Source organism: Triticum aestivum, chromosome 7D (genome assembly GCF_018294505.1).
Source record: "Triticum aestivum cultivar Chinese Spring chromosome 7D, IWGSC CS RefSeq v2.1, whole genome shotgun sequence".
Lineage (NCBI taxonomy): Eukaryota > Viridiplantae > Streptophyta > Magnoliopsida > Poales > Poaceae > Triticum > Triticum aestivum.
The window spans coordinates 9,603,399-9,675,210 of record NC_057814.1 but is presented as its reverse complement, the minus strand read 5'-3'; the positions used below and the strand labels follow the sequence as shown (position 1 = coordinate 9,675,210).

General features: G+C 45.5%; 3 protein-coding genes and 1 long non-coding RNA gene across 6 annotated transcripts; 2 read left to right on the top strand and 2 right to left on the bottom strand.

Moving 5' to 3' along the window:
• Positions 1 to 26,609: 26,609 nt before the first annotated feature.
• Positions 26,610 to 32,124, top strand: LOC123167218 (uncharacterized). The gene is made up of 5 exons (XR_006483862.1): positions 26,610 to 27,185; positions 27,284 to 27,416; positions 27,554 to 27,766; positions 31,211 to 31,765; positions 31,839 to 32,124. It is a non-coding gene; the product is annotated as an uncharacterized lncRNA (long non-coding RNA).
• LOC123167217 (disease resistance protein RGA4) lies at positions 27,906 to 32,648 on the bottom strand. Of its 2 annotated transcripts, none has more exons than XM_044585047.1 (4): positions 31,825 to 32,648; positions 29,467 to 31,586; positions 29,024 to 29,353; positions 27,906 to 28,548 (listed from the first exon to the last, which is right to left on the bottom strand). In XM_044585047.1, the coding sequence occupies exons 1-4, from the start codon at positions 32,646 to 32,648 to the stop codon at positions 28,469 to 28,471; spliced, it is 3,354 nt and encodes a 1,117-aa protein (XP_044440982.1). In that variant the 3' UTR covers positions 27,906 to 28,468. The 2 variants fall into 2 exon arrangements, with proteins under 2 accessions (XP_044440982.1, XP_044440983.1); XM_044585048.1 differs by having other exon boundaries at positions 27,906 to 28,530.
• LOC123167216 (disease resistance protein RGA5) lies at positions 32,509 to 38,397 on the top strand. 2 transcript variants are annotated; one of them, XM_044585045.1, is made up of 7 exons: positions 32,509 to 32,779; positions 32,954 to 33,661; positions 33,754 to 33,870; positions 34,036 to 34,957; positions 35,061 to 37,178; positions 37,300 to 37,343; positions 37,438 to 38,397. In XM_044585045.1, exons 2-7 carry the CDS (start codon positions 33,493 to 33,495, stop codon positions 37,860 to 37,862), a joined length of 3,795 nt encoding a protein of 1,264 aa, XP_044440980.1. In that variant the 5' UTR covers positions 32,509 to 32,779; positions 32,954 to 33,492; the 3' UTR covers positions 37,863 to 38,397. The 2 variants fall into 2 exon arrangements, 1 of the variants encoding a protein (XP_044440980.1); XR_006483861.1 differs by lacking the exon at positions 32,509 to 32,779 and having other exon boundaries at positions 32,818 to 33,661; positions 37,438 to 37,999; positions 38,140 to 38,397.
• A 24,980-nt stretch (positions 38,398 to 63,377) lies between these two features.
• Positions 63,378 to 67,688, bottom strand: LOC123170600 (protein FAR1-RELATED SEQUENCE 11-like). The gene is made up of 7 exons (XM_044588444.1): positions 67,567 to 67,688; positions 67,218 to 67,290; positions 66,996 to 67,118; positions 66,854 to 66,916; positions 66,680 to 66,772; positions 65,852 to 66,600; positions 63,378 to 63,489 (listed from the first exon to the last, which is right to left on the bottom strand). Exons 1-7 carry the CDS (start codon positions 67,686 to 67,688, stop codon positions 63,378 to 63,380), a joined length of 1,335 nt encoding a protein of 444 aa, XP_044444379.1.
• Between the last annotated feature and the right edge of the window lie 4,124 nt (positions 67,689 to 71,812).

Below are 71,812 nucleotides of genomic sequence, written 5' to 3'. Positions count from 1 at the left end.
GTGATTGGAGGTGGTGGAAAAAATCACCTTTGTTCAAAAAATGGCTTAAGTTAGACCAAATGGTCCCTCCGGAATGCGGTGATTTTTTCGACCACCTCCAAATCACCTCAATTTTGGCACACATGATCTCTTCCACAAACAAAGCTAGGTTTCCAAGGTTTTATATTTTTTTGAATTTTTTTGAATTTATACTGCCCTCTAGACTGACTGATCAAAACATCGGTCTATACCTCAAGGGGGCATTGCAAAATATATTTTTTCCAAATTTTCTTTCATGGACATGTTTGGCACATGTGGGTCACCGTGTCATAGAGAAATTGGGTGATTGGAGGTGGTGGAAAAAATCACCGTTGTTCAAAAAATGGCTTAAGTTTAGACCAAATGGTCCCTCTGGAATGCGGTGATTTTTTCGACCACCGCCAAATCGCCTCAATTTTGGCACACATGATCTCTTGCACAAACAAAGCTAGGTTTCCAAGGTTTTATATTTTTTGAATTTTTATAATTTATACCGCCCTCTAGACTGATTGATCAAAACATCGGTCTATACCTCAAGAGGGCATTGTAAAATATATTTTTCCGAATTTTCTTTCATGGACATGTTTGGCACATGTGGGTCACCATGTCATAGAGAAATTGGGTGATTGGAGGTGGTGGAAAAAATCACCTTTGTTCAAAAAATGGCTTAAGATAGACCAAATTGTCCCTCCGGAATGCGGTGATTTTTTCGACCACCTCCAAATCACCTCAATTTTGGCACACATGATCTCTTGCACAAACAAAGCTAGGTTTCCAAGGTTTTATATTTTTTGATTTTTTTTGAATTTATACTGCCCTCTAGACTGACTGATCAAAACATCGGTCTATACCTCAAGGGGGCATTGTAAAATATTTTTTTTTCAAATTTTCTTTCATGGACATGTTTGGCACCTGTGGGTCACCATGTAAAAGAAAAATTTGGGTGATTTGGAGGTGGTGGAAAAAATCACCTTTGTTCAAAGAATGGTTTAAGTTACTCCGGAATGCGGTGATTTTTTCGACCACCTCCAAATCACCTCAATTTTGGCACACATGATCTCTTGCACAAACAAAGCTAGGTTTTCCAGGTTTTATATTTTTTTGAATTTATACTGCCCTCTAGACTGACTGATCAAAACATCGGTCTATACCTCAAGGGGGCATTGTAAAATATTTTTTCCAAATTTTCTTTCATGGACATGTTTGGCACATGTGGGTCACCGTGTCATAGAGAAATTGGGTGATTTGGAGGTGGTGGAAAAAATCACCTTTGTTCAAAAAATGGCTTAAGTTAGACCAAATGGTCCCTCCGGAATGCGGTGATTTTTTCGACCACCTACAAATCACCTCAATTTTGGCACACATGATCTCTTGCACAAACCAAGCTAGGTTTCCAAGGTTTTATATTTTTTGAATATTTTTGAATTTATACTGCCTTCTAGACTGACTGATCAAAACATCGGTCTATACCTCAAGGGGGCATTGTAAAATATATATTTTTTCCAAATTTTCTTTCATGGACATGTTTGGCACATGTGGGTCACCGTGTCATAGAGAAATTGGGTGATTTGGAGGTGGTGGAAAAAACCACCTTTGTTCAAAAAATGGCTTAAGTTAGACCAAATGGTCCCTCCGGAATGCGGTGATTTTTTCGACCACCTCCAAATCACCCAAATTTTGGCACACATGATCTCTTGCACAAACAAAGCTAGGTTTCCAAGGTTTTATATTTTTTGAATTTTTTTAATTTATACTGCCCTGTAGACTGACTGATCATAACATCGGTCTATACCTCAAGGGGGCATTATAAAATATATTTTTCCAAATTTTCTTTCATAGACATGTTTGGCACATGTGGTTCACCGTGTCATACAAAATTTGGGTGATTTCGAGGTGGTGGAAAAAAATCACCTTTGTTCAAAAAATGGCTTAAGTTAGACCAAATGGTCCCTCCGGAATGCGGTGATTTTTTCGACCACCTCCAAATCACCCAAATTTTGGCACACATGATCTTTTGCACAAACAAAGCTAGGTAAGTCAGTGAGCATGTGTTAAATTTTGTTGACTAATTTCAATATGAATGCAAAAAAATGCACACCTACCATACCAGAGGCAGGAGTTTTCATACACCACGACCTGTATACGACTAGGAACCCAACAGTTTATGGGCCAGGATACAGGCCCGGGGTGCAGATTACTCTTCTGCTGGTGGGGCCAACTGGTCAAAGAGCATGAAACATTAGGCAAAATACTGCCTGCATATGAGAGGAGCTTGAGTGGGGAGGCACTGCCGGGTATATAAGCTGGTGCGTCTCCCTCTCGCTCGGCGAGGTGGGACTAAACTCCCACCACCGTCTGCTTTTCCCTGGTGCGCCCACGCGATGGGCCAGATTAGATGGGCTTTCACAGGCCAGCATATCCCGCATGCTGGACCACGCGTGGGTCTAGATGTCTAGGCTGGCCCATGCTTTTCCTTTTGTTTATTTTTTTCCTTTTCCTTTTGTTTACATAAAAATTACCTGACCACTCAAAAAATAACATGTTACATCTTATTTCAAATTCTCTTTTTTGCGATATTTGGTTTGCATTTTCTATAAATCCTAAAAAATACATCAGTCATCCTTGCTCTCCAATTGAAGAATATATAGGATGAATACAAATGATTAATCATACTCATCCTACATATCCTCCACGTAGAGTCCAAGGAAGACCAACGCTTGTGATAATCAAATAGCTGAAGGTATTTAAGCCGGTGCAGCACTTGCTCGGGGGGCGAGGTGGGACTAAAAATATTAAGACGTGATCCTGGCTCGAGATCGGCGCGACGTGGGCCGGCCCGCCCTAAATTGCTTGAATGGGTCGGGCTTTGGGGGAGGAGGCGTGGCGGACGTGGGAAACCTGTTGGAAATATGCCCTAGAGGCAATAATAAATGGTTATTATTATATTTCTTTGTTCATGATAATTGTCTATTATTCATGCTATAATTGTGTTATCCGGAAATCATAATACATGTGTGAATACATAGACCACAAGGTGTCCCTAGTAAGCCTCTAGTTGACTAGCTCGTTGATCAACAGATAGTCATGGTTTCCTGACTATGTACATTGGATGTCATTGACAACGGGATCACATCATTAGGAGAATGATGTGATGGACAAGACCCAAACCTAAGCATAGCATAAAAGATCGTGTAGTTTCGTTTGCTAGAGCTTTTCCAATGTCAAGTATCTTTTCCTTAGACCATGAGATCGTGCAACTCCCGGATACCGTAGGAGTGCTTTGGGTGCACCAAACATCACAACGTAACTGGGTGACTATAAAGGTACACTACGGGTATCTCTGAAAGTGTCTGTCGGGTTCGCACGGATCGAGACTGGGATTTGTCACTCCGTGTGACGGAGAGGTATCTCTGGGCCCACTCGGTAATGCATCATCATAATGAGCTCAATGTGACTAAGGCGTTAGTCACGGGATCATGCATTGCGGTACGAGTAAAGAGACTTGCCGGTAACGAGATTGAACAAGGTATTGGGATACCGACGATCGAATCTCGGGCAAGTAAAATACCGATTGACAAAGGGAATTGTATACGGGATTGATTGAATCCTCGACATCGTGGTTCATCCGATGAGATCATCATGGAACATGTGGGAGCCAACATGGGTAACCAGATCCCGCTGTTGGTTATTGACCGGAGAGGCGTCTCGGTCATGTCTGCATGTCTCCCGAACCCGTAGGGTCTACACACTTAAGGTTCGGTGACGCTAGGGTTATAGAGATATGAGTATGCGGAAACCCGAAAGTTGTTCGGAGTCCCGGATGAGATCCCGGACGTCAAGAGGAGTTCCAGAATGGTCCGGAGGTGAAGAATTATATATAGGAAGTCCAGTTTCGGCCACCGGGAAAGTTTCGGGGGTTATCGGTATTGTACCGGGACCACCGGAAGGGTCCCGGGGGTCCACCGGGTGGGGCCACCTGTCCCGGAGGGCCCCATGGGCTGAAGTGGGAAGGGAAACAGCCCATAGTGGGCTGGGGCGCCCCCCATGGGCCTCCCCCCTGCGCCTAGGGTTGGAAACCATAGGGTGGGTGGGCGCCCCACTTGACTTGGGGGGTAAGTTACCCCCCTGGCCGCCGCCCCCCCCCCATCCAGATGGGTTCTGGCCGGCGCCCGCCCCCCCCCCTCCCAGGGTGCCTATATAAAGGGGGGGAGGGAGGGCAGCAAAATGACAGCCTTGGGCGCCTCCCTCCTCCCCTGCTACACCTCTCTCTCTCGCAGAAGGTCGGCGAAGCCCTGCCGACATCCCGCTACATCCACCACCACGCCGTCGTGCTGCTGGATCTCCATCAACCTCTCCTTCCCCCTTGGTGGATCAAGAAGGAGGAGACGTCGCTGCACTGTACGTGTGTTGAACGCGGAGGTGCCGTCCGTTCGGCACTCGGTCATCGGTGATTTGAATCACGGCGAGTACGACTCCGTCAACAACGTTCATTGGAACGCTTCCTCTCGCGATCTACAAGGGTATGTAGATGCACTCCTTTCCCCTCGTTGCTAGTATACTCCATAGATGGATCCTGGTGAGCGTAGGAAAATTTTAATATTATGCTACGATTCCCAACAGTGGCATCATGAGCCAGGCCTATGCGTAGTTACTATGCACGAGTAGAACACAAAGTAGTTGTGGGCGTTGATGTTGCCAATTCTTCTTGCCGCTACTAGTCTTATCTTGTTTCGGCGGTATTGTGGGATGAAGCGGCCCGGACCGACCTTACACGTACGCTTATGTGAGACAGGTTCCACCGACTGACATGCACTAGTTGCATAAGGTGGCTAGCGGGTGTCTGTCTCTCCTTCTTTAGTCGGAACGGATTCGATGAAAAGGGTCATTATGAAGGGTAAATAGAAATTGGCAAATCACGTTGTGGTCATACGTAGGTAAGAAACGTTCTTGCTAGAAACCTACAAACCACGTAAAAACTTGCAACAACAATTAGAGGACGTCTAACTTGTTTTTGCAGCAAGTGCTATGTGATGTGATATGGCCAGAAGATGTGATGAATGATATATGTGATGTATGAGATTGATCATATTCTTGTAATAGGAATCACGACTTGCATGTCGATGAGTATGACAACCGGCAGGAGCCATAGGAGTTGTCTTTATTATTTTGTATGACCTGCGTGTCATTGAATAACGCCATATAAATTACTTTACTTTGTTGCTAAACACGTTAGCCATAGAAGTAGAAGTAATCGTTGGCGTGACGACTTCATGAAGACACAATGATGGAGATCATGATGATGGAGATCATGGTGTCATGCCGATGACGAAGATGATCATGGTGCCCCGAAGATGGAGATCAAAGGAGCATAATGATATTGGCCATATCATGTCACTATTTGATTGCATGTGATGTTTATCATGTTTTTGCATCTTATTTGCTTAGAACGACGGTAGTAAGTAAGATGATCCCTTATGATAATTTCAAGAAAGTGTTCCCCCTAACTGTGCACCGTTGCGAAGGTTCGTTGTTTTGAAGCACCACGTGATGATCGGGTGTGATAGATTCTAACGTTCGCATACAACGGGTGTTGACGAGCCTAGCATGTACAGACATGGCCTCGGAACACACGCAATACACTTAGGTTGACTTGACGAGCCTAGCATGTACAGACATGGCCTCGGAACACGGAGGACCGAAAGGTCGAGCATGAGTCGTATAGAAGATACGATCAACATGGAGATGTTCACCGATCTTGACTAGTCCGTCTCACGTGATGATCGGACACGGCCTAGTTAACTCGGATCATGTTTCACTTAGATGACTAGAGGGATGTCTATCTGAGTGGGAGTTCATTGAATAATTTGATTAGATGAACTTAATTATCATGAACTTAGTCTAAAATCTTTACAATATGTCTTGTAGATCAAATGGCCCACGTTGTCCTCAATTTCAACGCGTTCCTAGAGAAAACCAAGCTGAAAGATGATGGCAGCAACTATACGGACTGGGTCCGGAACCTGAGGATCATCCTCATAGCAGCCAAGAAAGATTATGTCTTAGAAGCACCGCTAGGTGAAGCACCAATCCCAGAGAACCAAGACGTTATGAACGCTTGGCAGCAGCGTGCTGATGATTACTCCCTCGTTCAGTGCGGCATGCTTTACAGCTTAGAACCGGGTCTCCAAAAGCGTTTTGAGAAACATGGAGCATATGAGATGTTCGAGGAGCTGAAAATGGTTTTCCAAGCTCATGCCCGGGTCGAGAGATATGAAGTCTTCGACAAGTTCTTCAGCTGTAAAATGGAGGAGAATAGTTCTGTTAGTGAGCACATACTCAGAATGTCTGGGTTGCACAACCGCTTGTCTCAGCTAGGAGTTAATCTCCCGGATGACGCGGTCATTGACAGAATCCTTCAGTCGCTTCCAACAAGCTACAAGAGCTTTGTGATGAACTTCAATATGCAAGGGAGGGAAAAGACCATTCCCGAGGTATATTCAATGCTGAAATCAGCGGAGGTGGAGATCAGAAAAGAACATCAAGTGTTGATGGTGAATAAAACCACTAAGTTCAAGAAGGGCAAGGGTAAGAAGAACTTCAAGAAGGACGGCAAGGGAGTTGCCGCGCCCGGTAAGCCAGTTGCCGAGAAGAAGTCAAAGAATGGACCCAAGCCTGAAACTGAGTGCTTTCATTGCAAGGGAAGTGGTCACTGGAAGCGGAACTGCCCCAAATACTTAGCGGACAAGAAGGCCGGCAACACCAAAGGTATATGTGATATACATGTAATTGATGTGTACCTTACCAGTACTCGTAGTAGCTCCTGGGTATTTGATACCGGTGCAGTTGCTCACATTTGTAACTCAAAACAGGAACTGCGGAATAAACGGAGACTGGCAAAGCACGAGGTGACGATGCGCGTCGGGAATGGTTCCAAGGTCGATGTGATCGCCGTCGGCATGCTACCTCTGCATCTACCTACGGGATTAGTTTTAAACCTCAATAATTGTTATTTAGTGCCAGCTTTGAGCATGAACATTGTATCTGGATCTCGTTTAATTCGAGATGGCTACTCATTTAAATCAGAGAATAATGGTTGTTCTATTTATTTGAGAGATATGTTTTATGGTCATGCCCCGCTGGTCAATGGTTTATTCTTGATGAATCTCGAACGTGATGTTACACATATTCATAGTGTGAATACCAAAAGATGTAAAGTTGATAACGATAGTCCCACATACTTGTGGCACTGCCGCCTTGGTCACATTGGTGTCAAGCGCATGAAGAAGCTCCATGCATATGGACTTTTGGAGTCTCTTGATTACGAATCATTTGACACGTGAGAACCATGCCTCATGGGTAAGATGACCAAGACTCCGTTCTCCGGAACAATGGAGCGAGCAACCAACTTATTGGAAATCATACATACCGATGTGTGCAGTTCAATGAGTGTTGAGGCTCGCGGAGGATATCGTTATGTTCTCACTCTCACTGATGACTTAAGTAGATATGGGTATGTCTACCTATGAAACACAAGTCTGAAACCTTTGAAAAGTTCAAGGAATTTCAGAGTGAGGTTGAGAATCAACGTGACAGAAAAATAAAATTCTTACGATCAGATCGTGGTGGAGAATATTTAAGTCACGAATTTGGTGCGCACTTAAGGAAATGTGGAATCGTTTCACAACTCACGCCGCCTGGAACACCTCAGCGAAACGGTGTGTCCGAACGTCGTAATCGCACTCTATTGGATATGGTGCAATCTATGATGTCTCTTACCGATTTACCGCTCTCATTTTGGGGCTATGCTTTAGAGACTGCCGCATTCACTTTAAATAGGGCTCCGTCGAAATCCGTAGAGACGACACCGTATGAATTATGGTTTGGGAAGAAACCTAAGCTGTCGTTTCTAAAAGTTTGGGGATGCGATGCTTATGTCAAGAAACTTCAACCTGAAAAGCTCGAACCCAAGTCGGAAAAATGCGTCTTCATAGGATACCCTAAGGAAACTATTGGGTATACCTTCTACCTCAGATCCGAAGGCAAGATCTTCGTTGCCAAGAACGGGTCCTTTCTGGAGAAGGAGTTTCTCTCGAAAGAATTGAGTGGGAGGAAAGTGGAACATGATGAGGTGATAGTCACCCCTTCCGAACCGGAAAGTAGCACAGCGCGGGAAGATGTTCCTGTGGTGCCTACACCGACTGGGGAGGAAGTTAATAATGATGATCATCAAGCTTCGGATCAAGTTGCTACTGAACTTCGTAGGTCCACAAGGACATGTTCCGCACCAGAGTGGTACGGCAACCCTGTCCTGGAAATCATGTTGTTAGATAACGGTGAACCTTCGAACTATGAAGAAGCGATGGCGGGCCCGGATTCCGACAAATGGCTAGAAGCCATGAAATCCGAGATAGGATCCATGTATGAAAACGAAGTATGGACTTTGACTGACTTGCCCGATGATCGGCGAGCCATAGAAAACAAATGGATCTTTAAGAAGAAGACGGACGCGGATGGTAATGTGACCATCTACAAAGCTCGACTTGTCGCTAAGGGTTATCGACAAGTTCAAGGGGTTGACTATGATGAGACTTTCTCACCCGTAGCGAAGCTGAAGTCCGTCCGAATCATGTTAGCAATTGCCGCATACTATGATTATGAGATATGGCAGATGGATGTCAAAACGGCATTCCCTAACGGCTTCCTTAAGGAAGAGTTGTATATGATGCAGCCGGAAGGTTTTGTCGATCCTAAGAATGCTAACAAAGTATGCAAGCTCCAGCGCTCAATCTATGGGCTGGTGCAAGCATCTCGGAGTTGGAACATTCGCTTTGATGAGATGATCAAAGCGTTTGGGTTTACACAGACTTATGAAGAAGCCTGTGTTTACAAGAAAGTGAGTGGGACCTCTGTAGCATTTCTCATATTATATGTGGATGACATACTATTGATGGGAAATGATATAGAATTCTTGGAAAGTATAAAGGCCTATTTGCATAAGTGTTTTTCAATGAAGGACCTTGGAGAAGCTGCTTATATATTAGGCATCAAGATTTATAGAGATAGATCAAGACGCCTCATTGGTCTTTCACAGAGTACATACCTTGACAAGATATTGAAGAAGTTCAATATGGATCACTCTAAGAAGGGGTTCTTGCCTGTATTGCAAGGTGTGCAATTGAGCACAGCTCAATGCCCGACCACGGCAGAAGATATAGAAAAGATGAGTGTCATCCCCATGCCTCGGCCATAGGGTCTATTATGTATGCCATGCTGTGTACCAGACCTGATGTAAACCTTGCCGTAAGTTTGGTAGGAAGGTACCAAAGTAATCCCGGCATGGAACACTGGACAGCGGTCAAGAATATCCTGAAGTACCTGAAGAGGACTAAGGATATGTTTCTCGTTTATGGAGGTGACGAAGAGCTCGTCGTAAAGGGTTACGTCGATGCTAGCTTCGACACAGATCTGGATGACTCGAAGTAACAAACCGGATACGTGTATATTTTGAATGGAGGGGCAGTAAGCTGGTGCAGTTGCAAGCAAAACGTCGTGGCGGGATCTACATGTGAAGCGGAGTACATGGCAGCCTCGGAGGCAGCACAAGAAGCAGTCTGGATGAAGGAGTTCATTACCGACCTAGGGGTGATTCCCAATGCGTCGGGCCCGATGACTCTCTTCTGTGAAAAAACACTGGAGCTATTGCCCTTGCGAAGGAGCCCAGGTTTCACAGGAAGACCAGGCATATCAAGCGTCGCTTCAACTCCATTCGTGAAAGTGTTCAAAATGGAGACATAGATATTTGTAAAGTACATACGGACCTGAATGTAGCAGATCCGTTGACTAAACCTCTCCCTAGGGCAAAACATGATCAACACCAGGACGCAATGGGTGTTCGATTCATCACAATGTAACTAGATTATTGACTCTAGTGCAAGTGGGAGACTGTTGGAAATATGCCCTAGAGGCAATAATAAATGGTTATTATTATATTTCTTTGTTCATGATAATTGTCTATTGTTCATGCTATAATTGTGTTATCCGGAAATCATAATACATGTGTGAATACATAGACCACAAGGTGTCCCTAGTAAGCCTCTAGTTGACTAGCTCGTTGATCAACAGATAGTCATGGTTTCCTGACTATGGACATTGGATGTCATTGATAACGGGATCACATCATTAGGAGAATGATGTGATGGACAAGACCCAATCCTAAGCATAGCATAAAAGATCGTGTAGTTTCGTTTGCTAGAGCTTTTCCAATGTCAAGTATCTTTTCCTTAGACCATGAGATCGTGCAACTCCCGGATACCGTAGGAGTGCTTTGGGTGCACCAAACGTCACAACGTAACTGGGTGACTATAAAGGTACACTACGGGTATCTCTGAAAGTGTCTGTTGGGTTGGCACGGATCGAGACTGGGATTTGTCACTCCGTGTGACGGAGAGGTATCTCTGGGCCCACTCGGTAATGCATCATCATAATGAGCTCAATGTGACTAAGGCGTTAGTCACGGGATCATGCATTGCGGTACGAGTAAAGAGACTTGCCGGTAACGAGATTGAACAAGGTATTGGGATACCGACGATCGAATCTCGGGCAAGTAAAATACCGATTGACAAAGGGAATTGTATACGGGATTGATTGAATCCTCGACATCGTGGTTCATCCGATGAGATCATCGTGGAACATGTGGGAGCCAACATGGGTATCCAGATCCCGCTGTTGGTTATTGACCAGAGAGGCGTATCGGTCATGTCTGCATGTCTCCCGAACCCGTAGGGTCTACACACTTAAGGTTCGGTGACGCTAGGGTTGTAGAGATATGAGTATGCGGAAACCCGAAAGTTGTTCGGAGTCCCGGATGAGATCCCGGACATCACGAGGAGTTCCAGAATGGTCCGGAGTCGAAGAATTATATATAGGAAGTCCAGTTTCGGCCACCGGGAAAGTTTCGGGGGTTATCGGTATTGTACCGGGACCACCGGAAGGGTCCCGGGGGTCCACCGGGTGGGGCCACCTGTCCCGGAGGGCCCCATGGGCTGAAGTGGGAAGGGAACCAGCCCATAGTGGGCTGGGGCGCCCCCCATGGGCCTCCGCCCTGCGCCTAGGGTTGGAAACCCTAGGGTGGGGGCGCCCCACTTGACTTGGGGGGTAAGTTACCCCCCTGGCCGCCGCCCCCCCCCCCTCCCAGGGGGCCTATATAAAGGGGGGGAGGGAGGGCAGCAAAATGACAGCCTTGGGCGCCTCCCTCCTCCCCTGCTACACCTCTCTCTCTCGCAGAAGGTCGGCGAAGCCCTGCCGACATCCCGCTACATCCACCACCACGCCGTCGTGCTGCTGGATCTCCATCAACCTCTCCTTCCCCCTTGCTGCATCAAGAAGGAGGAGACGTCGCTGCACCGTACGTGTGTTGAACGCGGAGGTGCCGTCCGTTCGGCACTCGGTCATCGGTGATTTGAATCACGGCGAGTACGACTCCGTCAACAACGTTCATTGGAACGCTTCCGCTCGCGATCTACAAGGGTATGTAGATGCACTCCTTTCCCCTCGTTGCTAGTATACTCCATAGATGGATCTTGGTGAGCGTAGGAAAATTTTAAAATTATGCTACGATTCCCAACAAAACCTACGTGCATGCATGGAACTACATAGCAGGCGGATCGCGCGGGATTATCGAACTGGGCCCGACAGGCGTACATGTGCGGGGCTCGCATAGATTAATTCGGTTGGCCTGTCTCCGGATGACGACGCGCGGGCGCGCGACGGCCCTTTCTCGTGCGCTTTGGCGGGGATCCGCCTGCGCCTCGATGCGCCCTGACACCGCACCGATCCCGGAGCAGATCTCGTCAGGTCTGACTCCGCGGATCCCGAGGATGATTCGCCAGCAATTTTGTCACTTTGTGCCACATAAAATGTCCATTTGGTTTATTTCTTGCACCGTTTTGCAGCAAATTTTTTCCAGTCGCAGTTGTACATGATCCTGCAGCACCTGCTCATTAACAACTACTACCTCCGTTCGTAAATATAAGTCTTTTTTGAGATTTCAGTATGAAATACATACAGAGCAAAATGAGTGAATCTACACTCTAAAATACGTCTATATACATTCGTATGTAGTTCATACTGAAAACATATAGTATTTAGGAACGGACGGAGTGTACAGTTGGGTATAAACACATGAATGTCGCGTCGGAAATGGAAATCACATTCTAGCAAAAAATGTTGTTACAAGACCTCCATCATGAATGAATTGTTCCATAACAGCAAACATTCGTAAAAAAACAAAAAATGTTGTCTCCAGCTTAAAACATTTAAAATAACATTAGCCCTCCTACGGAAGCTTGTCTCCGGTGCCAAAATCCAGTGACTTCTTCGTATTGGTCGTTGGAGTTTGCGCCAGGATTTGCGACGACCCACCTTCTCCAATATTTTTACACGGTACATCAATGTAACCTAAGGAGTTAAGTTGTTCCTTTGCCTCAAGCTCTCTAGCCAGAGCCTCCTCATGCTGCAAGTCTTTGATGCGCAGTTCCTGTAAAATCATACTAACGTATTAGGACAAACTTAAGGATGATGAAGCCGTAAAATTGATGTAACATGAAGAATAGGAACCTCTGAATCCATGTCTGACCACCACTCATAATCATCTTTCGGTGGACGATTATACACCAAATACAAATGACATGTCTTGCTGCCGTTCAGGCGGGAAATCATCTTTGCAAAATCACCTGGTCCTGAAATCAGGAACATTCCTTCCAGTAGGTTGCACGCATGCTCAGGTAAGAAGTGGTACAAATCTGAATCCTTTCTATAACCATATCCAGCCACTTCTTTCATAAGAAAATCATAGTCCAATAGTTCAAACAATCTCATCTCAATGGGTCTTTCGTCAAAGTATCCCGTCGGGACATGCGAAAGCTCACAATCCCTATGAATGTAAAATTCCATTACCAGCACCTACATACGAGTATCTCACGTCAAATTTAATACATTGCAATCACCAAAGTTCCATAAATAATTTTTTATGTGCGTAGCAACATCGCGACAAAGTTACCTTATTATTATATCGGATGTAAACTTCATCTGCGAGGATTCGGGATTGTTCCGTCACTGGATGCTTAGCCTACGTATGAATCGCCGACATAGAGTTACACACGAATTAAATATGGTCATACAAAATGTTGGATGTGAATGTTTACCATGGGTGCAAGGTACTTACAGGTGGAGACTTGAAGACATGTTCTTCGAGTGGAGAACTGTGGCATTCAACGGGTGACACCGACATCACTAGGCCTTTAGTGTTCGGAGATTGTGCCGCGTAACGCTTCTTGGACTGCATATGAATAGCTTACACAAAGTTACTCACAAAAAAACTATTAATACACAATATCGGCCGTGATCGTGACTGAATAGCATCGTTGCAAGGTACTCACAGGGGGAGTACTGAAGACATGCTCTTGCGGTTGACTGCTGTGGCATTGAACGTGGGATTGAAACATCGCACGGTCTTCCAGCATCTTTCCTTCCATCATGACCTGCTCCACCATAGCCTTGTAGTCCATGTCCTTGCGCTCCTGTTGCAGCCTAATGTCCATATTGGCACGTGCCTGCAACACATTCGCGTCCATGTTGACACGCTCTGTCTGTATAAGGCCGTCGACAACCTTCTGGTCCTTTTGCAATTTAAGCTGCATCTCCTTGTACGCCAGCTGGAATTTCTTTTCCATGGCCTCGCGGTCCTGATTTAACTTTTTTTCCATCTCTTCACGCATCTGCTTAATCTTCTGAGACATATCAGCACGCTCATCCTTAAGCATCCTATCGACATACGCACGTTCTTGTTTGAGTGCCCTGTCCATCTCATCACGTTCGTGTTGGACCTTCGTGTCGATCTCCCGGCGGGCTTCACGCAACAACCTGTCGTACTCCGCACGCTTATTGCCATGCAGATGTGAATCCATGGTGCCTACAACACGAGATAGTAGAATGCGATTAATGAGATCCAGATTGTCAAAATATACCGATTCTCACTAAAACATAGGACTATTTAAATACCTCGTAATATAGAATAGCATGGTATCTGTGAGACAAACTGAGTCATGAATTTCCAGAAAACGCTCTAATCTCCTAAAATTCGTATTCCTAATTTGGTATGAACAACCTCATCCAAATCAGTCCTAAATAATCCAGCAACTCCTTCAACAGCACCTCCTTTACTGTAATATTGAGAACAAGTCTTTGTACGCCACATCTAAGTGGCTAAATCAAACATCATCCAAATAATTCCTACTAATGGAACATAGCCTAAAAGTCTTGTAAAGAAAATCCAACGACAAAAAATATATCCATAACTAGACCGTATGATCAGGATCCCCTAACAACCAATCGCAAAGCTCTTGCATAAAATTCTTCACTCCAACCTTATGCAAATCATTCATAGTAATCCAGTATAGCAGAAAGGGCTAGAAAATTAGCTCCACCAACATAATATTTCCGTAACCAGATCGTATTATGAACTACTATGAACTTGCAATCACATCTAATCTCATAACGGCCTTTACTCCAAGTAAAGACAAGCACACACAATCTTGCACCAAAATAGTACCTTCGACGAAAAACTAATCCGCCAGGAACAAATACCAAAGATCTTGCACACAAATATGGCATCTCTAATCTCATCACAACCTCCTCTTTGGTCCAATCGATGGAAAAAGTATGAACGTTTCAAGAGATGGGAGGAGACGTGGAGGATGATACCTTTTTCTTTTTACTCGGCCGTCGGCGTGGGCTTCCGCAGAGCGATGGCGATTATCCCGGCGACGGCTACCTCTGGACACCAAAACTTTCTGGGCGGTGAAGGAAGGAGCGATATGCGGAAAGAAAAGATGGGAGGGATATGCGGTACGATGGAAGGGTACATATCTCCCGTGATATTTGACGATATATTTACAAGTAATGCGCATGGATGGTCCGTCCGTGATTTTAGGGTGGGTTAGTCGGTTAGAAGATTTGTTAGTTAGCCTATTTAGAGGGAGCACGATGCTCTGGTCCTGGTGTTAGGGTTTGTTAGCCCAGCGGAGGAGTCCCTAGTTCTTCTCTTACCCAAAGGATTACGACCATCGTCTGCCATTGCCGCAGTCGCCTAACACCAAATCAACCATGTCGTCGTCGAGCTCGAGTAGGTGCGCGCTGAGGGGCCGATCAGTTGATGTGCCCCTGATCCCTTGCCCTGACTGTGGAGAAACGGTTAGATCCTATCTCTCCAGTACCGAAGAGCATGATGGTTGGGTGTTCTACAAGTGCAAGCACCACGATGTACAATCCCTTTACATGACATTTACTGCATGAGTAATTTTTCTACTGTTTCGTTAGTGCTGGTTTGATTTGAGTTCACTTGATTCATAGGATCCATGTGATTTCTGGTGCTGGGAACTAGAGTACGTGGATCATCTTGTTGGTACAAGTGTCCTTGTTGGTGCTTATGCCCTTGATGCAATGGCTGCGGCACAGGATAGAAGGGAACAGCTACAACGCGCAAAAAAACAGTGTGAAAAGAATGCATGTGCCAAGAGCAATGTGGCAACCATTGTGAAGCACCAAGCTTATACGATGTTAGGACTAGGGAGACAAATTGTTTTCATGCTGAAGCTATTGACGGCTAGTGTAATGGTGTTGTGTGTGTCGTGTGTGATGTTGATTGTGAAGAAATAATATATTTGTGATCATATCAAGGCGATTATCATGGTCACATGTAATAACAGCTTAATAAGAAGAGGTGTTCTAACATGATACCTCTTACACCCCCGGCCCCCACCCCTCTTTTAACATGACAGGTAAGAGTAAGAAATAAATCTTACACGATGATTGCATGAAATAGTTGTTTTGATTATTTCTTACCTTCTTGACTATTATGAGAAATAAGGGGCAAGACGGAGCATGTTAAAATTGCTAAAAATAATAATGAATAAACCGAGTTGCAATGAAGGCAATCGAATGGAAAAACGTAAACGACCATTTAAATTCTTGCCCACTATGTTGTGCACGAACACAAGAGTACCATGATATAAAAATAAAGTACGCCATTGCAGCAATGACTTAAAAATCCCTTAATTTATTTTATCACACTACGTTTTGCCAAAACTACTCTAGAGGCACATCAGGAACATGGGAAACAAACAGATAAATCCCATGATCTCCCAGGTACAGCAACATCAGCACCTTCTGTCCTAACAGCAAGATTTTTTCCTTCTTCATGAACTCGTTCCATTTGTTGACGCAGACACGACCGTCAATATCAGAAATGATGTATGTACTTGACACAGTACTGTGTGGATGACAAACAATGGTTATGGCACCACATTCCTCCATTTCTTCGGGGACAACACGATTAGGCAGTTTCTGTTTGAAAACAATATTGGTTACATCAACACGTGGCAACTTATTGTTATGTAGTAAAGGAAGAACAATTAATTTGGAACAAAGCTAAAAACATAATGAAATGACACACAGTAAATGAAGAACAGAAAGATGGTTACCGAGAAGTTCTTGTTGCAATCTGACCATGTCAACGTATGGAGGAATGCATATGCTCTTCCTTGATCATAGTTTCCAGCATCATGACGCTCCACTAACTTGTCAAGGTCCATCACTTGGCGTATGACATACTCCATCATTCTTCAGTTTAATCTTGTCCCCTCAGTTACAGCGACATTGTCAATAATATCTCTTTTCTCATTGGACAATTGGTAGTATGATACAATATTATAGCACATACAATTTAATTTATTATATATGGTATATGATAAATTTAGAGTAATAAAACTTGCAGGAGCAAAAAAGTATCTTACTCAGATGTATGATAGGCAAATTCCCAGTTGTCACAGTGCTACTTGGTACTTCTGAATTGTCAGTACTGAACGCAATCTCCTGACCCACATGTAGTGTATAAACTCTAACAAATTCCTTCCAAGACTCCCCTGAAATGTATGTCAACTCATTGTCATTGGTAATCTCACATAGCAATTCAAACCCCTCATTGGTACTGAAACTTGCTTCAAAGTTCCCATATTTCCCCAAGGGCACTCCAAATTTCTGCGTGAAACTGTATCTGTCGTAGCAGGGGATTACCTGAGTAGCATATGTACGATTGTTAATATATATGAACTGCCTGTTAATCTAAAGAATTTGTCCAATCATAGATGACTAGCATAGTATAGTTCACTACTTCTTAGCAGTATTATCATATAACCCCATAGAAGATTTAAATTTACATGCACGTACACAAAACCATCTTATCATCTAAGAAATCAACATGCAATATAACTCTTTTTGCAGTAAACATTACGAACAACTGACTGAGTACAAAGGGTCCGAGTACAATATTCGTTCAATATTAGTGCCTCCGTCCAAAAATTTGTGGACAAATTTTTGTACATACGGATGTATCTATGTAGAAAACATGACTAGATACATGCATATCTACATGAATCTAACACATTAATTTTGGATCGGACGGAGTACTAAATTTCTCATGATATTTGCTACGGGTCATGTCAGACTGGATCTTACTGTCTTGTTTGCCAATCCCGCGCGCAGGGTGACGGTACAAAACTCCCTCATACGATGCTCACCGGGGCACAAACCCTTGGTGTCCAAACAAATGCCACACTGCGAATCGAGATCAATCTCATTACTAGTACGTACAGTCTTAAAGATTAGTGCTAGCAGTTGAATTCAGATCTGACAGATTCTATAGTGCAAATACGTACCGCACTGATCTCCTTAACCATTTTCGCTCGAGAGAGGGACGTGAGGAGGAGGGGGCGAAAAGAGCACCACTTCCGACCCCTAAGCTGACCATGGCGGCGGCGGCGGCGTCCGGAGATTTCGAAAAGCGCGTACGCCCGGCGTCTCCGATCTTATATTGGAGCGGTCGTGCCGGTGGTAGGCGGCCCCGATGCCATGGGTGGTTAGGAGGAAGGCGGTGCAATCACAGGATTTCGGGAGAGGTGGCGTGCGTGAGTTATGGGATCTTTTAATATATATCATCAAGATAAAAAAAGAACATTATGTTGTGCTAAAAAATACATTTCATAAGGGTGAACTAGGTTTTTGGTTCGAAACAAGTTTGAACGATATATAATTCCAAAATTGGCCTTGTCCATTTTCCAAATAAGTTTCACAACTATACATGCCATGACCAATGCAAGCAAGCATGCAAAATAATTTTTAGTTTAGCGAAGTTTTTCATTTTCGGACGAAAATGCCCGAATGTGGCCGCACGTGACAACACTTGCAATCATTATCGAAAATGGTTCAAACTAGGCATTGAGGCGTACAATGGCCATGAATTTTCACCGCAAAAAAGTTCGGTTGACTTAAGATATGTGAACAAACCATCAGGCATTTTCGGAGGGTGCCAGGCTAGCCCGAAAGGGCGAGCCCGGGAGCACCTCCATGTTAACACCACATACAAATGATTCCACAAACATGCAAATATGGTTCTCAGTTTCGACAACTTCTCCACGTATTGGGATTTATTTATATCAAAAATGCCCAAAAACTGGCCCCACGTGACATTAGTTGCAAACTTTACTAAGAATACTTCAAACTTGGCATGGAGGACTAACATGACCATGAGTTGTTACCCCAAAATTTTTGTGTTGATTCAAGAAAGGTCAACAAACCAGCATGTATCTTCTCAGAGGATGCCATGTTAGCCCAAAGGAAGGGCGCGTATTGGAGCAACTCCGTGTTTACAATATCTACAAATGATGCCAACTTTATTTCATGATCTCCCATGAGAAAATCAATAATGCATTCACAATGGTTTTTAATTTGTCCAACATTTATAATCCTTCTGCAATTTTGAAGCGAAAAAGAAACATCGCCTGCATGGTCTACCCCCCTAGCCACACATCGAAAGGAGGGGGCACATGATGCATTACACTTTGTTTGTCTTATGGTGGACCTAGTTGACACACCAAGCCTAGTTGGATCATTGGCCTACACCGGATTCCATGTCGTATGAAAGCTCGGGCACATCAACTTCTCCCGTCTAGAACCTTCGAACTTCACTGTCCACTTTGTGAAGCAAGTACAACATGAAATTTGTGAAATTCTCCCAAGCTTTTAAAGTACATCTCATGACAAAATCAAGCAAGCATGCAAAAATGCTATTCAGTTTACACAAAATTTTGCATGTACGGTAATTTTTTCGGCCGAAAATACTCGAAAACTGGCCACACGTGAATCATATTGCAAACTTTACAAAAAATGGTTCAAACATGGCCTTCAATAGTCACGCCAAAAAGTTGGGTCGATTTCATACAGGTCAGGATAGTACTATAGCATCTGCTCTCAAAGGGCGCCAGGCTCGATCGAAAGGGCTTGTGTCGGGGAACCTCCATGTTCAGACCATCTTTATATTTTGTCAAATATATTTCATGGCCTCCCATGACCAAATGAAGCATGCATGCACAATGGTTGTAAGTTTCTACTAGATTTTCCATTTTCTTCCATTTTTCGGTCATAAATGCTCGAAAAGTGGCCGCAATTGCCAAAACTTGCAAATTTTGTTGAAACTCATTTTGATGTTGTCCTGGAAGCCTGTAATGTAATATTTTCCATTGCATGTCATAACTTGGGTTCATTCCACATGAAGCATGATCAACTTGGTTTGTACATTCGACAGTGTAGCACGAAGGTTCTCGACGGAGGCAGTGCGTGTACTGCATCGACTCCATGGATGAAATCCAGTTTGAACCAATGTTCGCACTTGGTATGGTGTCAATTAGGTCTAACCTTAGGCAATAAAGCTTGAAGGCATCATGTGCTACCACTTTTGATGGTTGTCTACGGGTAGACCGTCTGGGAGGTGAAAAAATCATGAAATTCATGTGTAACCTTGAACGCACTGTGCATGCATGCTTGATTTGGTTCATGGGATGGCATCAAAATAACTTGGAATCCTATGTACATGGTGTATTGAAGGAGGTGGCCCGATACGGGCCCTTCCGGGTTATCCTTGTACCCTCCGAAAGCACATGTTGGTTTATTGACCTATATTAAATGACCGCCAAGTTTGTATCGTTACAATCCATGGCCATGTTAGGGATACATATGCCAAGTTTGAACCATTTTCATCTAAGTTTGGAAGTTTTTTCATGTGTAAATCTTAGTCTAAACTTAGAAGCATTTCGCATGGTAGCTTGTTTTGGTCATGGGATTCCATGGGAATTAGTACACATCATTTTGTATTGTAGATGATCTACTAAACATGGGGGTGCCCCCAAACACGCCCTTGCGGCCTTGACTGGCACCTCCAAAATCACATGCTGGTTTGTTGACCTACCTGAAATCAACCCAACTTTGCAGGGTTGCAAGCCATGGTAATTATTGGGGTACTTTCAAATTTCAACCATTTTCAGCGAAGTTGCAAGTTTAGTCACGTACGGCCAATTTCCGGGCATTTTCAGAACAAACAACATATTTTACCACTTAAAAATGCATTCCTTTCTCGACGGCACATTTGTTTTTTCTTCGGAACATTACATTTGTTTTGGCCAATTACATGCTAATGTTTCAACCTCCCATAACTCATGCCGCCCAGATCTCCCGAAATCCCACGATTACAGCTCCTCCCTCGTAACCACCCGCAGCATCCAGGTCCCCTACCACCTCCCACGACGGCTGCAAGATCAGATTGTAGCCGCCGCCCGCCGCCCACCGCCAACGTCGCCTGAGGGGTCGGACGGGAGTGGTGTTGTCGCCGCCTACTACGCGCGTCAACGCGCCGCTGCTCCTGTTGCTGCCATCGAGCGCCACACATCGACATCTAGTGTGGGACGCACTATCCGCGTGGAGCATTGGGCCGCCACCGCCGACGACAGAAGGTTATGTGATCATAGCTCTTTTTAATCTTTCTCAGACACGCACGTCTACTAGTAAAGCACTAATAGGTTTCCCACAAGTTATTCCAGTCGTCAAGATTACCTGATCATAGCTCTCATTAATAACTATCTTGTAATCAATCTTGGCACACTACACGAACATCCGAAGAGGTAATACCACAACAAGGGTTATCTCTTTCATGAAATAACACGTCGTATGTTTATGCAATCCCAAAACCCTAGTTGAACTGTCCCAATGTTATGCATGACCAAAATCTGTAGTGTGCTTAAAGTTACATGTAGTTCATATTATTTAGTAAACTCATCCGTGCATGCGTATAAGATTTTATTTTTGTTACACATTTCTCAACGTGAAGGTCAAATAAATTGAACCGGTTTTGCTTCTGTTCCATAGGTGCCAGTAAAATGGAAACTACTGTTAAAAGTCCTGCTAATGGAGAAAAACACGTCTCCGAAATGACCGATGAGGTACGTAGTTGACATTTCGTTTGAAAACTGTACTTGCAGACCCTTCTTTCATACTCGATAAAATCTATTGCCACTTTTGCAGGAAATCTTGAGGAAACACGGCCATATGAAGTTAGTGTGCTCACCGTCAAGGCTCGCCAAAGTCATGAAATTGTTGTCATCAAAACACATAGAGAAATCATAAGCGATACCGGTCTTGGGTGTCTAAACATGATTCGTGAATTTAAACTCCGGCGCATTATGTTGATAAGACTAGCAAAGAGCTTCGATAGTGAGACATCGTCCATTACCATAGGTAAAACACCCATTCCTATCACCGCAGAAGACGTGCACCATATATTTGGCCTTGCGATAGAAGGGGAGGATATCGATAAAAAGTTGGAAAGCGCACCGGAGCCAAATTTGTTTAACACATTTCAAAAAAATGGGAGCATTGATCTGGCTAACCTTGAGAGAGAGATCTTAAGTTCCAAAACACCGGACAATGATTTCCTGGCGCGGTTCGTTCTATTCACTATTGGCACAGTTTTAGCACCAACAACACAATCTTATGTCGATGCGAAATACCTTAAACGTGTTGCGGATATTAAAAGCCTTCCGAGATTGAACTGGGGATGTTTCACAATGAAACACTTGTTCATGTCCATACACAAATTTAACTCTCTTGATCAAGTATCTCTACAAGGAAATCTACCTCTGCTTCAGGTTAGTGCAACATCACTAGTTAACATTGTACAATTGTTTTTCTTTTCTATATTTCTCTATATTGACGAAGTAATTTATTGTGAAGATTTGGTACTGGGAGCACCTGCTTTCCGGCAAATTGATGTATACTCCTATACCCCCACCATTGGTCGCACGATGGGACGAATGCACGTGCGTAATAAGAGCAGAAGCTTACACCTCAGGAGGTCTTCATAAAGGACTGGTGTGTTTCTAGATTTGACCCATGTATATATCTCGTTATTTATTTGCTACTACTGATTCATTGTACTTGATTCAAAGGTTGTGATGGAAATTTGTGCTGGACAACCAGAGGCCAACAATAGAAAGGATCCAGGAAGCCAAAAATTTGTACGTGTGCATGAAGGTGATTCATCTCGAGCACAATCACAAGGTCAAAATATGAGTAGCCACCAAGTAAGCCCAACAAAGACAATTTTCATTTTCCAAGAACAGTAAAAGGTCGCATCGAAACTCATTCATTTTGATTTCTTGTGAACGGGGTGTTATTTCGTTTGCACCGGTGGAAATGATAGTTGCAGCCCTGAATGCACGTTGTGTTGAGCAAGAAAAGAAGATAGGCAGACAGTTAATGGAATTTCAGCATAGATTTGACGCGAAATTCCTCACCCTGAGCGAAGGTTAATCGACATTAAGAGTAAATCTGGCAGTAATCCTAGGCTCTCGCTGCTCGAGGACGAAATTAAGGACTTAAGGAGGGAACTGAAGGTATGTCATGTTGTGCATTTTTTATTGTTACGAATATGTTCCTCCATATTCATTATTGTTATAATTGTTACAGGAATTAAAAAACAAAAGTAAAGTCAGCCGACAATCCGAGTCACAGAAAGCAGGCGTCGAGGTAATAATTATGGCCCACCACATAAGTAGTATTACCAAACTAGTTATAATTGACCTTTTTTGTTGTTGTAGGAACAAGTCAATGTGTGCAATGATCCCTTCATGGCGACTCCTAAGTTCGACGCATCCACGCCACGTACTTCGACTCCAACACCAAGTGCCAGACACGTCCTGCCAAACAAGGACGATCCTCGAATCACATCGATGAAGCCTCTGTTTGATAATGATTACGTGCTCACCGCTGAGGACAAAGAGGCAGCCATTTTCATCCGGGGAACACACGGCCCTATGGAAGTCGTTCAAATCGGAGACATTCCCCTAAGAGCGGAACAACTGAAGCCAATTTACGATAAAAAATACATCTGTGGTGATGTAAGCCCCTTGTACTCCATTGTACATCAACTATTTGAACTGTTGGCACATCATTATATGATTACAAATTTGGCAGGTTATTATGCCGTATGCTCACATCAGCGGAGTTGGGACTGATACTACCTCAGTCATATCCCGCAATGAAACCAGAAAGCTTTTACAAACAAAAGGGGTTATTCCAAAGGGCCATGGAAGCTCGTGGGTTCAGCGTATTGCAAATAAATTTGTAGGACGCCGGAAGGTAACCGTTTTCCTCACTTTCATATATCGTAATAGATAGTGTAGATGAAATATTTCAGGGGTCCCCCGAACCATAATTGTTACCTTATATGCATTATTCCGTGGAATGAGTCCTCTTTGACTTTACGGCAGGTCGACATCCCATTGAATGTGAATGATAACCACTGGATGGCAATGGTGTTCAATTTCGACAAAGAAGAGATTGAAATCCTAAACTCCTTGAAAAATCAATTTGACGAGTCCAAGGAAACTGCTCTTGTAAGCTCTATCTTGCTGCCTCTTTACTGTCGCATGGCACATGAACTCCCAAATCACCGCAACCCTTCATAATACTCGTATTATGCTAGGTGGAGGCGATTCAGGCCTGCATGGACGAAGCGGTGAAGGATGGCTTGGTAACACCAGCTAAGCCCATCAAATTTACCGACTGGGAAGTAGTACGCTATGACGACATGCCGCAATACGTACGACCTCCTAAATTATTCCTTACCGACACGTCCAAGTTTACTAAAACCTAAACTAAACACTGCAGACATTCATGTGCGTGTTTCACACTGAAGTAGATGTTGACATGGAACGGTGAAGTATTTACCGATAAAGTGGAGCAGGTGAGCCAAACACTATATTTTCTTGTAGAATATCTTATGACTGAACGATGTGCTGACATATGTGTCGCTTATCAAATGTAGTCACAGATAGATATATTTAGCTGGAAAATAGTTTCAAGCTTACTGCGTTCAGATTGCAACAGTCTTCGCATGGAAACATACAAGTACCCCATAACGGTTAGCGAAAAAGCACGAATATTTTATTTTATTCATATGTGTCATGACGCTACCGAATGCACTCATGTCTGCTTTACAGGCAGAGACGTATGAAGCCCACGTTGCATCGCAACCTATGGGTTCAGAAGACGATGTCCAAGAAATTATCGGTACTGTTGAATGCAAGATGTCAGACACGTCGAGCTCCCCAAAGGATCCCGACACCCCGAGCTCCCCAAAAAAGCGGAGAGGACGTGGACGCCCGAGGAAGCTTGTCGATGAAGTGCAAGCTAAAAAAACAAAAACTATGGAAGAGCTCAGAGTGAAATTTGATAGCAAGACCATTGCTAAACAAGTGGCTTCTTCGATGTTAAGACGATCACGCAAGCCATTACAAGCTATATCGAGCCATTCAAGTTAACCAAATGGTAGTTTAGGTACGTACTGGGTAGCACTGTAGTTAGCACTACTTATTATACATTTGTCATTTACGATTTGGTGACTGAACTTTATCAAACGTGCATCAACGGTGGTGAAAGATGGCTTGCTAACACCAGCTAAGACCGTAAAAAGTAGGGTATGATAACATACCACAATATAGCAATCTCTGCTGTCGCAGTACATACTTTTGGCAATCACGAACATTATGTAATTTTGGCAATTAGGGATGCATGCTCAGTTCTTTTGGTTGAACTGCCAATAGGTTATTCTGCCAATCATTTGCATGATGTACTTTTGGCAATATCTTATAGTACAACCTAAGTGCATGTCAAAAAGGAAAAAATGATGAACAAATTTTGAGTTTGATGAATTTTTTTAAAAACGATGAACAAGTTTTGAATATGATGATTTTTTTAATTCGGATGTACATTTTAAAAATCCAATGGACTAAAAATGAATACAATTAACATTTTTTGAACTGCTGATTTTTTTACATCGATGTACATTTTTTGAATTTGAGGAACAAAAAATTGTTTGGAATTTGAAATATGAAAATTCGCAAAAAAGTGAAAAAGTAAGGTAGAGAAAAGAGAAAAGAAACAAGACAGCAGAAAAGAAAAAAGGAAAAAGGAAAAGAGAGAAAAACCGAAAGAAAAAACCCAGCAAATGGGCCGTCCCATACGAATGCCCAGGGCACAAGGGGGTGCGCGCCAGGTCGCTCGTTGCAGGCGGCCTGCACGCCGAATAGGAAACCCCTGATGGAAAGGGTTTCATCCTAGGCTTGGTTAGCGTGTGTTAGCTGTTCTTCTGTTCCTCGTCTCTCTATATTGACCATCTTCCTCCTTGATCTCCACAATTCCTCTGAGCTTTCCCTTGTAATGGAGTTGTAACCAACGATTCTCTTGTTAATGGAGTCCATATAGTACTGGGTATCTTACATTAACTGAAGGGGACGTGATGCCTCATCTTGTCTTTTTTGGGGCATGGTGTAAGGCATTGTTGGGAGTAACCGGTCCTTTGAATGCTAAGTTGTTATCGCCTCATCGTGTCGTCTTCTCCCGTGCACTGCCGCAGTTTCTTGCTAGCACGCGCTGGCCTTTCATGCCTACCCAACAATTAGTAGTTTGCCGCCTCCCCTCTAATCTGGAACAATAATTGGTACCACGTCCGTGGAGAGTAGTCTAGCTTAAAGATCATGTACACTAATGTTGACATAAATCCCATGCCCTGACACATTTATTTCCCTTTCGTTTTCTCAAACGAAATATCGTAGCGGGCGCGTCGGGTTTGTTGGTGCGCTTGAGTCTAGCACCGTTGTGAGCTATGGGGGTGATCCTCGAGTCGTAGGATGGCATGATTCACACGAGACCTATGATCACTGACCTCTCGGTTGTTTTTGTTAGTGTTTGTTAGTTACAAATTACCAATGAGAAGAAGCAGAAAAAGCTGCAAAAGTTTGAACAGAGCAGAACACTCGTGTCTTCTTCCTCGAGCTAACTCTCTCTTGTATGTGTTCGTTGGAAGAAACCCCCCGGTGCACGATTGGCGCTAGAGCCCTTGGATGGTCATGGGGAAGAGTAATACTGACTCGCCGTCGCGCTCCCGCTCTGTCTTTGCCTTCCAAGACCAAGAAGGACGATTTGGACGACAACAAGGCCTCGTGCGCGCTTGGCGATGGCGTCAGAAAATACACTAGCCGTGAGTTGACGATGCGGCGGTCACTAAGGAAGGAGGTCGGCTTGAATGACACCGCCTTTCGAACCCCATATATATGATATTTCTTCGAGAAGTATATAGTCCATTGTTCTTGAAACCGAAGCTTAGATACCCCTCAACTCCCAATACAACCCTCTCCCCAGTTTTGACCCTGGTTTTGTGCCTAGGTGGCGCCACCTCAACCAGGCAAATCGACATGGGCCCACCTGTCATGCCCTTCCCCGTCTGTTACCTCCCTCACTCGCCAGACCAGATTGGACGTGGCTAACTATCGGCGGCGCCATCCACCACCGCAGCAAGTCGCCGGCGGATCCCAGCTCGCTGCTCTGCGGCCCATCGAGGAGAGCGATAAGACCCTCGGCTCAACCCTCGCCCTCGCCGAACCGGCGAGGTAAGCCGCATCGGCCTCCTCCTCTGCCGGCGGCGCTACCCGGCTGACCACGACGCATTTCGCACACGCGATGGGCGCAAGTACGGCCGCCGACGCCTCCGCAGGGCCGTGCTCGATGTACCGCCGGCGGCAGCCTTCTCGGGGTCGGGGGGATCCCAGCCTTTCTCCGGAAATGTCTCCCCCGTCGGGATCGAGTTCATACCCTCAGCCAGCTCCGTCCACCTCTCGCCCGGACCACGGCGGCCTCCACTGCAGTCTTCCACGCTGATGATTTTGGTATTTATTACTCGTTTGTACGAATCTGCTACTGTATTTCTGTTGTACTCACTAGGTTGGTTCAGGAACTAATATCCCTGCACTGCAATTTTGAGCAGGGCAGAGATTCAGACAGGGGACCAAACTGGACCGCCCCACTGGCTTGCATACCAGGCTCGGATTGTCGCGACTCTCGAGCATCGGGTGCTCAATGTCAAGTCTGGACACTGCCGAGCAAATAGCGCGTTGCAAGTACGGTTCAATTTCATTATGATTACCAATTTGTGTGCTGGCTCGAAATAGTTTTTGCTTATCATCGTCTGAGCTTCTCATTTCCATACCTAGCAGCTTGTTTGATGGTAGCTACTACTTCAAATTTGTGTCCTCAGAGTACTTCAAACAGCTCCGAGCAAGGATTAGTCTCATGACAATGCTGGATGGCGCACAAGGAGGGGCATGCCAGCGACGTGGGAGAACCCGGTGTCCGGCAGGAGCATCGATGTCTCTGATGCTGCTTGGGGTAACTCCTGTCCGGCAGTTGCAGCCGACTTCCTGTCAGAAACTTCGCCCATTGCTGTTGACCAGCACGTAGGTTTCGACAGGTCAGCACAAAACTAGAACCAAGCTGTTTTCACTCGGACCCTTTCTTTTTTCGGCCTTAGTTTCCATGCTAATTATCGTATACTAGCATGAGGATTCAAGTTACTAAAAGCAAAGCAACAAGAAAAGCTGTCCACAAAATGCAAGAACAAATATTATTGTCAACAACATAATAATAAGATGGTCTTATAATTAACTGAATGAAGGATGATTATGTTTTGTGGAACATATGTCAAAGTTAACCGGGACCACATATACATCCAACAGCATACATGGTCAACTTTGGTACAGCAGAAAGCCACCAAATTGACATGCCTGAAAGTTTACTCATGATACAGCACAACTACAAATTGATAAGAGAAAATTTGTTGAAAGCACTTGATCATCTTCAGGAGATGAGTCCATAAGCCATAGCAGTCTGGCACGCCCATGTAGCAAGCAGCAACACATGGGGATTCACCATTAGTATGTAAACATGCCAGGAGATCACTAGACAGACCAATTGCCGAAGCAACAGAAGCGACGGCTCCTTGAAACATCAAATGCCAACCTGATACTCAAAGCAAACCTAAGTACTTTCCCGACTCTCGAGCAAGACTGACCCAAGCTTGCAAACACGGGTACTGCAGGCAAAACAACACCATAATCTGGGATCTGCCAACCGAGGCACCAATGACTCACATCCACTTCTTTGATGGAAAACCTCACTTTCCATTGGAGACAGCAACTGCGAGCCCAGGCACTGTTTGTTTTGTTGGCCTCGATTCTGCAAGCCAGTCAATGACTATAACCATTGTGACAACAAAAAAACAGATAGCAGGATATTCTAAAGTAAACAGGGCATTTGTAGATTTCCATATGGTCCAAACTAAAGCAACATCTCCAACAGCCATCAAATTTCTAATATTTTCAATGAACTTCTGAACCCAACTGCACAGACAGTTAAAGGAAGCAGGAATAGCCTGAATATTCAGTGTGCACTAACTTCACAGATATTTAGGAACAGGGCATACAAAGAATCAAAACTCAGAGACACACTGTTGGACTTCTCCTTGCTAGATATTTAGAAACAGGGCATACAAAGAATCAAAACAGGGCATACACTACATCTAGCAGCTTATAAATCTCTATCACTTAAATAAATTTATTTACCTGAAGAATATTACTTGCAAACATCACCCCGGTTTTACTAGTTATTCTCACTAAGAGAAATATTGGAAGAATTTAACACAGATGGAAACTTGGAACTTGTAAATTACCTTGGACATCCTCCGGGTTCTTGCGCTTCACTCTATCAACAACCTTGTCCATTGAATTGTCTTCACCAATGTCCAATCTTGCCCTCTTTCTTCTGTTCTCACCCACCGCCAAAAGTACAACATTTTGATCAGCCTGATCAGTAGACCAAGTGACATCTTGCATCTGCTGATCCTGTAAACCTACCATTCCTTCCATCCCCTGTTCAAACCTTTCCTTGTCCACTGGAGGGTCCAGACAAGTCTTGCTAGCAAAATCCTCTAGGATATCAGTTTTGTCTGTATCTTCTTTCTCATCATCACCCTGTTGCAGATCATCACAATCAACTTGTGCTGCACCATAAAAGACGTCACATAGATGCGTGAAGAGGCAGTATATATAACTCAACACCAATTAACCAAAGTACCAACACTTAAGCAAAATAAGATGCATGACACTTGATTACCAGACTGTCCAGTAGAAATGGCATGGTGGGGTGTTATCACTGATAACGTTGTAGCAGTAGTTGGCACCACAGGGCTCTCAGAATTGTCTGCAGGTTCACATTCCATATCAACATCTTCTGCTGTCTTAACAAACAAGAGCTTGGGGCGTCTGGGGTGTTTTTTTGCCGCTTCCTTCCACTTTTGTTTTGTTTCATAGTTCACTCCATCATGGAGGGTGACCTCCTTAATACGCCGCAGGGACTGGATTGTCGTGCAGCAAACGCCATTTAGATCCTTACATAGCAGCTGGAGCGACTCGAGGAGTGGCAGAGCTCCCTCTTGGACTTCCAGTTCAGTCATGACTTCAACCACGATGCATAGTCGTCGCAGGCTTCCAAGTGCACCTTTTATGATGACGAGTTTGTCCAGTTGAGATGCAATCAGCTTCAGGTACGCCAAGCAGCGCACTCTGCTCAGGGCAGCAAGAATATCCCCGCTCAGCTGATGACGAGGGGATGAAAGGCACAGCTTAGTGAGACCACCTAGCATGGTAACAAATGGAGGCAGGCTGCATATGTTGCCCCCTTGTAACTTGAATGAGCTAAGATAGCAGGAGGAAGCTTCTTCTTTTTCTAGGGACAAGTTCACGAGCAAGTCTTGGAACCATTTATCATTGAAATGTATTGAGAGTGAATGAGCCTTTTTCACGTCGGTGCTTCTCTTGATGAACCCCTTGATGGCATTTGAGACATGAGTGTAGTTGTTGGTGCTGCTGTTGCTGCCACTGGCAGTGGGATCCGTGCTATTATTAGTGGACTTCTCGCACCATATTTTCACCTTCGTCAAGTGCTTCATATGCTCCATGAGCTGTGCAAATCCTTGGCTCTTGTTGTTGTCCACAACAAATCCTGCTACCGTTTCCAATTTGCTATTCTCTGAGAACCAGGTTTGTAGCTTATGCATTTTCCGGCTTCCTACACCTTCTTGGAGCTTGAACTTTCCAAATAGATGAATCAAGCATGGAAGCTCCATGACTTGTGTGGGAAGAATCTCTATCTTGGTTCTTCTTGCATCCAGCGTCTCCAAAAGTTGAAGTTTCTTGCTCTCTTTGGGGAGCGCTGTAACCTTAACAGCTGCCCCAAGGCTTAGGTACCTGAGCAGCAACAGGTTGCTGCATATCTCCCTAAGGTGCTTGTCCTCCAAGTGGTTACTGCATTCTTCTAGATCCAAAACCCGAAGCAGTTCATATTTGCAAAAATCCAAGACTGATTCATGCGCCTTGCCAAAGACGGTCAGAGACCGGACCAGAGATAGATCATTGGCTACTTTGGCACTTGTGTCATGGAGGGAGAGCCAACGGATTTTGCTGGGCGGGGGTGGGGGAGCCATTTGATCATATAACAAGGTAATGAAGTTGTCACACTTGGACATGTGCAGGATGAACTCAAGCATCATGCCGTGAGTATGGTATGTCTTCACCCGATCTTCGTTGTTTTTGCTGCTGGCATCTGTACGCTGAATGATGCTCCGGTTGACAAGCTCTTTGAAATTGCCGATAGCAGCATCCAGAGCATTACACATATAATCTCCTTGGATAAACCCTTCAGCGCACCATTTCCTTATCAAGCTTCCTCTCCGAACTGTACGGCCACTAGGGTAGATACCAAGATATAGCAAGCACGTCTTGACATCATGTTTAACAAGGCTAGTGTAGCTATGGACAAGCACACGCTTCATTCTTGCTAACATCTCTTTTGTTTCCAGATGTGCTCCCAGGTTGTGGCATAATGTTGCCCAGTTTCCATGTGTCGGATTACCTGTGCTTTGCAAGTACCGGGCTGTGGTAACAAGGGCAAGGGGTAAACCATCACACTTCTTCAGTGCCTCCGAGCCAAGCTGATCCTCTTTATCAACTGGTGGATTGTCATCTTGGAAAGCTTCCTTGAAGAATAGCAGTCTTGAGTGTTCATCGGCAAGAGTTTTCATTGCGTACACATGATCATGAGCTGCTGAGCTGCTGCAGGTATTTGCTACTGAATGGATGGCTGTTGTCACCAGAACTCTGCCGCTCAACCCCACAAACGCATTTTTTATGTCATGCCAAAATTCTGTCCGCATGTCATCGATTACAATGAAGAACCTACCAGGAGAAGTGCATGATCAGACATGGAGAGATACCAAGTGGAAATTAAAACAGAGTAAATTTCATTTTGTGTACCCACAAAGATGACAATAGTGAATCTATCTAGAAGAATTGCTGGATTGTGCGAACTATGAAAGATGCAGGCTGCTGTAGATCGAGATTGAATTATCAAACAGGTATGGAGTTGACAAATAATACCAATATGGTTTAGGAACAGGTAGCTTATATTAATTACCTCTTGTTCCCAAGGTACAATCTGAGAATTGAGCAGAGCTTGCTGAGGTTGCCTCCGCCATTTGTGGGGATGTCAAGCTGGTGGAGTATCTCCTTGAGAACATTTGTTGGGGCCCCTTGCTCCGCTGCAGAGACCCAAGCCCGAGCTTCGTATTGGTTCTCAATTGTGTTGTACACACACCTGGCAAGGAGAGTCTTGCCTATACCATCGAAACCAACAATGGAAATCACCTTGAGCTGCTGTTGCTGCTGCTGGATCAGCTCGAGAAGCTCATCCCGAGGCGCGTCCATGCCCACAGGTCTGTCAGCTGAGAGGGTGTCATCTATCGCCATCTCTGTTGTCATCTCACACGCCACAGATAGCGGCAACGCTGAGCAAGAGGAGGTGCCAGCACCGATGCTGGCGCTGTAATAAGCTTCTCTCAACTTGGATGACTCCTGTGAAATCTTCTTGAGCTCATGAATCGCCTTGGCAAACTCCTTACGGACTGTCATCGTCTGCACCTTGTGGACTGCCTGACGGATCCACGTCGACGTCCCAGAGATGGTCACCCGGTGCATGAAGCGGTCGATGCAGTCTTCGATGGCATGCGCCAAGTCACGTATGATTTGGATCCAAGCCCTCTGCACATGGTCGCCGACGGCGCCGCTCCTCCAGCGGCACTCATCGTCTTGCTGGATGGCGGCAGAAATCAACGCAAACTCTCTTTGGATGTAGGTGATGTCATGCTCCAGGTTCTGCCTAAGCTTGTGATTTGCAGCTAAGAACTCCAAGAGCTTCGGCGCGATCCTACCCACAAAAGCAGTGGCCGTTGCAGCCTCCATCACTGGTTGGAAGCTCAGATCATGGAATTTTTTGGATAGAGAAAAGAGACCAGGAGGACACAGGAGCAGCCATGGCAATATGAAGGTAGGTAGCTACAAGTGCCTGCCTAGAGAATATCGTAACATCCATGGTCAGTCATCCCATCCACTCCTTCAATCTGCTGGAGAGCTATTTACTTACATTACATATGATGCTAAGCTACCAACATGCAAATGCTATTTTATCGGTGCCCGTCTGCGTAGGCGATTCCGACAATGCATGGTGGTGGGCCTCACTTGGTTCTATCTTTCTTGTTTTTTGCCAGAAAGCACATGTGCAAATTCCCTGAGCACTGAAAAAAAGCACAGAAGAATCTGACAGTGCGTGGTGGCAGGCCCCACTTGGTTCTATCTTTCTTTTTTTTGTGGAGAAAGAAGAGAATTAGTGAATCTCACGATGACTAGAAAAGCTCTCTTATTGCAAAACAATGCGAATATATATCATATAAAAGAAGGAAAGCAGGTTCCAACTTAGTGAATTCGTGCATCAACACCACTTTGTGAGTGCACTTAGCCTAAATGGGACCCGTCAAAATTCTCCAGTTCTGATGTGGATATGCACTACCTCAAAATACAATTATAGAAGAAAGAGCAGCGCATTAGTTAGACTAAAGGCAGAACACGCTTTCAGCACAAGTCAGTGCAATCATTCTAGAGGCAGCACTGATCCTGAGGTGACCGCTGTGAAATGGATGATCTGAGAGATAGGTGTGCCTGCATGGGTGAGCTCAGAAAATTCGGTCTCCTTTAGGCGCTCGACATGCCCTCACATCGTGTTGGGGCGCCAGAAACTTAGTTCTGATTGATGGACCTCACTGAGAAGGATAAGGAGGAGCCGGCGAGGAAGAGGAGGGAGACGGGGCAGGTGCTGGATCCCGTCAGGATTGTGGGGAAGAAGAGGAGGAACAATGATGACGGGATTCTTGAGGAGGATTGCAAGAATGTCTTGCTCGACGATCCAACCACAGCCACAGGTGAGGGCGTGCGAAAAGCCTCTGTCCTTAATTCTTCCGCTCAGTACTCTTACTTAATTACCAACTAATGCTGTATGCTTTTCCTATTTCAGTTTCTGATCCTGTTATTGAATCATGTGCCAAAAATGAAGTCGAGCAATCTGGTGCTCAACTGCCAGTCCTTGAGGAAGCTTGCTTATTCACATCATCTGATATCTCGACACTGTTTGGTGAGTCTTGTTTGATCCATCTCCCTATCTAGCCTTGCTTTGATTTCTGTCTGTATATATGGCAGTACAGCATCGACCCATGCATGTGCATCGTAACTAATCCATCCATTAATTAATGATCCATACCTCTGTCTTGCCTGTCCTATGTGCTCTTTGATTAATTAGATGGCTCGGTGAGTTCTTCGTTGGGCTCCATGAGACCCCTTGGTGAGAAGCTCGACAAATTGCTAGCTCCTGCTCAGGAATACTACAGGAGGTTGCCCAAGAGGACCAAGGAGGGGATGCACCTTCTCAAAGATGATGTTGAAGTGATAAGCTCCTACCTTGATGAACTATCAGAGGTGGAGGACCCTCCCCCAATGGCCATGTGCTGGATGAATGAGGCACGTGACCTGTCTTATGATATGGAGGATTACATTGACAGCTTATTATTTGTGCCACCTGATCGTTTCTTCAAAAAGAAGAAGAAGGGGAGGAGGAAGAAGATGATGATAAAGAAGATGCTTAAGTGGTACAAACAGGTTGCATTCACAGCGCAAGTGTCAGAACATGGTATCATGACCAGTAAAATCATTCATGTTAATGTCCCTCGTCTTCCCAGTAAGCCCAAGATTGCAGAAACAATATCGGAGTTCAGGATCTATGTCCAGGAGGCTATTGAACGGCACAATAGGTATAAGCTCCATTGTTGCAGCAACTTGAGGAGGCGTACATTCTTATCCACTGGCCGTATGCTTCCAATGCCATATGAAGAAACCGATGATCACGTAGTAATCGATGGCCAGATGAATGAGTTTATCAACTCACTGGCCGCTAACGATGCGGCAGATCAGCAGCAGCTCAAGGTGGTATCTGTTCTTGGAACTGGATGTCTGGGTAAAACTACACTTGCCAAAGTGTTGTACAACAGAATTGGGATGCAATTTGATTGCAGAGCTTTCATTCGAGTTTCCAAAAAGCCTGATATGAAGAGACTTCTCCACGACTTGTTCTCGCAACTCCATCAGAAGAAGCAACCACTACCCACCAATTGTAATGAACTTGGCATCAGCGACATTAATATCCGTAAACATCTGCAAGATAAAAGGTACCCCTTATGATATTTATCTTACTTTAAATTAACCCAGCAAACATCAATTACTATTAGCCTGACACAATATATCTGATATGTGTGAATTCTTGACATGCAGGTATCTAATTGTTATTGATGATTTGTGGGATGCATCGGTATGGGATATTATTAAATCTGCTTTTCCGAAGGGAAACCGTGGTAGCAGAATAATAATAACCACACAGATTGAAGATGTTGCATCAACATGTTGCTGTGATCACTCAGAGCATGTTTTCGAGATGAAACCTCTCGATGATGATCACTCAAGAAAGCTATTCTTTAGCAGACTTTTTGGTTCTGAAAGTGACTGTCCCGAAGAATTGAAACAAGTTTCAAACGAAATTGTTGATATATGTGGTGGTCTGCCGCTAGCAACAATCAACATAGCTAGTCATTTAGCGAACCAGGAGACAGAAGTATCAATGGATTTGCTGGCATACACACGTGATGCGTTGAGGTCCTATTTGTGGTCAAATTCTACTTCAGAAAGAACAAAACAAGTACTGAACCTCAGCTACAATAATCTTCCTCATTATCTAAAGACATGCTTGCTGTATCTTAATATGCATCCAGAGGGCTCCATAATCTGCAAGGATGATGCGGTGAAGCAGTGGGTGGTTGAAGGCTTCATCGCTCCAAGAAAAGGGAAAGAGCAAGGTCAGGACTGGATGGAGAAAATTGCAGGAATCTATTTCGATGAACTTATTGATAGAAGATTCATCCAACCTTTATATATCAACTATAACAATAAGGTGTTGTCCTGTACGGTTCATGACGTGGTACGTGATCTTATTGCACACAAGTCTGCAGAAGAGAATTTCATTGTGGTAGTAGACTACAATCGAAAGAATATAGCACTTACCCACAAGGTTCGTCGACTATCTCTCATCTTTGGTGATGGAAAATACGCCAAGACACCAGAAAACATCACAAAGTCACAAGTTCGATCACTTAGATTTTTTGGATTATTCAAGTGTATGCCTTGTATCAGAGAGTTCAAGGTTCTCCGTGTTCTGAACCTTATACTATCTGGTCATTGTGGCGACTATGACCCCATAGACCTCACTGGTATTTCAGAACTTTTTCAGCTGAGATACTTGAAGATTGCAAGTGATGTCTGTATAAAACTACCAAACAGTATGCGGGGCCTGAAATGTTTGGAAACACTGGATGTTATGGATGCAACAAGAGTCACTGCTGTTCCATGGGATATTATACAACTCCCACACTTGTTGCACCTAATTCTTCCTGTTGACACAAATCTGCTGGATTTGGTTGGCAACCTGAGTGACTCAGTTATCCATCAGTGGAGCCTTGGTAAGCTGAACTGCCTGCAGGATCTTCATCTCACCTTTTCTTCTACATCACCTGACGACCATCTGGAAACAAGCATGGAAGTTCTGGCTTATTTAATTGGAGGACATGGCAATTTGAAAACTGTAGTAATTGCTCATGGTTCCTCGGTAGAAAATACTGTGGTTCCTGGCGCCTCAAAAGTAATCCCTCCATGGTATCGCATGGCACCTCCCCCCCTTCTGCAAAGACTTGAATTCTCACCACACAGCTGCTGCATATTCTCACGAATTCCTCCATGGATTGAGAAACTTGGCAACCTATGCATTTTGAAGATTCCACTGAGGGAACTGAAGATGATTTGTATTGATACTCTTGGTGGATTATGTGCTCTCACTGCTTTATCCCTGTATGTGGAGACGCCACCCATTCAAAAGATCATTTTTGATAAAGCAGTCGGGTTCTCAGTTCTCAAGCACTTCAAGTTGAGGTTCACGACTGGTATAGCTTGCCTAAAATTCGAGGAAGATGCAATGCCTAATCTCTTGAAGCTCAAGCTAGTTTTCAATGCCATCCCACCAATGGGCCAACCTTTTTTTTTCCGTATGGGTCAAGTCCGACAGAAAGTACAACATGAACATGGTACTGCAGTTATTAGCATCGAGCATATGCCAGGGCTTAGAGAGATTTCCACAAAATTTGGTGGCACAGCTTCTGATCTAGAGTATGCCTCGAGGACTGTTGTTAGTAACCATCCAAGCAATCCTACAATCAAGATGCAATTGGTAGGTTATAGTTCCAATGTTGACAGAAGTACGAAACAAAAACAACAGCCAGATGACATTCTGGAGGAACAACCAGATGGTGAATATGACAAGAGATTGGAGAGATCAGCTGATCAAAGGTATCAATATTCCTTACAAACGAGGAAGTATGCCCTCCTTTACTTCGGCTAGGATTCCACAATTAACAAGATTCAATCTGTCATGTTCTAGTGAAGCTAATTAAATGGTTGTTGTAATCAGGATTTCAACGTCACTTGAGTCTAATTTGCGGCTGGATGTTCCAGGTATATCTGTGTCTGTCTAATTGGAAGTTCTTCCATCAAGTTAATAAAGTTACATCACCAAATAAGACGCACTGACTGGCCATTATTTTTCCAGAAATTACACCAACACTTGTGCAGATTACAGGCGGCGGTGATGATGTGCGGGAGCACATGTTTGACAAGGTGGTGACAGCAAGCGACGTGGGGAAGCTGAACCGGCTGGTGGTGCCCAACCAGTTCGCGGAGAAGTACTTCCCACTGGATGTGGCGGCGAACGAGAAGGGACTCCTGCTCAATTTTGAGGACCGTGGGGGCAAGCTCTGGAACTTCCGCTACTCCTACTCCAACAACAGCCAGAGCTACATCATGACCATGGGGTGGAGCGCCTTCGTCCGCGACCACCACCTCGCCACAGGCGACACGGTCTCCTTCTACCGTGCCGGCACACGCCTCTTCATCGACTGCCGGGTGCGCGGCCAGATTTTAGCGCCCGTGACACAAGCCGTCATGCCGGCATCGGCTTCACCAGCCCTCAAGTAGGATTCTAACAACTGTGTCTCGAGCCTGATGCAACTGTTAGAATCAGAAGGCACATGATGATCTTGCGGGACAATTAATCACACCAAAACGACACTGAGATTTGTCAACGACGTCCCTTTGACACACCTACATCCAGGGTATTTTTGTTCCCATCAATTTTCATTTCCCCCTTCACCAGAACCTTTCCCCCCCTCTTTATACTTCCTCCGTAAACTAATATAAGACGCTTTAGATCACTACTTTAATGACCTAAAAATGTCTTATATTTTTTTTACAGAGGGAGTACTTCTCAAGGGTTTTGAGGATAACTCATAATTTCTAGCTATTGTGCGTTCTGTAACTTCCTTGGAAATGGATTGGATTCAGCTGGGTACCTTACTTTATGATTTATCTGTCGTAGTAACATGCCAACTATGAAGATTCTGGTCGCTGCCTGTGCCAAGATGTATAATTTAATTCTTGTACACAAGATAAGAGTTTGTGCAATGATGTCTGCTACTCTTAAATAAATTCCAAATATTATTATCTGCTAGTCTTTACATGAAGATGACCTTTGTTCCAAAATATATACTTGTTCCATCGCCTGTCTATATTTGGTAAGTAAATTAGATTCAGTAGGATCATACAAAAAACAGAGATACATCTACATCATCTGTCTAATATTGGTAAAAATATAATTAGGGGGGGGTCATACAAACAGTAGAGATCTCTTAGCCTTTACTAGCAACAATATGCTCTACTACATTCCCTCTTTTCGGACAATCTTCAAAAATTTAACTGAAGAGTTCAAATAGCGAATGCTAGTAGAGTTACCTGTGTACGTGTGCCTTAGAAAAACAAAATCACATGTGTAGGTGACCTTTTTTTTGTTTTGAGAAACGCCTGTAACTTTATTCATACCCGTGACAACTACACGTACACTGATTTGGGCCTAAAATCCAAGACAATATAAAATAAGTCCTATGACTAAGAATTACAATGAAATCTCTTGAAAACACCCTCTTCGCGGTATCAACCTCTGCTCGAAGTAATACTCCAAAGACTTCGTTAAAGAGGTTGTAATTGGATTGGAGCAACGATGTTGTCACTTTTTTATCCACACGAACATTACCAATAATGGTTTCTGAAAGCACCTTGAGTCGCCCATCCAAAAAGATGGGAAGCCTTGATCAATGAACTTGGGCCAGGGATGATCACCTAGAAGCAACCATGGTGTCGATTAAAGATTTTCACCTCGACAAAGAATCAGACCAATAAAAAAAACTAGACACAGCAACATAAACTCATCATATCCGAATAATCGGATCTGCGAGGACAAAAAACTCTCTAACCTTATGGCATTCAAAAAACAAAGCGTAAATGACGATGACATAATTTTGACAATAAATCACATTAAATGTTCATCTATATAAAAGTAAATAATCACGTGTCTTAAGATTTTTTTTGGATGGCACATAATTTTTGTTTTGTATATCAACCATGCCACATAAAAAAATGTTCATCTAGATAAAAAGAAGTTCAAAAGAATCGAATAAAAAGGCTCCTTCTAGCATAAAAATTTCATGAGAAAAAGAATATCCATTGTGTATTAAAAATGTTTATCGGGCACAATTTTTTGTCAAGGACTCAAAATGTTCAGCGTGTATTAAAAAATGTTTGTTGTATATTTGAAATTTGTTCATTATATGAAAATATTTCTCTTATGTACTAAAAATGTTCCTAAGATATTTAAACAATGTACATTGTGCAATGAAATTTTTTCATGCACTTTTTTTAAAATAAATCCCCGTACTTTTATTAAAAGTCCATGCTGTTTTAAAAATGTTTTCCTACTTAATTTGTTTTTCATTGTCCAATTTTTTTATGTACTTTAAGAACAATATTTAAGAACAATTTGTTTTAAAAATTCGTTCACTATGTTTCAGGAAATGTTAATATAATTTAAGAAATACTTCATGCACGTTTCAGAAATGTTCATGTACTTTAAATAAAATGATCAAATGTCTCTAGTTTTTTATGTAGCTCTAAACCAATTATTGTATTTTTAAACCAAAGAATAAATAAAAGAAAAAGGGAAATTTTTTAGAAAATAAAATGAAGAAAAATATGCTGAAACAATAATAAAAATAGTTAAATTATATGAAAATAAAAAAAAATAAAGAACGGAGTAATTTATTTTACTAATTTATAATATTCCTCATGCAGTTTGAAGATCTTCATTGAGTATTTATAATATGTTTCCATGGATTGAAATTTTTTTCCCGTACATTTAATAAGAAGGTTATGTTGGTTAAAAAATGGTCATTATATTTTTTTTAAATGTTCACATACCTTAAAGAAAATGTTCACATACCTTAAAGAAAATGTTAACATATTTCAAAAAATATTCCCACTGTTCAGAAAACATTTTTTTATTATTTAAGAAAATGTTCACATAACTTTAATAATTAATTCAATCTGTTCTTAAAGTTGTTCGCCGTGTTCAAGAAATGTTCACGTAATTGAAGAAAATATCTCATGCGTGCTTGGACAAATGTTCATCTACTTTAAATACAATGTTCACATGTCTAAAATATTTGTTAATGGAGCTCTAAATGAATTCTTGTATTTTTAACTAAATAATAAAGAAAACATAAAAATATGAAGAAAAATCAGAAAATAGGCTAAATAAACGCTAAACATAAATAAAAAATAGAAAGGAAAAAAAGGAAAATAGAAGAAAGGGAAAGTAACAAAAAGGAAATGTGAAAGGATAACTGTTAGGGACCTTCCCTAGCCTGTACTCGGGCTGGCCCCTTGGAGAGCTCATAGGCCGGGCCCGTCTATGCACCACCCAACTACAAGTACATGGGAGAAGGCAACAGGAGGGTCATCCGGTTGGATCACGGCTGAAACGGCATGGCGGCTTCCTCTCCCACCTCTGGCTCTCCTCTCAATCCCCCTGCTCTTGCTTGTTCATGTAATCTAGCTACCCAAATCCTTGTATCCAAGAGTAATTCATGTGCTATTAGTGAGATCGTAGCAAGTCCCTAACAATAACCCATAAAAAAGAAACAGAAATCAAAAGTTATTTTTTTGGAAAAACAGGAAAGTGAAAAAAGTGGAAAACCAAAGCAAAACCTGGGTTCCCTGACACCAAATATATGTGTCAGGGAAACCTACGGCATCTTGTGGAAAACCGCCGGAACCCTCCTTTGGGCCGCCGGCAGCTCCTGCTTGAACCTACGGCATCACCATTTACGCCCACCAAATATATGTGCCCATCTCTGCTGGATGATTTTGAGATGATCCAAAACAGATAATAAAACAATTCCCTAATAGGGGAGGCAAGTTACATTACAGGGGAGGCAAGTTTGGCCAAAACAGATAATAAAACTCCCAGCTTGATTTAGACTACCAAAACATGTCAAGCAAATCCCTTTCTCCTCCTGAAGACATGTCTTGAGGCCAACCATGCAAAGTGTCTGAAAGTCTGCTGCAGAGTTTCAAATAAGGCATCTGTTGCACTTTTTTCTGAATGAATTGAAGTAGGAGTATTTCTCAACGCTGCTGAGTGTGCCATATTCTTCTTCCCAGAGAAGACATATATGATGAGTAGTGTTCCCAGCTTCCATTCTGTGGTTATTACCACTGTTGAGTCTTTGCTGCCATTTCATGCAAGCTCTATCAGAGATTTTATTCTCTCCTTGGTTTATTCAGTATAGTGAATTGGCACTACAAAAGAATTTTATTATGGTAGTGTTTTACCAAAATACTGAATGAATAAAGTCAACTAGACATTGCACCAGTAACCAGTCTGATTGAGCCTTTTAGTACACTATCAGGTTTACAATCTGCAATAGGATTTAGGATACACTTCTTCTTCGGTACAACCCCCTAAATACAACAACGGCTGAGATCGCTCCGTACCCCTTCATTAAAAAGGGTAGGATCGTCCCAGTACTTAAAAAGCCGCCGCCCGCACGACGGGGCTGTACCCGCGCGACGGGGCTGTACGTCGACTCCCCGTACACGCGGCCGTCCGCGTACGTACGACGACGACCAAAGAAAAAAAAAAGACGACGCGACCTGTCGAGCGACGTTTTCGTGGCGTCCGCTAGAGAAAAAATAGAAAAACAAAAAAGCACGACGCGACGTGTGGACGGACGGTTGCGTGCCGTCTAGGCGTCGGTCAAGGGCGGTTCCCGAGGCGGCCGCCGCCCCCGACGCGCCATTAATGCCGGCATTAAGCCGGGGCATCGGTTACCTACCCGTCTGCCTCCCCCACCCACCGACGCCCGTCTTTAAAAGCGCCGCTCCTCTCCCGTCTGCCTCCCCCAATCCACTCGGCGCGCCTCACCCCGCTCACCCCACCCACCGACGCACTCCACCGCCGACGCGCTCCCTTTCCCGGCGGCCTCCATGGCGTCCGACGACAGCGACGGCAGCGGCGGCTCGTGGCCGACGAGCCTGAGCACGCCGGAGACCGACAAGCTCATCCGTGTCGGGCTGATGGTGCCGCCGGGCTGCCGTTTGCCGCACACCTTCCGCATGACCGCCGATGGGTACCCGACGTGGGGGCCCGACGCGTCGTGGGATGAGCTCCGCCGGCACGAGGGCGGCCGGTGGAACATCGTCGGCTTCGCCAAGTTTTGGAAGGGCAAGGACTACTGGAGAGTCGTCGCGCAGGCTCGTCGGGAGTTGCGGACGGGCGGCTCGTCCTCTGCCCCGCGCCGGCCCCGCCGCCCCCCTCCGGCGGCCGCGCCGTCTCCAAGCTCGTCCCGCCGTCCGGTACCCACCATCACCGGGCCCGCCTCCCCTCCCGTCGTCGAGGTCCCGCCGGAGCAGTTCACACTGCGCGAGGACGGCGACTGTCGGTGTCAAAACCGGCGGATCTCGGGTAGGGGGTCCCGAACTGTGCGTCTAAGGCTAATGGTAACAGGAGGCTCGGGACACGATGTTTACCCAGGTTCGGGCCCTCTCGATGGAGGTAATACCCTACTTCCTGCTTGATTGATCTTGATGATATGAGTATTACAAGAGTTGATCTACCACGAGATCGAAGAGGCTAAACCCTAGAAGCTAGCCTATGGTATGATTGTTGTTGATGATGTTGGTCCTACGGACTAAACCCTCCGGTTTATATAGACACCGGAGGTGGCTAGGGTTACACAAAGTCGGTTACAGAGAAGGAGATCTACACATCCGAATCGCCAAGCTTGCCTTCCACGCCAAGGAGAGTCCCATCCGGACACGGGACGAAGTCTTCAATCTTGTATCTTCATAGTCCAATAGTCCGGCCAAAGTATATAGTCCGGCAGTCCGAATACCCCTTAATCCAGGACTCCCTCAGTATCCCCTGAACCAGGCTTCAATGACGATGAGTCCGGCGCGCAGATTGTCTTCGGCATTGCAAGGCGGGTTCCTCCTCCGAATACTCCATAGAAGATTTTGAACACGAGGATCGTGTCCGGCTCTGCAAAACAAATTCCACATACCACCTTAGAGAGAATAATATTCCATAAATCCAATCTGCTGACAACTCCTCATAGCGTGGCATCACGCCGCGGCCCGGTTATTATTCGAACCGTTTTTCTCAACTAACTACTGCACATATTGTGAGGCGGTTTTATTGGCACGTCTTGTCGAAGCAGAGATCGTGTCCCCTTATCACGGGATTCTCATCAATACAGGCGTGGGCAACCTAACCGCGCCGTTAACACGACGCTTGGGAAATGAGCGAGTTTTACGGGGCAAGTGGGGTGGCGCATGGTTTTTGCCTTTATAAAGAGATAAGGATTCACCTTTTCTCCACCCACACCTTCTTCTTCCTCTGCTCATCTATTTCCCCTTGCTCGAGCTCTAGCGCCCAAGCCTTCTCCTTCTCCACTAAGTCATTCAAGCATGTCCGGAGCGGGAGGCAAGTGGATGGCCTCCTCCGTTAAGGAGGCGGACATCACGAAGCTTAGGGAGGCCGGATACCTGGCCGCAGACATTGCGCACCGGCTTCCTACCGAGGGGCAAATCATCCCTACCCCGGAGCCTCAGGAGAGGGTTGTGTTTCTCCCTCACTTCGTCCGCGGACTGGGATTTCCCCTCCATCCATTTGTCCGCGGGCTCATGTTTTACTACGGGCTAGACTTCCACGATCTGGCCCCCAATTTCATCCTCAACATCTCGGCGTTTATCGTCGTGTGCGAGGCCTTCCTCCGCATTGCGCCCCACTTCGGCCTATGGCTGAAGACCTTCAACGTGAAGCCGAAGGTGGTGGTTGGCCAGCCAGCAGAGTGCGGAGGCGCAATGGTGGGCAAGATGCCCAATGTCCCTTGGCCCGAAGGCTCCTTTGTGGAGACCGTGAAGGGGTGGCAATCGGGGTGGTTCTACATCACCGAGCCGCGCGACACCAACTGGGTGGCGGCCCCCGAATTTCGATCCGGCGTCCGTATGCGGCTCACCTCCTGGAAAGAGACGGGCCTATCCTGGGGCTCATCGACGGAGCTGACCGGACTCCAGACCTGCATCAAAAACATGATGATCAAGAAAATCAAGCTTGTCAATGTGGTCCAGGTCATGCTCTCCCGCCGGATCCTCCCGTGTCAAAGACGGGCTTTCAATATGTGGGAGTTCGACCCGGCCGAACACCAGACGCTGCGAGAGCTCTTCGACACAACGCACGAAGATGTCTGGAAAGTGCTGTTCAAGGCTAACGAGGTACCACCACCCGTAATCGAAGATCGCGGACTCAGCGCAAGGCGCTCCGCCAATCCGGTGAGTTTTTACATTCTGCAAGACGTGCCTTTTACTAGCACATCCACGGTAGGAATCTAAACTTCCATGCCAATTTATCAGGACTGGGTAGCGTTAGCGGAGCAGATTGATTGTCCAGCTCCCTTACCCGAAGATACAACATCGGCTCTTTTGCTAGAGATGTTGTCTCCGGCGCCTTATGAGGTGCCGGAGAAGAAGGCCAATAAGAAGGCCGCAGGGACCAGGAAAGGTCTCCGGCGCAAGGTTGTATCAGACTCATCGTCCGAGGACACCGAGGCGCACTCCTCCAACAAAGAGGAGGAAGAGGTAGCATAAATGCCTCCCCCGAAGACCGCGGGGGAGAAGAAAAGGAAGGCCGCCCCGTCTGGGGAGGCCGAAGGGTCCAAGAAGGGAAAGACCCTCCCTCCGGACCACTCCACCACAGCCGCCTACAACGACGAGGAGTGGTTGCCCAGGGACAAGCCCCTGGCGAAGTCGTAAGTGTCCGGACTGAGGCGGCCAAAAAGATTGCGGCGGGTAAGGCATTCAATATGCAAAGCAAGCATGTGAAGGAGACTTTCTTTTTACTTACCCGAATTTGGAGCTCTCTAGGAGCATTCATAGATCTGCCGCGCAGCGTGTCTGATGCCGCAGAGTTCTATCGGGCTGAGGAAGGGAGCTCGACGGAGAAGTTGTTCTGGTCCCAATATATTGGGGCCGAACATCCGGTGACCCTGAGCGACCAGCTGAAGCAACTAGTCGAACTTCACAAGGCGGCCGAACTGGCCATGAAGGACCTCATAGTCCGGATGTGGCCAGCCGAGCCCCTGCCCAGCAGCTACTTCGGCCTGGTGAAGCGGCTTGTATCTACTTGCCTGTGGCTCGAAGCCATAAAGCGGTCAGTCTACATTGAAGGTGCGCGCAGAGCCTTCGCCCGCGCGAAAGTGCACTGGGCGAAGATGGATGCCGAGAAGCTGGTGACGGAAGGGCCACCGAAGGGCAAGGAGCACCGCCACCCTGAAAAATATTATGATAGTGTCCTGAAGGGCGCCTGCCTCGTGGCGGGGGAATGTTCTAAGGATGTAATATTTGAATGAACTAGCAAAGTGGCCCGCTCTTCGCGTGGGCTAGTATTTAATATAGTTAGATTCAAATTAATTCATATTTTCCAGTTCTTTGGGTTGGTCGTGAAGTGTTTATTTTAAGGATGTAAACCCTTTATTGTTTCGGGGAAATATCTGGAGGCTATGGTGTCGCTGAGTTTTTTGCGCTACGTGCTCTTAACCACGGGTGTACCTAATGTGGCTGCAGTGACGTGTACATGGTGTGCAGCCGGCTTGACAATACCATTGAGGCCTATTAAACTTTCTTATTTTTAGTAAATAGTGTTTTCCCGAGAAGTATCATATGCATCAATATGGGTGATTTTCTAATGATTATGTTTTTTTTTTCATATTCCCATGAAGTATATGTTAGCATGGATTTGTTTTTTCAAAAGATTTTATCACTAAAGATTACATAATTCATGTTAAATATACGTATATGCACTATACTATTTTCCTTAGATGATGTACACTAATCGTAGATGTTTTTTTAATGATTCATAGCTGATTTTTAGAACAATTCATAGCTGATTATTTCGGTTGTTTGTAGTAAAATATATTTTTTGTACTTGAATGATTATTCGGGCTTTTAGCCCAAGAGACTCACGCGGATGCACACAACGTTCAGGCATCTCTCACAGCTTCACACAGATGCTAGTCTTGCCCGATCCCTTTTGCCCCATTTCACCTTTCCTTACTTTCTTCGTTGACTCCCTGGTTGCTGTAGTTGGCTGATGTCCAGCTACTCATAAAGCAAAGACACGCTCCTCTTCTCCGTTGACTCCCAGATTGATGCCACCGGCTAATGTCCAGCTACGCAAAGAGCAACGTTGGTGTTGTTGCTGATTCGTTGTGCATGAATCTCATCTCCCGTAGTGGATCTAGACTGAGTTAATCTTGAAGAAGGAGATCTGGAATTTATCCCTTTAACATAGGTTTTTCTTTCTACAAATAGAGATTGGAATTTGATAGTTTTTTCTTTGTAGCTTGACGGCGGAAAAGAGACCTCGGATCCTGAAGCAATACCGGCAGCGCTAGTGCAGAGACTCATCGCGACAGTCGCTACATGAGGTCGAGGACATTGGGGACGATAGTTGCGTGTGTTTTTGTTTTCTAAGGGGGCGCAGCTACGATCTTTATTCTAGGATTGAGCCACACGTATAGTTGGATAGATTTAGTTTTTTCCTTATTAAGAAAGATTTTCATGTAATCTTTTTTTAAACTGCGTGTAATCTTTATTTTAGGATTGAGCCGCACGTACGTGCTAAGAATAGCTGCAGTCTTTTTCTTTTTGAGATCGAGTCATCTTAGATCTAATCCATTAACTATGTCCTTCAAGTTACTGGTCCACCATATTAACGACCCAATGTTTCTAATTATTGTGATAATTTGTAGCTTATTTATCTTTTTATGATTAACCCGAGAGCACTTTTTTATATGTAATAGATAGATGTACAATCTAGTTCTATATGCGGTGTCCAAATTGAACTAACTTGTACGTGAGCCTATTTTATTTCTTGATCCGGACGTAACTTTATGTAATTTGCATTTTTAGTCGTAGTTTGCTTTTTTTCCTCCATCTATTTCTTAATATTTTTTTGAGGGGTCCCTCTATTACTTAATAGACTTGCCAAAGATGGATGTGTACGTGAATAATCTTTTTTTCCCTTTGTTTCTTTTTATTTTCTTTTTTGAGGATCCTCCCTCTATTTCTTAATGGACGTGCTAATCATGGCTGTGGCTGTGTGCGTGTCTTTTATTCCAAAAATAAAAAAAAGGAGGCAGGATTAAGCTGCACGTACATGATGGATGTGTACGTGACTTTTGTTCCAAAAAATTAGGCAGGATTGAGCCCCACGTATAGGCTAAGGATAGCTACAGTTTGTTTTTAGTTTTTTTTTTGTTGGGATGGAGCGATCTGATCCATTAATTATTTCTTTTAAGTTGTGGGTCCACCAAATCAACGACCGGATATTTCTAATTATTGTGGTAATTTCTAGTTAATTTATCTTTTTTCTCATCAACCCATCGAACACTTTTATATATAAATAGATGTATTCATTTGATCATGTAATATGAAAACAAGTTCATTTGCGTCATATAACGCTTGTTGATTTAAAATATTACCTTCTGTGCGGCCGTTTATAAAATCTGAGAGTTGGCCAGTCGTCGGCTTCTGCCCCATGTAACTAGTATCGAGGGGTTCGGGATAAATATAAACACTCTTTATCCAAATTTTTGGTCCTTTAAGGAGGTGTTTAACGCAATGAACCAGGCAATCGGACTATACAGCTTTATCATTCTTGAAAGCTGAATAAAACTGTTGCTTATTGATGATTTGGTGCGGCATACAAGAGTATATAAGAGGGTACAAACCGACTTGGGGTAGGGGTACAAAACTGACTTGGACTAGAAGTCGTATACCATAATGACTACTCTAACATCCCCCCGCAGTATCAACGGCAGGCTCGACGACGTTGAGACTGAAACAGATATCTTGAAACGGCTTAGTAGGCAGTGCCTTGGTGAAAATGTCAGCAAACTGAGCCGTAGAGGGAACATGAAGCACCCGAACCTGACCAAGAGCAACCTTTTCACGAAAAAAATGAATATCAATCTCAATATGCTTTGTGCGTTGGTGTTGAACTCGATTGCTGGTCATGTAGACTGCTGATATGTTGTCACAGTAGACAATAGTGGCCTGCTCAATAGGCCTGTGTAGCTCGGAGAGTAACTGCCGAATCCAGATGGTATCTGCAACGGCATGTGCCACAGCGCGATACTCAGCCTCGGCCGACGAACATGAGACTGTAACCTGTCTTTTCGAAGACCAAGAAATCAAATTGTTACCAAGAAAAACACAGAAACCGGAAGTGGACCTTCGAGTGTCAGGACAACCAGCCCAGTCTGCATCAGAGTATGCGGTAAGCGAGTTTGGAGAAGAATTATTGAGGTGGAGACCATGATTGAGAGTTCCTTTTAAATACCGAAGAATGCGTTTAACATGATTATAGTGAGGAACTCGGGGATCATGCATATAGAGACATGCTTGTTGAACAGCAAAAGAGATTTCAGGACGAGTAATGGTGAGATATTGGAGAGCACCTGTTAGGCTACGATAGAGAGTAGGATCGGAAAAGGGTTCACCGGTAGCCGAAAGTTTAAAACTAGTATCGACAGGAGTGCGAGATGATTGACAGTCAAGCATACCAGCACGATTAAGAAGATCAAGAATATACTGGTGTTGGGAAAGAAAAAGGCTGGAGGAATCTCGAACAACAGCAATGCCTAAGAAATGATGAAGGAGTCCTAGGTCAGTCATAGAAAATTCAGATCTAAGAAGAGAGACAATATGATCTAAGAACTTTTGAGAGGAGGCGGTAAGAATGATATCATCTACATAGAGAAGTAAATAGGCAGTGTCAGAAGTTTGATGATACACAAAAAGAGAGGTGTCGGAGAGAGATGGAGTGAAGCCTATTGTTTGAATGAAGGAGGAGAAGCGTTGAAACCAAGCTCGTGGGGCCTGTTTAAGACCGCAGAGAGATTTCTGAAGAAGACATACATGAGTTGGAAAGGATGGATTTTCAAAAACCCAGAGGTTGCTGGCAGTAGACAGTTTCTTGAAGGGAACCATGGAGGAAAGCATTTTTAACATCAAGTTGGTGAATGGGCCATGAAGAGGAGACAACAACACTAAGAACGGTGCGAATGGTGCTAGGTTTAACAACAGGAGAGAAGGTTTCTTCGTAATCAATTCCTTGTTGCTGAGAAAAGCCACGACAAACCCACCTGGCTTTATATCGTGAGAGGCTCCCATCGGAGTGGAACTTTTGGCGAAAAATCCATTTGCCAGAAACAATATTTGTATTGGGAGGACGAGGAACAAGTTGCCAGGTGTTGTTTTGAAGTAAAGCATTATATTCTTCTTGCATGGCAGCGGCCCAATTGGGATCAAGTAGAGCAGTTTTGTAATTCTTTGGAAGAGAAGTGAGAGATACGGAGGTATGAAGGTTTAGGCGGTCTTGGGGTTGATGAAATCCTGATTTGGCCCTAGTACGCATGCGATGATCATTAATCGGGGCTGCTGTAGGAATAGCACGAGGGGGTAAGGTGGGTACTGGTGAGTCCGGCGCAGCGGAAGAGCGGACGAAGGAGTAGGGCTGGGTAGTGGAGTGGGAGCAGGGCTGGGTGGTGGAGTGGGAGTAGGGGCCGGGGGTGTTGGGGAGGGAGCAGGGGTCGGGGGTGTTGGGGACGTCTCGGGTGGGGTGAGTGTATGGTTGGGATTGGCTATGGTGGGTGTTAATGGTGGTGGTGATAAGTTGTGTTCGGCAGGTAGGGGAGTATATAGTTGGAAAGGACGGGGAGAGGGGGTGTTTGCGGAGCTAGGGGTGTTGGATGGTGTAGTAGTGCGTTGTGAGAAAGGAAAAATGTGCTCAGCAAATGTGACATGACGAGAGACATGAACGTGTCCGGTGTGAAGGTCGAGACAGCGATAGCCTTTGTGCTCGTCAGAGAAGCCGAGAAAAGCACATGGGATAGAGCGTGGTGACAATTTATTTGCAGAAGTGGCGTAGGCATTGGGAAAACAGAGACAACCGAAAACACGAACCGCGAAGTAGTCGGGGTGGGAAAGAAAGAGGGAATAATAGGGAGTAGTGTTGGGTTTAGTTTTGGAAGGTCGAATATTTAGAAGGAAGGTGGCCATGTGTAGGGCTTCAGCCCAAAACTTGGGAGGCGTAGGTGATTGAATGAGGAGAGTGCGAACTATATCATTGAGGGTGCGAAGAGAGCGTTCTGCTTTACCATTTTGAGGGGAGGTGTAGGGACATGAGAACCTAAGCAGGATGCCATGTTGTAAGAAGAAAGTACGATTTTTAATGTTATCAAACTCGCGACCATTGTCACATTGGATAAAGCGAATTGGGAGGAAGATGTGAACAGACACATAGCGTTGAAAATTAAGGAAAAGAGAATGGACCTCGGATTTGTTGCGTAGAGGAAAAGTCCAGACAAAGTGGGTGAAATCATCTAGGATAACAAGGTAGTATTTAAAACCCGAAACACTTGCAATGGGAGGGGTCCATAAATCACAATGTATTAATTCAAAGGGATAAGTGCTACAAGAACTAGAGGAACTAAAGGGAAGACGCACATGTTTGCCTAATTGACAAGACTCGCAAAACACAGAATTACGAGAGTCCCTATTACATGGTATGGTAAATTCACTAAGCATAGAAGCTAAGACGGCGGGGTTGGGATGGCCCAAGCGACGATGCCAGAGATCGACGGAGGCCAGCATGGATGTTGGAGGGGTGACGGCAGGAACTCCATTAAGAGAATAAAGATCACCGGAGCTATTGAAGCGAGCGATCTCGGCCTTGGTCAGGTAATCCTTCACAGATAAACCAAAAGGGTCAAATTCAGCCGAAACTAGATTGTCGCAAGTAAATTGGCGAACAGAGATAAGATTTTTAATGAGGGCGGGTGCAACTAGAACATCGCGAAGTAAAAGAGGTTTGGTGGAAGAGGGAAGTTGAGCCTGACCAACACAATATATAGGAATAGATGATCCATCTCCAAGGATAATGGAAGGGAAAGGAGATTTAGTGCAAGAAGATAACCAATTACTAGATGCAGACATATGACTAGAGGCCCCTGAATCAAAGATCCAATCCGTACCTGAGTTTCCTTGTGCAGCAAAGTTATTCATGGCCTGGAGGAAGGCAGCTTGATCCCAGCTCGGCGTCGCAGGTGAGGGTGGCGTCGGAAGCAGTGCCGGCGGATACGATGGTGAAGGCAGTAGGGCTGGCTGGGGAGTGTAGTTGGCATTGGCCGGCTGTGGTGGGGGTGGCGTCGGGAGCACGGCCGGCTGAGGTGTGTAGTAGGCGCCGCCGTCGGTGCTGTAATGACCATAAGGAGCATACGTCGGGGCGGCGTGATAGGCATTGGCCGGCTGTCGGGGGTTGAGAACCCCGGGAGCACCAGTAGGCGGCCGAAGGCCGGGTTGCCAGGCACCTGAGTATGCCAGCGGAGCACCGAGGGTGGACGGAGCGGACCACGGCATGGGCCATGCTTGAACAAGCCCCGTCCAAGGATCATGAGGAGGCCGCCATGCAACCGCAGATGGAGCACTGGTGGGTGGTGCAGGACTCGGTGCTGGTGATGTCGTAGGCGGAACCGAACGAGTCGACGGCGGCCTGTAGATAGGGTTTTTGCCGCGGTAGTTCGGACTAGGACGCCAGCCTGGGGGCGGTTGAACAGATGACGATGCGGACGGCCCGGCGGCAGGAGCCGGCCTGGAAGGCGGCGCTGGTGTAGACGGCAGAGGAGGATGAGCCGCAGCATGAAAGACCTTGGGGCGAGAGTCCTTGCGAGCTTGTGTTTCCGCCGCGAGTTGTAGCAAGGAACGAACTTCAGCGAAGGTAGGAGGGGGCCGTATCATCGGTATGAACGAGGCTAGCTTGTCAAAGTCTTCGCTGAGGCCGACGACGACGATATTGATTAGCTGTGAGTCGCTAACTGTATCGCCGAGTTCGCGGAGCTCATCACCAATGGTCTTAACGCGCTGGTAGAACAGGTTCACCGGGGCGTCTCCTTGCACCATATTGCGAAGCTCGGTGTGGAGAGCGTTTTTCCGAGCGTCGGTGTTGCTTTGGAAGAGCTGACGGAGGGAGTGCCAGATGTTGGCAGCGGTGGCGCCGTCGTGATCGAGCTTGTTGAAGATTTCGGTGGTGATGCGGGTGTAGAACCACTGGACGATCGCGAGATCGTCTTTCAACCATTGCGGATCATCGGGGCGGGGAAGACAGTTGGCGGCGACATGCGAGCGCAGGTTGCAGCGGCCGAGGTGGAGATCGAAGAGATGTCTCCAATGGTAGTAGTTGTGGGCGGCAAGATCAAGAACTATGGGGATGTAGGGGCTGACGTCGGAGATTGTGTCAGCAAGAGATATTGGTGCGGCGAGGATGGGTGCAGGGTAGTTTTGTGGAGCTATGGTGAGTGCCGAGAGAGAAGCGGCCGCGGCGTTTGCAGCCTTGGCGATGAGTGCAGCCCGGCGCTCAAAGTAGCCGGGCGGCGGCGGCGGCGTTGGCGTTGGCGGAGCCATACCCTAAACCCCGGGACTGGTATCTGATACCATGAAAGCTGAATAAAACTGTTGCTTATTGATGATTTGGTGCGGCATACAAGAGTATATAAGAGGGTACAAACCGACTTGGGGTAGGGGTACAAAACTGACTTGGACTAGAAGTCGTATACCATAATGACTACTCTAACAACTCTCACGGTGCAAATTTAAATAAATAAACAACCAAGGAAAGAAATAAAGAAATGTAATAATAAGCTGACGCTGTATATTATTTTCCATTGTTATTTAAATAGTACGTCAAGGCGTATGTGTACAAGTAGTGCGATAAGCTAAATACGACTATTTGACATGTCCAAGCCAAGAGCGAGCTGCGTGCGGGTATGTGAAACAGGCATAGCGGTCGTTAACAGAGACCACCTGGTAATTCCCTTGTACGTCAAAGCTTCATGACTCCTTGGCTCTTCCGTCCCGTGATGGGTCCAATGATCAGGTTACCGGAAGAGCCTTTCCGAAAATAGGGACCTGAAAGAAAGAAAAAGGCGAAGGTATACGGGCCCTGCAGCGGTTGAGCCGCATTGTAGGCCGTATTATAGCTGTGCCTCCGCCTGTGCCCATGGTATCTTGAGTGCGTAATTATGTACGCGCGGCACAAATTTTGCTGCTTGACTGGGACTAGGACGGAGGCCGAATTGCTAGGCGAGCCCAGGACATGCCGATAGATCCTGTTGGAGAGTACTCCGAACTCGCTTAGCGGTGTCCGGGGGCTTTATGGCCGAACTGGAGGTCCACCTGAGAAGGCTACTTTGTACTTCTGCTGCGAGGGCCGCAGTGTGCTCCTCTGTACGAAGGGAGCGCTCTGTGTTTCCATTGACTGTTATAACCCCGCGAGGACCTGGCATCTTGAGTTTGAGGTATGCGTAATGCGGTACCGCATTGAATCTGGAAAATGCGGTTCGTCCGAGCAGTGCGTGATAGCCACTGCGGAAGGGAACGATATCGAAGATTAGCTCTTCGCTTCGGAAGTTATTCGGAGATCCGAAGACCACTTCTAGTGTGATTGAGCCCGTGCAGCGAGCCTCTACACCTGGTATGACACCTTTAAAGGTGGTTTTGGTGGGTTTGATCCTAGAGGGATCGATGCCCATTTTGCACACTGTATCCTGATAAAGCAGGTTCAGGCTGCTGCCACCGTCAATGAGGACTCGTGTTAGGTGGAATCCGTCGATGATAGGGTCAAGGACCAATGCGGCCGAACCGCCATGACGGATACTGGTAGGATGGTCCCTACGATCGAAAGTGATTAGACAAGAAGACTATGGATTAAATTTTGGGGCAACTGGCTCCATCGCGTAGACGTCCCTTAGTGTGCCCTTCCGCTCCCGCTTGGGAATATGGGTGGCGTATATCATGTTTACCGTTTTCACTTGGGGAGGAAATTTCTTCTGTCCTCCTGTGTTCGGCAGCCGGGGCCCCTCGTCGTCATCACTATGCGGCCCCTTTTCCTTGTTTTCGGCATTCAACTTGCCGGCCTGTTTGAACACCCAGCATTCTCTGTTGGTGTGGTTGGCTGGTTTATCGGGGGTGCCGTGAATTTGACACGAGCGATCGAGTATGCGGTCTAGACTGGACGGGCCCAGACTATTTCTTTTAAATGGCTTCTTACGCCGACCGGACTTAGAGCCACTGAATCCGGCATTGACGGCCATGTCCTCGGCATTATCGCCATTGCTGCGACGCTTGTGTCTATTGCGTCGGGGCATGCTGTTGCTATCTCTGGCTCTGATGTGCAGGATTGCTTGCTGTGTTGTTGCTAAGTGCCAACCAGCTGTCCTCGCCGGCGCAAAAGAGGGTCAGGAGTGTCGTGAGGGCTGCCATGGACTTCGGCTTTTCTTGGCCGAGATGTCGGGCAAGCCACTCGTCGCGGATATTATGCTTAAAGGCCGCTAGGGCTTCGGCATCCGGACAGTCGACAATTTGGTTCTTTTTAGTTAGGAACCGAGTCCAGAATTTCCTGGCTGACTCTCCGGGCTGTTGGGTTATATGACTTAAGTCATCAGCATCCGGTGGTCGCACGTAAGTGCCCTGGAAGTTATCCAGGAATGCGTCTACCAGGTTTTCCCAACTTCAAATGGAATTTGCCGGCAAACTATTCAGCCAATGGCGAGCCAGTACCTTGAGTTTTAGTGGGAGGTACTTGATGGCGTGTAGATCATCCCCGCGGGCCATGTGAATGTGGAGAAAGAAATCTTCTATCCATACCGCGGGGTCCGTAGTCCCATCATATGATTCGATGTTCACGGGCTTAAACCCTTCTGGGAACTCATGGTCCATTACTTCGTCAGTGAAGCATAGGGGGTGCGCGGCGCCTCTGTGCCGGGCTATGTCACGACGTAGTTCAAGTGGGTCTGGTCGGTTGTATTCGGCCCAGCCAGATTTATATTTGGTGTATCCGGCGTGATGATCATCGACACGCGTTGGGGTGCGCCCCCGTGATCCGTAGATCGATCTTGAGTGCCCTGCTTTGTTTTCCAACACATCTCGCAGGTCCTGCGTGTAGCCCCGGGCCTTCGTGTTTTTATTTGACTGGTGACGGGGTGCGGGTTGGTGTTCGGGCTGATATGCTTTGACTCGGCCACGTGGTGGCCGGTCAGCCGCATCCTGCGCCTCCTCCTCAAAGTGAGGTAACAACTTGCGCTTCGGGTAGCTTTTGGTTGGGCGCTCGAGTCCATATTCCTCGGCTGCCAGGACCTCAGTCCATCTATCAGTTAGCAGATCTTGATCAGCTTGAAGCTGCTGCTACTTTTTCTTTAGGCTTTTTGCAGTGGCTATAAGCCGGCGCTTGAAGCGCTCCTGCTCGATGGGATCCTCAGGCACGGTGAATTCGTCGTCGCCGAGGCTCACCTCGTCGTCGGAGAGGGGCATGTAATTGTCGTCCTCCAAGTCTCCATCCATTGCCTGTTCATCGGGGCTAGTGTGCCCGTTTTCCCGTTCGGCCAGCTCGAAGTCTGGCTGAGCGGGATTTTTTTTGTCTTCGCCATTATCCGGAGTGTTATTGTCTCCTGTGCCGGTATCACCATTTCTGCTATGGCGGGGCTTAGAGCGGCGCCTATGACGCCGGTGCTTAGATTGCTTCTCAAGGGGATTATCCTTGGTTGCCTCATCGCCGTCGCCTTCTTTGGGTGTGTCCACCATATATATGTCATATGACGAGGTGGCTGTCCAACGCCCTGTGGGCGGTGGTTCCTGTTCTTCTCCGGCATCGTCGTCCATACCACCGATGTCTTCGGAGTCAAAGTCAAGCATGTCGGATAAGTCATTGACAGTGGCTATTAAGTGGGTGGTCGGTGGGTAACAAATTTCTTCGTCGTCCGCTCCCCACTCAAGCCGGACATAGTTCGACCCAGATTCTCCTGATAGGGAGAGAGATTTTAACGAATTTAGCACGTCGCCCAATGGTGAGTGCTGAAAGATATCCGCGGAGGTAAACTCCATGATCGGTGCCCAATCAGATTCTATAGGCACGGATGCACGCGGTTCGGAGCCTATGGCCGGAGACGAGTCCGAGGGTCTGTTGACGCAGACCTCATTAGAGGCGAAGTCTGTGTTCGGCTCTATCGCCGATGAGTGTGCGGCCTCCGTGGCGGGGTCCATCCACCCGTCCTCGGATGGCCCGATCTGCTCCGGATTAAGAGCTGGGGCAGCCGCAGGCGTGATCTCCCGAACCTCGTCCGATGGCAGATCTAGGTCATGCTCATCGTGACTATTCGGCGCGCCTGCCTTGGGCTCAAATCCGTCGAAGATCAAATCTCCGCGGATGTCGGCGGTGTAATTCAGGCTTCCGAACCTGACCTGATGGCCAGGGGCCTAGCTATCGATCTGCTCCAGATGGCCAAGCGAGTTGGCCCGCAGTGCGAAGCCGCCGAATACGAAGATCTGTCCGGGGAGGAAAACCTCACCCTGGATCGCATCGTTGTAGATGATTGAAGGAGCCATCAAGCCCTATCGCAACGACACAGTGGAACTCTCAATGAAAGCACGAATGTCGGTGTCAAAACCGGCGGATCTCGGGTAGGGGGTCCCGAACTGTGCGTCTAAGGCTAATGGTTACAGGAGGCTCGGGACACGATGTTTACCTAGGTTTGGGCCCTCTCGATGGAGGTAATACCCTACTTCCTGCATGATTGATCTTGATGATATGAGTATTACAAGAGTTGATCTACCACGAGATCGAAGAGGCTAAACCCTAGAAGCTAGCCTATGGTATGATTGTTGTTGATGATGTTGGTCCTACGGACTAAACCCTCCGTTTATATAGACACCGGAGGGGGCTAGGGTTACACAGAGTCGGTTACAGAGAAGGAGATCTACACATCCGAATCGCCAAGCTTGCCTTCCACGCCAAGGAGAGTCCCATCCGGACACGGGACGAAGTCTTCAATCTTGTATCTTCATAGTCCAACAGTCCTACCAAAGTATATAGTCCGGCAGTCCGAATACCCCTTAATCCAGGACTCCCTCAGCGACCCCGACGACTGCCCCGGTTACCTCATCGGACTTCGGGCGTCGCTGGCAGAAGCGGCGGCCGCGGCCGCGGCCGCGGAGGCGAGAGAGGCCGTCGAGCTGCAGGCCGCACTCGACGCCGCGGCGGCTATGGCGGCGGCAGCAGAGGCCGCCGAGCTGCAGGCCGCACTGGATGCGGCGGCGGCCATCAGAGCGGTGCAGCCGCAGGCGGCACCGGTGGAGGACGACGCCGGCGACTGGGACGACGGCGGCAAGAGCAGCGACGACGACGACGGTGACGACGGTGACATCGGTGCGGGCGAGATCGTCGACCTCGCCGCCTCCGACGACGTGTAGATTTGGTCCTTATGTTTAATTAATTTCGGTTAGGTCCTGTTTAATTAAGTTTTTTATGTTCTAATGTAAAATGAACCGTCGTAAGGTTTAATGAACTATCGTTATGTTGGAATGAAAATTATTATGAAATATTGTGAAAAAAAATTGAATCATTTTATAAAATAAAAGTCAGCGGAAAGAAATTAAAATTTAATAGTTTACCGGGAAAATTGAAAGAATAATAAAAACTATATAAAAGAAAAGAAGAAGAGAGGAAGAAAGGAAAAGGGAAAAAATGAAATTAGAAGAGGGGATTCGTAATTTTTTTGAAAAAGTTAGTATGAAATAATTTTGATTAATAACAGTGTTTTCGGACTATCGACGCCAAAAACTGTAGAAAATGCAAACAGACCCAAAATGCACAAAAAATTGGCACGCATGATTCTCATGTAGATACAATGCGATACAAAAATTTGGGAATGTTTGAAGGTTACAGGAAAAAACGGTGTGCCGGACACACCTTTCCACACCGAAACCATCGCCTTCCACACCAAGTGCCTGGGCGGTTTCACGGAGTGCACCCAACTTTTGCCAGCGCGTGAGGGGCCCCGCCCGGGTACTGCACGCCAGAGATGAACGAAATCCGACAACGAACGCACGTTGCGTCACGTCCGGGCAATGTTTTTGGGGGTTTTTGGCCCGGAAAATCATAGAAAACTCATAGAGCTTCGAAACGCGACAAATTTTGGCGTGCTTGCCCTGCATGGTCACTGTGGCCTGTGGAAAAAAATGAGCGAGTTTGGCCGATGCGACGGAGAGACGTACGACGGAGGGTCCCCTCCACCCATACCGAAACCACCGCCTTCCACACCAAGTGCCTGGGCGGTTTCACGGAATGCGCCCAACTTTTGCCAGCGCGTGTGGGGCCCCGCCTGGGTACCGCACGCCAGAGATGAACGAAATACGACAACGAACGCACGTTGTGTCACGTCCGGGCAGTGTTTTTGGGGTTTTCGGCCCGGAAAATCATAGAAAATCCGTAGAGCTTCGAAACGCGACAAATTTTGGCGTGCGTGCCCTGCATGGTCACTATGGCCCGTGGAAAAAAATGAGCGAGTTTGGCGGGTGCGACGGAGAGACGTACGACCGAGGGTCCCCTCCACCCATACCGAAACCACCGCCTTCCACACCAAGTGCCTGGGCTGTTTCACGGAATGCACCCAACTTTTGCCAGCGCGTGTGGGGCCCTGCTCGGGTACCGCACGCCAGAGATGAACGAAATCCGACAACGAACGCATGTTGCGTCACGTCCGGGCAGTGTTTTGGGGGTTTTCGGCCCGGAAAATCATAGAAAATCCGTAGAGCTTCGAAACGCGACAAATTTTGGCGTCCGTGCCCTGCATGGTCACTGTGGCCCGTGGAAAAAAAATGAGCGAGTTTGGCCGATGCGACGGAGAGACGTACGACGGAGGGTCCCCTCCACCCATACTGAAACCACCGCCTTCCACACCAAGTGCCTGGGCGGTTTCACGGAAAAATATGTAAATTGGTGTGGGTGCTGTGGATGGTGATGCCAATGTGTGGAAAAAGTTTCGTGATGTTTGACGGAGTAAAAAAGATGTTAGATACATGTTTGTTTTTCGTGTAAAGTTAAAAAAATACACAAAATGACAAAATTATATGAATAAATAAGAACATATTTAATAGTGCGATGTGACTCTACGTAACTACCCGGGCAGTACAACTGCCCGGGCAGTACCCAGACAGTGTACTGCCGGGCAGTTATGTAGAGTCATATCACAATATTAAATATGACCATGCATGGGTTAACCGACGCGACTATTTAAGCTGGTCGGGGCGTCGTTCGGCGGCCGAGGTGGGACTAAACTAGCCGTAGCCCACACTGATGTTGGAGACATACGCTTATTAAAATCAGATTAGAAAAATATAAAAATAAGTCAACGAGCCGTCGCCCACACTGATGTTGGACTAAATCAGGACCGACGGTTATATCACGTCGCGTGTATTGATTGGAAAGTAATCGCCGCGGGCCCGACGCCAGAAATATCTCCACGAGCCGTCGCTATCTGAGGGAATATTCCCGGCAATCGCGCACGTCGGTGCCCAATCACGTCGCGCATGCACTTTTGTCTTGTACGTGCCGACGACGTGCCTGATCTGATCCGCGTCGGCCGCCGCCGCCCACATTGTCGTTCCCCGCCCGACAGCATCGCCCCGCCGTCAACGCCCGTCGTCACCCCACACTAGTCGACGTCACCACCCGCCGTCAGCGCCCGCCGTCAGCCGCAGTCGTCGCCGTCAGCCGCAGTCGTCGCCGTCAGCTGCCGCCGACAGCCGCAGTGGTCGCCGCCGCCCACACTAGTCGCCGTCAGGTAGGTATTTCTTTTAAGATTTTCATCATAATATAACATCTTAGCTGCATGCAATGTCACATAGATATTATTATATGCAGTCTGGACATCGATGGTGTGATTCAATGTTCCGTAGAAAAGTGGGTTAGTCTTGTTAATAAGTTAACACCAAGTCCGCGATTTACATTTTACGAAACGGAGATGGAGGGCATGTTACGAATACCTTCGGTCAAGATGTGTGATAATTTGCTTGCGCTTATGATTCAAGGTTACAATCCTAGTAGTAAAAAATTCATGGTCCAAGAGGCAGCCGGAAAAAAGGGTTGATTTCACTAAGGCCTGATGATGTGTTCGCTATATTTGATTTGAAGAATGAAGGAGTGGATGGTTCTAGTTTTTTGACTATGGACCAAGGCAAAGCAATAAAAAAAATTCCAGCTAGTTTTGTTAACAAGAAGAATGGTAAAATATTGATTGATAATCTTATTGAGAAGATTGTGAGAAATAAAAATGCGGACGATGAATTTGTTCGGATGGCGTTTCTCGTCCTGTTAGGGACTATAATTGCACCAGTGTCTGATGAGTACATTCCGAAGAATTATTATGCACTAGTGCAAGATGTCAGGTTGATAAAAAAGTTCAACTGGAACGCATTCACTTTGCGGTTTTGTTTGTCGGAGATTGGTATGGTCTTGCAGCCCGGCCGTGTTAGGGAATGGCCATGTGGCAACCTAGCACTTCTGCAGGTATGATTTATTTATTAAATTGAATATTTGTATTATGTAATAATAGTGTAACACATACTAAATGGTTGTTTTTTTGTTTTGCAGTATCTATATTGGGAGAAGGTGTAGCCAAGCACCGGTCCGCAGTATGATCCTTTAGCACTGTTGAGCCCCTTGATGAGGAATTGGAAAGAAGAGGCAGCGGAGAAAAGAGACAAGTACGACTTTCAATATGGTCATGGTGTTGGGATGGTAATACGTTAAATATATATTTTTTCATTTAAAGTCTGCAATTAATTATTAATTAAATATGAATGTATCATTCTTTATGTTGTAGATCGATGACACCATTACTGAAGAGTACCGATTAAACAAAATTAGAGTGGAACATGCTGAAAAAAACAAGAAATCCAGTACGAGAAAGTCTAACATTACAGGAAGGAGAACAGGTGTAAGTACATCTGAGGCTTCCACTACCCAGAACCCTATTATGGATCGGATTTTGACTGAGCTGAAGCACATTCGTAAGGACATGCTTCATATGCCGGAGCTATGCGCACATGTACAAGTTTTCTCATTTTGCCGTTCACTTTGTTTTTTGATTTGTCACATAAGTAACTACAACTAATTTTTAATCACATAGGGTAATAGAGAAATTGAACAAAAGCGCCGTATTCTACAAAGCCGGTGATATTGAAAAAGAAGAAGAGAATGAGTATGGTGAAAATAGTGAAACTAAAAACTATGGTGGAAAACCTCGTAAAGAATTTGTATATAATCCTGATATGGACAATTTTCAAAACACCAGGAAAAAAGAATGTGCAAGAGGATGATGAAGATGATCTTAATGTTTCTGAAGAGAAGAGACCTTATTATTGCACACCTGATTATTGGGATAGTTTCAAGGGTGATAAAGAAGATCCTATCGAAGTTCCTGAGGTATCTCATGAGAAATCCGTTACATATTTAGGAACAGATGTAATCACATCACGTGGATCCGTAGATTCTATTGGAGAAGATGAGGTACCGGAGGAGGTTGTAGGGAAACGGAAGCGGAAGGCTCCTTATGTGCAAGCTATACCGACAAAGCGTGCAAAACGTTCAGCAAAAGCAAGTGAGTTTTATCACATTGTTTTTGAGCTGAACTTACTACTTATCATTGATTTATTAACATATTACCGTTATGTATTGCAGAACTATTCGAGAAATAAGTCTTTCAAGATGAATACGATGTGATTAAAGCTAGTGTTAAGTTTGTCCGTGCTTATGAGCAGTCAGCAAAACATAGAAAGAAGGAAATATTCAATGATGGCATGCACGAAGGTCTTAGTGCAGAGAGGGCTTGTAAGATTCTTGACCATCAATGGCTAACCGGTGATGTAAGTTATTGTTGTGTTTTCTATTAGCGTTCAACGCAAATTGGAATTGTTCATTTACATTATTTTCAGGTTATCAATGCTTATTCGTTGTATCTGTTGGGAGTTGTTGGTGACGATCGTCATATAATGCCGACCTGGCTGGTCAATTGGTTACTTGAATTTAGACCGGACACCTAGCCATGAAAAAATGACAACGAAGTTGTGGCGAAGAAGAATGGACCCGTGAATAGATGCACCGATGAGTATTTTAAAAAAGATAAGGTAAGTTCGACTGGCTTAATGTATGCATATATGGGATATAAATAATAAGACAGTATGTGTTGATTATATTATATTATCGTTGTGATGCAGACTTATATTCCTCTTAATAAGGGAAATACCCACTGGGTTTCGGACGTCATGCATCGCCCGAAGGAAGAGTTCCAGGTTCTTGATTCTTTGATGGGACCCGAACTTGACAGTGAAACTAAAGACAAAGTTGAGGAGCTGGTACGGCATAAATTTACATGAGCATATTGAAACTATCAGTTAGTAACTGAACTATGTTAAATCCTTTCCGTGCTATCATTTATATGAACAGAGAAAACAACTTAGATATGACATACGTGATGTGAGTGCGAGCGGTGCTGTGAATTATCCGGATGTGTCTACGTGGCCTATCAAAACGTATAAGATGCCACAACAAGAAGACGAGTGAGTATATACTTTCATATTATTTTAATATCTTACCTGAAATGCGAACTTATGAACCGTTGTTTGTATGGACCAGCAATTCATGTGGAATATTTGTTCTTCGATGTCTGGTTTTATTTCAAATGCTTATATTCAATTGAATTCATTATGTAATACTATTTGGATTGTACTAATATGAAGTTCTAACAGGGGTCAATTGATAAATCGAGGGACTTAATGATTGCGCAGCTTATTTTTTCGGAGAGAAATACGCTCAACGATGTGAAGAACAAAGTTACCCGGCTTGCAAAGAAGAAATAAATGTAGCAAAATTTATGTACTAGAAAATTTTGTAGGCTCAAATGATGTTTACATTTATTTCGACTCTGATATCTTGTGACGAAGAAGGCACTACTATTTTGAATATTTAAGTCAAGAATGACATTTGGATTATTATTTTGTCTTCATGCCATCGTCTTTAAATTTGAATTATTCATACTCATACTTCTGCCATCGTCAACTAGTTTGAATATAACAGTCCATGTTTTCCTATAGTTGTAACTGTTAAATAAATGCCCATGTATTCATTATGCACTGTAGTGCCGTCGTTGTTTACTGTTGTTTTTCTGCACTGTCGCCGTCGCTTATAACACCGTCGTTCTTATTTTTTTTTAAATAGCCCGACAAGTGCGCCAGCCAGTCTGACGTCAGACTGGACCGACGGCTCTGTCCCACAGGGCAGCGTCGGACGACGGTAGCATAGCGATTTAATCAGAGGAGTTCGACTGACTATGTGCCGCCGGGTATATAAGCAGGTCGTCGCGCGCTCCGTCGGGCGAGGTGGGACTAAATATTTCCCATCGCCACCCCCGTGTCGGCAGCGACGCGCGTGACCGCGTGGGCCAGCCCAATAACACTTTACAGCCCGACGGAGCGCGCGACGACGGCCCAAGTACCACGCGGGGCGACGGGAAATGTTTAGTCCCACCTCGCCCGACGGAGCGCGCGACGACCTGCTTATATACCCGGCGGCACAGAGGCAGTCGAACTCCTCTGATTAACTCGCTATGCTGCCCCCGTCCGACGCTGCCCTGTTGGACAGTGCCGCCGGCGCACTTGTCGGGCTTTAAAAAAAACTAAAACGACGGGGTTGTAAGCGACGGCGACAGTGCAGAAAACCAACAGTAAATAGCGACGGCGACAGTGCAGAAAACCAAGAGTAAACAGTGACGGCACTACAGTGCATAATGAGCACATCAAAATAAACAGAGTAAACTTCTTGCATTACATAGTCTGTCATCAAACAAATACTTATGTGGATATCTTAGCAAATAGTCTGACATGAACAAAGTCTGACATCAACAAAGTACAATAAGTCTCATATAGCATAATTTAACAATTAAAAAAGATCTCATAGATAGAAGCAATCCATCAAAAAGCTATCTTCAATCAAAGGGCGAAGAAATCTTCCATACTCCAGAATTCAAGCAAAGTTCCTACATACCAAAACAGTAAGATATGTGTTAATTCACAATAAACAAATAAATTTGGTTTGAAAAATACGATTTACAAGAACATACGAAAATCATACTTAGGATTTTGAGGGCACGTGGACTTATAATGACCCATAAGACCGCACTGTCCACATTGACGTTTGCTTTTCTCATCAAAAGCTTTAGGTCGCCCATTTTTAGTGACATCAGGACCATCTTTACCGCGGCCTTTAACATTCTGTTTTGGTGCGCCTTTGGTGTTAACATTTGCGGGATCACGAACAAGACCATGATCTTGATTAGGCTCAAATGCATCGTCGTTCACAAACTTTTCCTCCGCACCAGGCTCATCCTCCTCTGTGTAATCATTATCTATTATGTCCCTCAGAGCCGCCTTCAACTTGTTGAATAAAAATGGTTTATGGCATGCTTTATGAGTTGCTTCGGCAGATAAGATAGTCAACTCGCTGTACCTAGCTCTGTCCCCTGCACCTGCCCATCCCCACGCAAACAGATCACTAGTGCGCTTCACGGGAAGTCCACCCCTTGCAACTTGGCTCAACCTCCGCAGTACTAAACACTTAGGTATCTCACGTAAGCGTAGCTGAGTCAGAATGTTAAGAATATGTTTGCAAGGAAGTCCTTTGCGATACATACTTCTGCAACTGCACTTCACGGTTTCTTCGGAGTTACCTGGGGTGTAGTCCACAGTGAATCTGATATCCCTATTTTCCTTCCATGTCAGTATGAATCTATGAGTGTCTGCTCCTCTCAGTCTCTCAAGGACCTCAAGATCCCATGCCTTCTTCATATCTTCCTGTAAGATATAAAAGTTTGCCGCAGTGAACTCACGGGCAGCTGATTTCTTAATATCTTTACACTTGTCCAATACTGGTACTGGGACTATCTGTGAGTTTGTGTAATCGTCATGCGCCTCGTTCTCACGGAGACGAACTATGCAGTTCTCATAGTGCACAATCATATAAACAATAGTCATACCGGAGTCTAGATGCAAGTGAAGGCATGAATTCAGACTCTCACTTCGCTGGTTACTTCGCATACCTAGGAAAAACCCACCAGACAGATATGATGCAGCCCAAAGCCTTTGCTTCTTGTACATCTTACGTCACCATGTCTTTGTTTTCTCCGACTGCCATTTGGCGGTAAACGCTGCCCATCTCTCCTCAAATACTTTTTTTTGAAGTGGCATAATAAAGTAGAGACCTGAACTCCTTTAGAGACTTATGATGAAGGTGTTTATGCATGTTCTTCTCAATATGCCATGAGCAAAGACGATGCCAAACCTCCAAAAGTACCTTTCTGATGGCCTTAATCATAGCTCCATCTCCATCAGTAATTACTGACCTGGGCCTCTTCTGACAGTGAGCCCTCAAAAACGTCTGAAGCAGCCAGACATATGTATCTTCCGTCTCGTCAGACACAAGAGCACAACCGAATATCGTGGTGCAACGGTGGTTGTTCAGGCCGACAAAAGGTATAAATGGCATGCCATACCTATTCATCCTGTATGTGCTGTCGAAGACGGTCACATCACCGTAGTCAACATAGTCTCGACGTGATTGAGAATCACACCAGAATATGTTTTTCAGCCTTCCTTCATCATCGACGGTGTGCTCAAAGAAGAAATCTGGATCCCTCTCTCTTCTAGTCATCATGATCCCAATGGCAGTGTCTGCATCACCTTGTGCAAGCAACTTCATTTTTTCTCTGTAACACATGTTATAAAGCTTCTTCCTCCCAAAACCAGCCTTTGCATATGACCCGTACCTACTGACGAGTTGATCATAAATCATATGTTTCCTGATTCCAGCACCTGCCATAGTTAAGATCTCAGCTTTCTGATATTCTTTTATCTGATTATGAGACCGAAGAAACGTGACTTCATCCGGTCTAGCTAGAACGTGACTGTGATCATCACTGAAACTGCTGACATACCAAACGTCACGCTCTTTATCAAGTTTCAAAGTTATATGCGCATCGCAGAAGCAACGAGTCTCCCCTCTCAGCCTGCGGGTCCTGCCTTCCATTGTACAAAGTTTTGCCTGTCGTTTCCCAGCTCTCGCACACAGATACTTTCTCAAGCGCTTAGTTCCCTCAGGACCTTTTGAATATTTCAGTGAGTCCTTTCTTACGCTGAAACCACGCTCGTAAGCATACTGGTTATAGAAATTGTAAGCCTCTTCTAGTGACTTGAACGTCTTCCTCATGACCTTCCAATGCATGTCCAATGATTCTTGCTGATATTCATCAAATCCGATGTCAAAATTAAACAGATCATCACCAACATGCTCATCCTTCCCGCTTGTACCATCTACATCTCCCTGTAAATTAATGCATGAAACCATTTATGTCAGTCAGTTATTATTTTAGTATCTAATGTATGTAAGTTTCAAAACTTACTTTGCTGGAGCTATCATCATGAGATGCATCAACATGCGATTTGTCACTTTCATCGTCCACAATATTCCTCACAAAGTCCCCATCCTCGTCCATCTGCGCACATTTCAAAAAAATACATGTAAGCGCTCATATGGTTATTATGTGATTTCTTCTCTGCTTTTTTTAAAAACATACCCAGAGTGCACTTTCAGCAAATGAATCATCTATATCCATATGATCATCATCATCGCCATGTCGCTGCATGATGCAAAAAAGCATGTAATTGTCCGTGCGGTTTATCATATTTATTGTTTTTATCAACATTGATCACACTTACATTGCCACTATAAGATTCATCCAAACTCATGTAGTTCTCCTCAGCAGGTTCATCCATATTCAGTGAAGAGGTTTCATTGTCCTCGCCGTAATCATCGCCATCATAATCGCCCTCCTCCTCTAACTATACATGTTTAAAAAAAATTCTAAGATCAATCAAACACCGTGTAACATCATCCCTAAAACAATTTGTTCATCAAGCACAACGACGTCTCAAACCAACCTCTTGCACGGCGGCGAGGATTTCACCCGGATCCATTTTGTCCGATGATGAACGCGACAACGGCGTGACGTTGCTGGCCGGCCGAGGCAGGTGTCGACGGCGTGAGGACGATGGCCGGTCATAGCAAGCGGAGTGCGCGGAGGGAGGCGGCGACGAAGATCACGGGTGGGCGGCCATCTGGGCGACGGGAAAGGAACGCGGCGGCAGCGGCAACAGCGCCGGGGCACGCGCTGCGGCCTGTTTGGGCGGCGACCCGGGCGACGGCGAGTTCGTGCAGACGGGGGCCGACGTGGAGACGGCGTGGATGCGTCTAGGGTTTAGGGTTTCGACGGCGGGCGTCGGCGGCTACCGTGTCGTTTTTTTGCCAATAACTATCGACGCCAACGTGGAGACGTGCAGGCGTATGGCGGCGACGTACGGCGACGGGTGCGGGTACGCGGGCGGGCGTACGTACAGCGACGGGTGCGGCATACGCGGGTGGGCGTATGACGTCGCGCGCTGACGTACGGCGTCGGGGTGGGTATTCCTATATCTAATGTGAAATGACCATACTACCCATTATACGTTTTAGGGGAGGGGGGGGGGGGGTTTGTACCGAAGCATTCTTGTTTAGGATAACCATAATAACTGATTGTTATGGAAAGGAAGACCATTACAGTATAATTTAGTCACATGGAACTAACACATGTCCAGACTCCAGAATAACAGCCAATGCTAGGAAAAAAGAACAGGAGTGTTAAATGATAGCTTGTAGAAATTGTATAGGCTAGTATTTTGTGACATGTTGTCACGTATTGTATACGTACATGTAATCTTGGGCGCAGCAGGTTGTTAGCTAGGATAGACTTATCTTTGCATTGCTTGGAGTAGAGGCCAAGCCTAGTAACAACCTGCGCACCTCATCTTGTAATCTAACATCTCTATATAACATGTACGCGTCCCTGCCAAACAGCATACACTTCCACAATCCTCTTTCTTTCAAGGAGTAATGGTGTTCTTTGCAAATGACATGAAGCTTAATCACTAGATTTACGAGGCATTGGTCTCAACTGAAAATCAAGCAAGCACGAGTCTAATCACCAGTAAATTGAGCGGCATAATTCAAGACGATTCAGAAGCACACACAAATAGTTACAGCCGACAGAAGAGCTAATTCTTGGGGGAAGCATAAGCGTGGTTTGAAGGTAACACTACTGCCCATCTGCATCTGCTAATGACTCTGAGAAAAGAGGAACATATGGTAGAAATCGGTGCCATTTTGTAATGTTTGTCTCAAGATTAAGGATACATCCAACTTTCTGATGTCGCATATCATACGCTGCCAAGGTACCACCTCTATATGAACCCAGAAAAATGGTATCACAATCAGGATGGATCTCAGCCACCCTGTACCCCAGCTCGGTTGTGCTCATAAGCTTATCAATGCTGACAGTGTGCTTCAGGACCAATTCTTTGCTATTGCTATCTTTGAGGCACCAGAGCTCTATCTCAGAAACTAGTTCTTTATTCAGTTGAACTTGAGGTGTGGTTTTAGAAGCAATTGATCTTGAGGAGGGGAGGTTTCAAGGCTTCAGTGGCTTCAGTGGCTTCAGTCGCACCTTCAGTTTTTAGGTTTGTGACAAAAGGTAACATATCTACTTGAATTCATTCAGTTGATACCTAGACAGCATCATAAGGCAGGTGGACACAATTGATATATAAAGTTGCATTTTCACGAACCAAAATGAGGTCGGAAAATTATAAGCTAGCAGGGCTGTCATAGAAGGCACAACGCCTGCTTCTTAAAATAATTGGCGTTCGATGCAAACAAGATCGTAGCTACAGGTTCTACCACCATTCAGTACCTGTCAAACAGTAATGAGCAACCCCTACCAACTAAACAAACCATATTAAAACTAATATTCACGCGTTGTAGAACAGAAATTCAACTACAAACAAACACTTCATTCTCTTCTCGTGCCTAGCAAAATCCTGTTCGTTTTGCAAGTTTTATAAATGAAGACTGAGCTTAGACAGCGCCTCCTCAGGCCTGGTTTGCTCCACAGTAGGCCAAAGGATCTTCCATTGCAGCATGGAGCAGATTATTTTGTAACCACTTCTAAATTTGAATTGAGCATCTTGTAGGCCAAAAAAACCATCTGTCAAACCACACATCACTGATTTTTATCCTCTATAAGCATCATCAATGTGACTAGAGCAACAGAACTAACTATGGGATCAGGGACCATTGGTCCTATACCCCATATATTCCACCACATGGCAAAATAATAATTTCGTCTAGGGCCCCTCTGGCATATATGACCAGCATGGTATGTATCTGTGAGGATTATTACTATACGTACTGTTCTAATAATTCATTTCAGAGTGAAGTGATTGTAATACCATCACAGGAGACCATTTTTTTTCTCTAATTCCCCAGACAGATCAAGCGATGTAAGGTGCTATGCATAGTAGTTTTTGGAAGGCTAATGCCATTTCACAACCTAGTATCCCCTCCAGTCAGTGATATCGAATAAGATATGCATGCATGGTGTGAAATTATTGGCATACACACCATGAATTGTTCAACTGAACAAGTCCTAACTAAAAGAAAAACCATTCAACATACAATTAACAGTAGCATTACACATTCAGGACTCATGATTAATGTACAACAGCAAATTGACTCGATCTAACCTAACAGCTAAAAATTTCTTGACACTGCCGACATGGAAAACATGTTATGTTCATGCTTGGCCAATCTTAACGATTAATTAGTATACTTAATTACATGCAGTTTTTGGCAGAATAGACAGACGACATGAAGAAAGGAATCTACCAAATGCTGCCTGTTTGTTACTAGTACGCACATACCTTGGGCAGCTTCGGAAATAGAAACTGGGATTGAAACCTCTGAAATAGTCCGATCTGCTTCTGCTACACTGCTACTGGTGTACTGCACCCCCAAAATTTGAGCAGAAATGGAAATTATACAAGAGTATGCAGTTCTGAAGCTGCAACCACGCTTTGACAATTTTCCTCATCTCTATGGAATGAACAATTCGCTTCAGGCAGCTTTTTTGCCTCTTTACCGAACCATGAAGCACTGGCAACATGATGATTTGCTTAGTTTTTTCTAAAGATATTTTTCACAACTTGTAGGTTTCCATGGTTGTGCAGTATCAGCATTATACTGACATTATGATTTTCATTTTTGACAGAATTTTGGAGTCTGGCGATGTACACAGCGATTTTCTTCCTTCCACGTATAGCTCGGTGCATACAGCCACAAGGCACATCGACACCGCAATACCAGGTCTTCAATATATATGGCTGCTAAGAGCGCACAACGCTAAGCGTCCAAACCAACGGACAAGCCTATATGTTAGGGTCGCTACATTCCTAAAATAGTAAATGACATGTCCTGACACCTGCCAAAATCCTATTTGGATATGCGAAACACAAGCTTCTATGATACACTACCAGAAAATCAGCTTACGCCGACGGCCTCTTCTATGCCGACGGCCCCCGTCGGCATAGATAGACCTATCCCGACGGCCGTGGACAGGCCGTAGGCGTAGAAAAGCCGTCGGCATACGTCTATCTATACCGACGGGGCCGTCGGCATAGATGAGGCCGCCGGGACCACTCGAGATACGCCTACGGGGCCCGTCGGCATAGCCCGGGCCCACCCACCCGGTCAGCGGTGACCGTTTGACGGCGTTGAAACTACACCGACGGGAGGTAACGGCGGTCGTCGGCATATCTATGCCGTGTTGCTGACATCACCGATCTGCGTCGTCAACACGTCATCGATCCGAGGGAGTGGGGAGCCCGTTGTGTCGCAGAGATATGCCTACGGCATTGACCTGGCCCATGCCCCTCTGCCACGTCATCGATCCGCGTGCGATGCCACGTCATCGATCCGTGGGACTGTACCCCCGTGTGCGCAGCTATGCCGACGGCCTTGCCGTCGGCATGCATTTATTATATTTTAATTTTTTTGTTTTTACTTTATATTATTTTTTGTTTTTCCATAATATAAATATGCCTTATCTAAAAAAAACATACCCCGATGGTATATCAATTGCCCCCCGTTACGAACGTCGCTATCGCCGTATCACGGAGGGGGCAAACGGTCGACACGGAGGGAATATGGCTAGTGGGGGATTCGGGGTGTAGCTATGTCACCGAAATGTCGCACGGGTCCCGATGCATATGTGAAAGTGTTCAGGCATGCGTAGACGCCCGTCTTGGGGCTCCGCGGTGTGCCCCCCCTCCACGCAAGGCAGTGCCGCCGTCACTTGGAGGGGGCCACACCCCGGAGACGCGCGCCGCCTCCTCGGACATGGCACCACACCACCCCGCGTGTATGAGGGCCCGGTGCGACGCTCCGGTGGCATTGCTACCCCCACAGGGCCCCTGTCCCGCCTAACCCTGTAGCGTTTGACCACGAGATCTAGCCCTTTGACTTTACAGGGACGGGCTTTGACCAGTGGACCTCTCCACCCGGTTGTGTTAGGTCAGCCCATAGGAACACTTTGGAGCAATATCCACGCCAGACCCACAGCAAGATCCCCTCTGTGTAGACCCGACGCGTCCGTTTCCCCCCTCCA

Bases quoted from the DNA above. Each gene is read 5' to 3' on its own strand.
- LOC123167217 (XM_044585047.1), bottom strand. From the start codon at position 32,648: ATGGAGGCTGCAACGGCCACTGCTTTTGTGGGTAGGATCGCGCCGAAG. The intron at 29,354-29,466 runs GTAATCAAGTGT...TTTATGGTGCAG, and splicing joins CATTTCTACTGGACAGTCTG to CACAAGTTGATTGTGATGAT. The intron at 28,549-29,023 runs GTAATTTACAAG...CAATGGTTATAG, and splicing joins GAACCCGGAGGATGTCCAAG to TCATTGACTGGCTTGCAGAA.
- LOC123167216 (XM_044585045.1), top strand. From the start codon at position 33,493: ATGGACCTCACTGAGAAGGATAAGGAGGAGCCGGCGAGGAAGAGGAGG. The intron at 33,662-33,753 runs GTGAGGGCGTGC...TTCCTATTTCAG, and splicing joins CGATCCAACCACAGCCACAG to TTTCTGATCCTGTTATTGAA. The intron at 33,871-34,035 runs GTGAGTCTTGTT...TTGATTAATTAG, and splicing joins TGATATCTCGACACTGTTTG to ATGGCTCGGTGAGTTCTTCG.
- LOC123170600 (XM_044588444.1), bottom strand. From the start codon at position 67,688: ATGCCGCACCCGTCGCTGTACGTACGCCCGCCCGCGTACCCGCACCCG. The intron at 66,917-66,995 runs GTAAGTGTGATC...TGCATCATGCAG, and splicing joins ATGAATCTTATAGTGGCAAT to CGACATGGCGATGATGATGA. The intron at 66,601-66,679 runs GTAAGTTTTGAA...ATTAATTTACAG, and splicing joins ATGATGATAGCTCCAGCAAA to GGAGATGTAGATGGTACAAG.